Source organism: Malus sylvestris, chromosome 10 (assembly GCF_916048215.2).
Source record: "Malus sylvestris chromosome 10, drMalSylv7.2, whole genome shotgun sequence".
Taxonomy (NCBI): domain Eukaryota; kingdom Viridiplantae; phylum Streptophyta; class Magnoliopsida; order Rosales; family Rosaceae; genus Malus; species Malus sylvestris.
Window position 1 is genome coordinate 10,557,258 of NC_062269.1, and position 72,089 is coordinate 10,629,346.

The 72,089-nt window shown below is 37.1% G+C and overlaps 1 protein-coding gene and 3 pseudogenes across 1 annotated transcript; all 4 read left to right on the forward strand.

Moving 5' to 3' along the window:
• The first annotated feature begins 8,885 nt into the window (after positions 1–8,885).
• On the forward strand, positions 8,886–19,102 carry LOC126586390 (2-methyl-6-phytyl-1,4-hydroquinone methyltransferase, chloroplastic-like; annotated as a pseudogene).
• Positions 19,103–25,257: 6,155 nt separating this feature from the next.
• Positions 25,258–32,665, forward strand: LOC126584223 (uncharacterized; annotated as a pseudogene).
• A 28,791-nt stretch (positions 32,666–61,456) lies between these two features.
• Positions 61,457–62,804, forward strand: LOC126584406 (BURP domain protein USPL1-like; annotated as a pseudogene).
• A 7,471-nt stretch (positions 62,805–70,275) lies between these two features.
• Positions 70,276–71,510, forward strand: LOC126584730 (BURP domain protein USPL1-like). The gene is made up of 2 exons (XM_050249060.1): positions 70,276–70,462; positions 70,600–71,510. The coding sequence occupies exons 1-2, from the start codon at positions 70,406–70,408 to the stop codon at positions 71,386–71,388; spliced, it is 846 nt and encodes a 281-aa protein (XP_050105017.1). The 5' UTR covers positions 70,276–70,405; the 3' UTR covers positions 71,389–71,510.
• The last annotated feature ends 579 nt before the right edge of the window (positions 71,511–72,089 follow it).

The window sequence follows — 72,089 nt, forward strand, 5'->3', positions numbered from 1 at the left end:
CTGAGGTCGAGGATTATCATGGCGATACCTTTGGTTATCACGGTAGTGTCCCTTACTGCTTTTACTAAAATGAGACTGGTGAGGATGAACATCTTTCATTTTGCCCTGAGATTGATATGTTTGTTGACTTGGCAAAGTATTAAGTAAGGCAGGGGGAGGCACCGCTACCGTTTGGAAGGTTGAGGTCTTCTCATTTGGTTGGATCTGGCTTCCACTCCCTACTTACTGATAAGGGGTGGCTGTGGGGGGTTTCCCTTGATATGTCATTGTCTCGGCGGAGGCATGGTTGTAAGCATGTGCCATCACCTCAGAGTAAGTCTTCCAAGTATTGGCATTGATTATGTACTTAAAGAAACAATCACGTAGGCCTGCCGTGAAGGCCTTGAGGGCGGTCTTGTCATCTGCCTCAGCGCAGCGAGAATACTCATGGCTGAAACGACCGGTATACTCTCGTAGTGACTCGTCCGGCTTCTGGCGAATAGTGTATGAGTCATCTGCATAATGCAAGCGATCAGTCTGGACACTTAAAAACAGTTTATTTTCACACTTTTGGGTGAAAAAAAGCTGAAAACGTGAAACAGCAAAAATGAGCTTATTCTCATAGTACATCAGAAGCAGTTTTTTTTTTCAAAGCACCGCAATACCAAACCAGCCCTTGGAGTAGGAAAGATGTTATGAGCACTATAAAGTTGATTCAAATCTTCAGATAAATATAAATTTAATGGAGAAATATTTGGTACTTTTGTTGGGAAATTATATCGTATATAACATGCTTATGTTCTCAAATTATGACTATTGATTAGTTCGATTCTTATTAGAATCTGTCGTATGGATTCACTGTTAAACAATATAAGTTGGCAAGAAGACATTACATTATTTTGTAGTAAAAGAGCATTTTCAACGTAAATATGATAGGAGAGTTCAGTCTATCATTCCCATCTATCAAGTTCTTGGCTTAAAAAATTTGGTACGGAACATAGTTTAAGCAACAACATTAAGGATAGTACAACTGCTTACCAAAAGAAGAGAGAAAAGAGATAAGGTGGCACTAATAAGCTCATATTTATATATATTTTACATAAAATTCACTTGTCTTTTCTTAGTTAGTTCCTTATATTTTTGAGCTATTTACTATGTTTTTGTGTTTTGTGTGATTTATCAAGCAAAGAAAAGAAAAGTAGCACAAGTGAGTTATTAAGTAACAAATTCGTCAAAACTGCCTGTGCAGATTAGCTGACTTTGGAAGCATGTTACGAACAGCTCAGAATGAATGAGAGAATGAGCCTTATATTCTTGGAAAGCTACGGATGTCTATTTTCTAGAGCAATTTACAGATTGTTAATATCATTTTTCTAGAAGAAGTTATGGGCATTGTAACACTGAAAGGTTTAGAAAAGGGCTAAGCAGATTTGGCTAATAAAGTGAGAAAGTAAAGGCACTTGTTTTGTGTTTTGCTTTGTCATCAACACTCAGCAGAAAATGGGGTTATGATTGCACTCATTTGGCTTTGGAGCAAGTGGAAATGCACAGCTAGAAGATCAACAAGGCACATGGAAGAAACATGGACAACACACACACAAAGAAAAAGGCATGGCATGGACAGTTTGACATGGGCAGAAAATGGGTGGATTGTTGGCTGAAATAATGAAGAATATGTGTGTGCAAATGCAAAGGAAAAACACACACACATGGGCAAAGGAAACACACACACATGGGCAGAAAATGGGTTGATTTGTGGCTGAAATGATGGAGGTCATGTGTGTGCAAATGTAAAGGGAAACATGGACATCACACACCCATACAAACTGCACATGCAAGGAATTGAAGTGGTCCTTTCCTTAGCCTATAAATACATCCACCATTCCCCTTCCTAAGAACAATCTTGATCCATCAAAAGAGCTTCATTCACAAACACAATTTCCTTGTAGTGACCTCCATCCATTCATCTAGCCATACTACATCTCACCAATCCATACACTTTCATCTCTTAGCCGTGCAAATCCATTCCATCCATATATCCATACACATCCTAGACACTTGTGCTACAACAAGGTGGTGAAAACAAAGGTCCTTGGCGTTTCAAGCTTGGAACTTTGGAGCGTTTTAGGTGTACTTCATTCTTGCTTTCAATGTCTACTTTGTTATTTTTTAATTTTGTTGCAATTATGAGTGGCTAAACCCCTATTTAGTTAGGGGGAAGTTTGAAGCCATGAACATGCTTGAGATTTGAATTGATTTCTTCCAATTGTGATTTGATAAGTTGTGATTGCAATTCAATTATCTATTTTATTCATAACTGATTCTTGTATGTTTATTAAGGATGCATACTTAGTTTTCATGCATGAATTAGATGCTAGAATATAAATGAGTTTCACCTAATCGTTACAAGTTTATATTCATGAGTAGTGAAGGTTGTTTATCACAATCGTGTTAATTGAATTATTGGCAATTGTATCATGCATTCATAGTTATAATTGCCTCGTCAACACTTATGATTTTCATTGAACGTAATGATCTCTGATTGTATCTCTATTATGCATTCATATAAGGGACTTTTAGAGAATGATTTGGGTTGTCGCATGCATTCATCCAATTCAATGAGTAAAGGAAAATCTAAGGGTTAATTTGTGCATCACGGTTAATCTGGGGTGTTGAGCATCATAGTTTATTGAAAAGCAATTGGAAATCAATTCATATACAAGTGTGTCATGTGTGAAGAACGAACCTCTAACTAATTCATCCATCATCTTATTTCTTAAATTCGTTTTACAATCTGCCTAGTTTTATAACTTGTTTGTTTGTTTCAAATTCATCAAAACTAAAATCCCCCTTTTACTTTCTTGTTTCAAAGTGTTTAAAATCTGTTTTGTTTGTGTTTTAGAGTGTTTTGAGTCAAGTCAAAACCCAAATTTCGTCCAAAGTTGTGTTAGAGTCAGAAACTGCCTAGTTTGTGTTTTTAGGCAATTTTGAGTGTCTTTAAGTTATTTTGAGTCTTGTGAACTTGTTTTGAGTTCTTTAAGTCTATTCAAACGTTTTTAACTTTGTTTTTATATTTTTTAGTTAGTTTAGAGGTTTTAGCAAGCCCTCATAATCCCTGGTTTAGAACAATCCCTACTTGCATTATTACTACAATTTGACAACAAGAGGGTTTAGTTTGAGTGCTTAACTTTCACAGCATCAGACACAAAGGGACTTCATGTTTGAATTGTATTCAAAAGAAATGCTTGTAGTCGTACATTTAATGTTATGAAAACTTAGACTACTTATAGATAATATGGGATGAGAGTAATGTCTCGACGCAGAACATGGTAATTTTCTGTTGAGGTTGGTGATGACAATGATTCTGAATAAAATATCATGGTAATTCCCACGAGATAAATGATTTTCACACTTAACGGTGGACGTAACTAGGGGCCCTCACTAGTAGAAAAACATGCTTGCGCGACGGAGTAAATTTCGTTGCGCAAAGTATGTTTGCGTGACACAAAACATAAAATGTCGCGTAAACGGACTTTGCGCAATGAAGGTTGACATCGCGCAAACAGCTTTTTCCTAACTTTGAGCGACATAGGGGCACCTCATCAAAATTGGAGTTAAAATAACCATTAAATCGTGATTTTTAGTTTATAACCGTTGAAAAATTGTCCCGTTACTTGTTCTCTGAATGTTTGTTTTTTACGATTTTTGACGTATGCGATCTTGAAGTATATATAAATAAGTTTGACGGTTGGATCATTGAAACTAATTTTGTACAATGCCTTTCCCATCAAGTTCAATGGTATATATATTTACTAAGTAGATTTTAATTTTAATTTATTTATTTTGTACTCATACGCAAAAGGGCAAAAAAAAAAAAAAAAAAAAAAAACACATTGCACAACGTAGGTGTAACTGCGTCGCGCAAAGCTGTTTTGCGTGACGTAGTTGTACCTACGTCGCGCAAACATGTTTTTTTTTTTTTTTTGCCCTTTTGCTTTTCTTTTGGGGTTCTTGCATTGCCTTTTTCTTTTGTGGTATCCACTTGTGTAAATATTTTAAATTGATGATCGAATTAGTTCATTGTATTCATATAGGTTTAAAAAGTGTAGCTGTAAAAAAATCATCAAAATCAGAGTTAAAATAACCGTTAAATCGTGATGTTTCGTTTATAGCTGTCGAAAATGTTTGTCCCATTACATAATCTCTGAATGTTTGTTTTTTTTTATTTTTGGCGTATGCGATCTCGAAGCATATACAAACAAGTATGATGGTTGGATTTCGTACAATGCGCTTCCCATCAAAACGATAGATTCACTAACATTTAAAGTTTATTTATAATTTCATTAAGTATAACATAAGATTTCGTAGTATCTACTTGTGTAAATATTTTAAATTCAGTTTATTGTATTCATATAGGGTCAAGGAGTATAGCTGTAAAAAATCATCAAAATCAGAGTTAAAATAAGAGGGTTTTAACGAAAAGCTCGCGGTACTGTTCACTTTAACGAAAAACGACATTTTTACACTAAAAAGTCAAATATGATACTATTCACTTTACCCTTTATTTTGTCATTATCGTTAAAACTCAAAGTTTTCAAGTCATTTTCATTAGTTTTCCTTTAAAATAATCGTTAAATCGTGATTTTTTGTTTATAACCGTTGAAAAGTTTTGTCTCGTTACTTGATCTATGAATGTTTATTTTTTTGCGATTTTTGGCACATGCGATCTCGAAGTATATACAAACGAGTTTGACGGTTGAATCGTTGAAAGTAGTTTCGTACAATGCTTATCCCATCAATTTCGATACATTCATAAAGACTTGAAGTTATTTATACTTTCATTAAGTAGAACATAAGATTTTGTGGTATCTACTTGTGTAATATTTTAAAATGATGATCGAATTAGTTCATTGTATTCATATAGGATCAACGGGTGTAGCTATAAAAAATCATCAAAATCGGAGTTAAAACTACCGTTAAATCGTGATTTTTCGTTTATAACCATCGAAAATTTTTGTCCTATTACTTGATCTCTGAATGTTTGTTTTTTGCAATTTTTAGCGTATGCGATCTCGAAGTATATACAAACAAGTTTGACGGTTAGATCGTTAAAACTAATTTCGTACAATGTGTTTCCCATGAAGTTCAATGGTGTGTGTATATATATATATATATTTACTAAGTAGGTTTTAATTTATTTACTTTGTAGTGCAAAGGTTTTTTTTTTTTTTTTTTTTTTGGGTTCTTGCATTGCTTTTTTCTTTTGTGGTATCCACTTGTGTAAATGTTTTAGATTGACGATCGAATTAGTTCATTGTATTCATATAGGTTTAAAGAGTGTAGTTGTAAAAAATCATCAAAATCAAAGTTAAAATAATCGTTAAATCGTGATTTTTTGTTTATAACCGTTGAAAAGTTTTGTCCCGTTACTTGATCTCCAAATGTTTGTTTTTTGTGATTTTTGGCGTATGCGATCTCAAAGTATACACAAACGAGTTTGACGGTTGGATCGTTGACATTCATAAAGACTTGAAGTTTATTTATACTTTCATTAAGTAGACATAAGATTTTGTGGTATCCACTTGTGTAAATATTTTAAAATGACGATCGAATTAGTTCATTGTATTCATATAGGATCAAGCAGTGTAGCTATAAAAAATCATCAAAATTGGAGTTAAAACTACCGTTAAATTGTTATTTTTCGTTTATAACCATCGAAAAGTTTTGTCTCACTACTTGATCTTTGAATGTTTGTTTTTTGTGATTTTTTGCGTATACGATCTCGAAGTATATACAAACAAGTTTGACGGTTGAATCGTTAAAAAAAAAAACAAAAACAAAAAAAAAACTTTGCACGACGCAGGTGCAATTGCGTCGCGCAAAGCTGTTTTGTGCAATGCATTTTCACCTGCGTCATGCAAAGTTTTTTTTTTTTATAGGGGTTCTTGCATTGCTTTTTTCTTTTGTGGTATCCACTTGTGTAAATGTTTAAATTGACGATCGAATTAGTTCATTGTATTCATATAGGTTTAAACAATGTAGCTGTAAAAAATCATCAAAATTAAAGTTAAAATAACCGTTAAATCATGATTTTTCGTTTATAACCGTAAAAAATGTTTGACCAGTTACATAATCTTTGAATGTTTTTTTTTTTTTTTCATTTTTGGCATATGCGATCTCGAAGCATATACAAACAAATTTGACGGTTGGATCGTTGAAACTAGTTTCGTACAATGCGTTTCCCATCAAATCGATAAATTCACTAACACTTAGAGTTTATTTATACTTTCATTAAGTATAACATAAGATTTTGTGGTATCCACTTCTGTAAATATTTTAAATTAACGATCGAATCAGTTTGTTGTATTCATAGGGTCAAGAAGTGTAGCTGTAAAAAATCATCAAAATCGGAGTTAAAATAACCATTAAATCATAATTTTTCGTTTATAACCGTTGAAAAGTTTTGTCCTGTTACTTGATCTCTGAATGTTTGTTTTTTACGATTTTTGGCGTATGTGATCTTGAAGTATATACAAACGAGTTTGAAGGTTTGATCGTTGTCAGTAGTTTCGTATAATGCATATCCCATCAATTTCAATACATTCCTAAAGACTTGAAGTTTATTTATACTTTCATTAAGTAGAACAGATGTTTTTGTGCTATCCAATTGTGTAAATATTTTAAAATGACGATCGAATTAGTTCATTGTATTCATATAGGATCAAGGAGTGTAGCTATAAAAAATCATCAAAATTGGAGTTAAAACTACCGTTAAATTGTGATTTTTCGTTTATAACCATCGAAAAGTTTTGTCCCGTTTCTTGATCTCTGAATGTTTCTTTTTTGCGATTTTTGGCATATGCGATCTCGAAGTATATACAAACAAGTCTGACAGTTGGATCGTTAAAAAAAAAAAAAAACTTTGCACGATGCAGGTGCAACTGCGTCTTGCAAAGTTTTTTTTTTTTAGGGGTTCTTGCATTGCTTTTTTCTTTTGTAGTATCCACTTGTGTAAATGTTTTAAATTGACGATCAAATTAGTTCATTCTATTCATATAGGTTTAAGGAGTATAGCTGTAAAAAATCATCAAAATCAGAGTTAAAATAACCGTTAAATCGTGATTTTTCATTTATAGCCGTAAAAAAGGTTTGACTGGTTACATAATCTTTGAATGTTTGTTTTTTTTTATTTTTGGCGTATGCGATCTCGAAGCATATACAAACAAATTTGATGGTTGGATCGTTGAAACTAGTTTCGTACAATGCGTTTCCCATCAAATTGATAGATTCACTAACACTTAGAATTTATTTATAATTTCATTAAATATAACATAAGAATTTGTGGTATCCACTTGTGTAAATATTTTAAATTGACGATCAAATTAGTTGGTTGTATTCATATAGGGTCAAGAAGTGTAGCTGTAAAAAAATCATCAAAATCAGAGTTAAAATAACCGTTAAATCATGATTTTTCGTGTATAACCGTCAAAAAGTTTTGTCTCGTTACTTGATCTCTGAATGTTTGTTTTTTGCGATTTTTGGCATATGCGATCTCGAAGTATATACAAACGAGTTTGAAGGTTGGATCGTTGAAAGTAGTTTCGTATAATGCGTATCCCATCAATTTCAATACATTCCTAAAGACTTGAAGTTTATTTTTACTTTCATTAAGTAGAACATAAGATTTTGTGGTGTCCACTTGTGTAAATATTTTAAAATGACGATCGAATTAGTTCATTGTATTCATATAGGATCAACAAGTGTAGCTATAAAAAATCATCAAAATTGGAGTTAAAATTATCATTAAATTGTGATTTTCGTTTATAACCATCGAAAAGTTCCTGTAACTTGAACTCTGAAAGTTTGTTTTTTGTCGATTTTTGTCGATTTTTGGCTTATGCGATCTTGAAATATATACAAACAAGTTTGACGATTGGATCTTTGAAACTAGTTTCTTAGAATGCGCATCCCATCAAGTTGAATGATATATATATTTATTAAGTAGCTTTAAATTTTTTTATTTTGTACGTATAACACTTAAGAAATTGAATGATATATATATATATATATATATATATATATATATATATATATATATATATATTTATTAAGTAGTTTTAAATTTATTATTGTAGTTTGGATCAAATTTGTTTAGAAAAATATATTATTGTGGGTTATGTAAACAAAAATTGAATTTGAAGGGAATAAAGTCAAATTTTCAATAAATTTTATAATAATTTTTTTTTTTGTAAAAATAACTTGTGTGACGCATCAACCAATACGTGGCGCAAACATCATTTGCACTACACATTAGCTAGTGCATCGCACAAAAACACTTTGCGCGACGCATTGTTTGATGCCTCGCGCAAACAATCTTTGCACGACGCACCAACCAATGCGTCGCGCAAGTTGTTGAAATTTTGGATATAGGCGCTTTTTAAAATTTTTCCCAAATTACTTATAATTGCTCTCACTCGGCCTTTCTCTTCCCTCTCACTCATCTCGCCCTCTCTCTCACTCTGTCTCGCTCTTCTCTCCCACTCCGTTAGACGAATTACAAAGATGAAGGAAGACAGCAGCCACTACCTACCCATCTGTTTCTCTTCTGCTCCACCCTCTGTCGGCGTTTTGGCCGTTTTACCTGAGAGGGATGTGCACCACCAGTAGAGCCGCAACGTGTGGTGCGCATTCAACCAAGTCACACACTGACACAAGTACACTCTTTGCCTGTAATCTTCGTCTCCGCACAACACACATATGTGGGTTGGTAAGCCCTTCCAATTTCCCAATCATTTCCTTTCTCAAATTTGACATATATGAATTCTCACTATTCCAATTACCAGGAATTCATACTGTTTGCTGCTTGCGTTCCCATTTCACTATCAATTTCAATCCTCATTGCCATTTTTCACCTTAGTTTCCAGTAATCAGTGAGAAAAAGTGTAAATTTACCTGTTTAAATTTGTGGGTTTTCGTTCTATTACCGTATAATGGCGATTTCTATGCTTTACGGAGCTCAGAATCTCAAACTTGTCAATGGAATAATAGCAGTAACACCAAGTGGGTTAGGTTCTGATGGGAAAAATTACCCTTATGAGGTTTTTCCCAGAAGGGTTTAGTGAGCTATGGTAGTAGGAGTTGAAAGACCAGAACTTTAGTGGTACCGATATGAAGTGTGTCATCCTCAAGGCCTGCTTCCCAGCCTAGGTTCATACAGCACAAGCAGAAGGCTTTCTGGTTCTATAGGTTTTTGTCTATAGTGTATGATCATGTTATAAACCCTGAGCATTGGACCAAGCCCGCTGAACTTTACGATAAGAATATGGTGGTGGTGGATATTAGAGGTGGAACTAGGTATACGACTCTTGGCATTGTTAAGCATGTGGACGCCAAGAATGTGACCATTCATGACCAATCGCTGCACCAACTTGCCAAGGCTAAGGAGAAAGAGCCCTTGAAAGAATGCAGGAAAATTGAAAGGGATGATGAGGATCTGCCGTTCCCAACTGATTACGCGGATCGATATGTCTCTGCTGGAAAGTATAGTTTCTGATTGTTTTGCTTCCTATAATCAGTGTAAGGAATTTGCATTTAAAGGAATCTCAACGTGTAATGTGTTTGCATTTAAAGGACTGTCAAGTGGTGTTTTGAGCAATGAGGTTATTTGTCTGAAGTTCAGGTGTAGAAATGTATCATAAATTTAGCCAAGCTTATTATCACTATTTCAAATTTTAGTGTCGAATTCTGTTGTAATGTTTCCTAGTGGGTTAATAGCACTTTATCACAATGGTTTTTAGTGTCAAATTCTGTTATAATGTTTCCTTGTTGTCAGGTTTGTTTCAGATTTACATCTTTTTCTTTTTGCCTTTGCTAGATTTTCAATTCTGTTATAATGTTTCCTAGTGGGTTAATAGCACTTTATCATATTATACATGTAAAGCTTGGCAAGCCCGTTTTTGCTTCTGTTTGTACCATACTTGACCAACCCCGAAACTACTAAGCACCGGTCAACATTACACCGCCAAGGACCCACAAGAGTCTCCCTCAAACCAGGAGGCCAATCACAACACAACACATGTCAACATCAGAGGCCAATCATAACTCGACACGTGTCGACATCAGAGGCCAATCACAGCACGACACGTGTCAATGTCAGAATGAAACTAAAAACTCTCTTTTATAAATAAAGATCATTCTCTCACAATATTGCCTAATGTCATTTGTACTAAATCATTCACTAGTACTCACAAAAGGAGAGCTTGAACCTATGTACTTGTGTAAACCCTTCACAATTAATGAGAACTCCTCTACTCCGTGGACGTAGCCAATCTGGGTGAACCATGTACATCTTGTATTTATTTTCCTGTCTCTATCCATTTACATACTTATCCACATTAATGACCGGAGCAATCTAGCGAAGGTCACAAACTTGACACTTTCTGTTGTACCAAAGTCCTCACTGATTTTGTGCATCAACATTCGGCGCCGTCTGTGGGAATGACACTTATTCCCACTTTCTTCAACTTTGTTAAGCTGGTTTCCACCGTTCGTACACTTTCTTTTGACCAGGCATCCATTTCTAACATAAGGAGCGAAGGAAGCCACAACACACAGAATGACACCCTTCTTGCACCTGGTGCGAAGCAACGAAGGAAGGAACAAAATAAGTTTGCTCTTCAGGCTAAAGTCGATGAGCTGGAAGCTCAGAACAACAAGATAGCAATGAAGAATGAGATCCTCCAAGAGCAGTATGAGAAGATATTCGAGATGCTCCAAGAGGCTAGATATACTAAAACACACGAGCTCGTCACCCTTGTGGAAGTCAACCATCAACTGGGTGCCCCCAACATGGAGGATCATTTGCCCTCGACATGGGTATTCTTGTTAAGGAGCGAGCTACTCATCAAAATGGTGACCAAATAAGACTTCTCTCAACCCAACTGTTTCAACCCGAAGCAGGAGGAATGAAGGAAGACACTTCCTTACAGAAGGAGTGGAAGGATCGAAAGCCGTCTTTCGCGACTGTCGAGACTTTCTAAAGCAACATTGAGACAATCTCATCCATGTAAGCTCGAAGATCAATGATCCAAGGTTATCTGAAAGACTCGGTCCCCTCCCATGTCCCAGGCTAGCTACCAATTTGGGGAAAGGGAAACAAGTCCTATAGGAACACAAAGGTATAAGGGACTCAAAGATGTTCCGACAGACATACCTTGGAAGTTAGTACGACAAGTCCAGGGAAAAATCACATGCTCCTGATCAAACCTTCCTACTTCCAAGAAGAGATGGACATTTACGAAAGAAAACTGTAGTGGTACATGACTCCACTTAGGACCCTCTTGTCCTACAACTCCTTAAGGAAGTAAACAAGTTGAAGGTTGAACGATAAGCTGAGATACCTGATTGGAACCAACCTAGGCGTGGCCCTCTTACAAGGAGGATCCTCGACACCCTTTCCAAGCAAAGACAAAACAGAAGCTTGGCTTGCAACTCTATATTGAAAAGGAGGACCCGATTGAACACCTTAACCTCTTTGAGTCCACCATGGCATACCAGATGCACACTGACGAAGAACGATGTCTTCTCTTCCCCTCTACCCTCTCTGGCAGAGCTCTAAACTGGTATTGCCGTCTTCCACCTGAGACGGAAGACTCATTTGAGGATTTGAGGAAACTGTTTGTTTCTCAACATATTTTCCAGACCGATTGCTTGCACTTTACGGATGACTTGTACACTATTCGCCAGAAGCCAGACGAGTCATTATGTATGTATGTTGGCCGCTTCAGCCATGAGTATTCCTATTGTGCCGAGGCAGATGATAAGACTGCCCTCAAAGCCTTAACGGCAGGCCTATGTGATTGTTTTTTCAAGTACATAATCAATTCCAACACTTGGAAGACTTACTCTAAGGTGATGACACATGCTTACAACCATGCCTCCGCCGAGGCAAGGACATATCAATGAAATCCCCCATAGCTACCCCTTATCAACAAGTAGGAAGTGGAAGCCAGATCCAACCAAATGAAAATACCTCAACCTTCCAAATGGCAGCGGTGCCTCACCTTGCCTTACTTAATACTTCGCTAAGTCAACAGACATATCAACCTCAGAGTAAAAGGAAAAATTTCCATCCTCACCAGTCTCATTTTAGTAAAAGAAGTAAGGGACACTATCGCGATAACCAAGGGTATCGCCACGATAATGCTCGCCCCGAGGCATCAACACAGTGGGCTAAACACGTGTCAGGATAGGCCCTACCCCGAGTTATGAGACATACACACCTTTGAACGCCACATGTATGGCCATTTACCCTAGCATAGCACACATGATACCGAAGCCAATGACGAGACAGTCGGGTTACAAGCCCACGAAGAACATGGGTATGTTTTGCCGTTACCACGAGCATAACGGCCATGACTATGAGAAGTGTATCACCCTTTGTGATCATATTGAAGCTTTGGCGCGTGAAGGAAAAATTGATCGATTTCTTCTTCACTCTTCAAGGGATAACTGTAACCAATGCCAAGTGAATGTGATATATTCCATAAGTGGCGGCACACCCATATTTGAATCTTCCAATAGGGCCATGAAAAACAGCGAACGAGCTTTAAGGCCTGGCCACCAAGTGTTTCACGTGGAAAACATTAGGGGAGGCAAGTATCAAAAGCCTAACTGGGATCCAATATGTTTCTACCCTGACGAAGAAAGAGGTATCATCTACCCTCATAACAACCCATTGATTATGGAGGCTCACATAGCCAACTTTGAAGTACGACGAATCCTGGTAGAAGCGGGGTCTTCGGTCAATATCATGTTTGCTGAAGCTTTCAGGGCACTTAATGTAGCTGAACACTTGGTCGATCGCTCGATTTCTCCTCTGATAAGCTTCTCTGGTAATATTGTGCAACCTTTAGGGAGCATACACTTACCTTTTACCATTGGTACATGCCTTTAAACAGCTACCATTACCACTAACTTCCTGGTGGTTAATTGCCCAACGGAAAACAATGTCATCTTTGGACGCACATACATCAATGATCTCATGGCCATGGTATCCACATATATGTTGTTGATGAAATTTCCAACCCTCTATGGCAATGGTTACATCAAAAGAGATCAACTTAGTGGACGGTCATGTTACAACACTTCGGTCAAGCAACAACACCTGCCTATGCCCAAGGAAACCTTTTCTATACATGACCAAGTCATAAAGACCAACCCGGATAAAGCCAACTTGGATCTTCACGGTGATAACAGTCAACCCGACGATCCTCGAGATGACTCTTTCACCCAGGTACCTAACAAAGCTTCACCACAAAAGCCTCACCAACAAAAGCTTCATCAATGGATGACAACTACAAATTCTCAAAAGCTTCACACTATCTTGATTAAGATAGTGTGAAGCAAAATCAATTCATGGTACCCAACAAAAGCTTCAACTCCAAAGTTTCACCTACAAAAGCTTCAACACAAAAGCTTCACCCACAATAGCTTCACCTATAAAAGCTTCACCAACAAAAGCTTCACCCACAAAAACTTCATCCACCACAAAAGCTTCACTCATAAAAGCTTCACTTACAAAAGCTTGACCCACAAAAGCTTAACCCACCACAAAAGCTTCCCCAACAAAAGCTTCGCCAACAAAAGCTTCACCGACAAAAGCTTCACCCACCACAAAAGCTTCACCTACAAAAGCTTCTCCCATAAAAGCTTCACCAACAAAAGCTTCACCTACAAAAGCTTCACCCATAAAAGCTTCACCAACAAAAGCTTCACCCACCTTAAAAGCTTCACCTATAAAAGCTTCACCCATAAAAGCTTCACCAACAAAAGCTTCACCCATAAAAGCTTCACCCACAAAAGCTTCACCTACAAAACTTCAACACAAAAGCTTCACAATATCTTGATCAAGATAGTGTGAAGCAAAATCAATTCATGGTACCCAACAAAGCTTCACTTATAAAGCTTCAACACCAAAGCTTCACTTACAAAGCTTAAAAATATATATATATATTTTTTTTCTTCAGAAATTCGAAAATTCAAAAATTCGAAAATTCGGAAAAAAAAAATTGCCTAGGCCTTCTCTTCTTTGGGCCTAACAACTTTCATAACAAATATATATGAAGGAGGAGTTTTGGGCTACCACTTAGAAAGGAAATGCCTCATTCGTCAACTCCCTCGACTGGAGACTTGGGGGACTCCTACCATATGCTACTGCACCTTGATACTTGGAAGTCTCACGACCACTCAGTGACTTGGATTTTTCAAGTCTCCAACCAAGAAGTTTTCCTCACTCGGAAAATTAAGGGAGCACTACCTCAACATACATGCTTCACTCACAAAGCTTCAACATACAAGCTTTAACAAAAGAAAAAATTCAAAGAACTTGAAGGCCTTAGTGTATTTAACACAATACGTTGAAATGAAGCAAAGCTTGTTTATTGATATCTCTGATCAGTTACAAATACGTACATATACATGAATCAAAATAAACAAACAAGAGGGAGCCTTTCACAAAGGTTGCTCAGAAGAAGTCTCTGCAGTTGGCAGAGCCCCAGAAAGATAAGGCACCGGAGGATGATTATTTGGAGCCTCAGTACTAGGCAGAACCCAAAAGGAGGAGGCACCGAAGGTTGATCATTTGGAGCTTCATTACACGGTACAGCCCCAGAAGACGAAGGCAATAAATGCCTTTAGTCATGTGATAGCTTTTTCAGTTGTTTATTCTCATGCTTGAGCCCTCTGATCTCCTGTTTGAGACTTATCACTTCAGCCGCCAATGATTCAACTTGGCAGGTTCGAGCAAATAGGCATTGGGCTATATTAGACACAGAACCTGCACACCGAACACTGAAAGCCAGGGAATCTTTAACATCCAACTCATCAGACCGTTTGGAAAGTAGTATGTTATCTTTGGGAATGAGAATGTTCCTGGCCACTATCGCAGTGGTCATATCATTCTTCATCACAGAGTCTCCAACGGTAAGAGGACCAATAGGGGATAAGAAGGATGGACGCCATATGTTTTCTTAAGGAGACATAGCTTCCTTTTTACTAAAGTTCAAGTCAAAATAACGGTCGAATGGGCCAGACATTTTCAAAAATGATGAAGGAGAAATGAGGTCCAATAAATCCCTGAAGTACAAAAATAAGGGGAAATTTCCTACAAGCAATAACTCTCTAAATGTACTTCTTACACATAATTGGTGCCCTTATAAAAGAAAGGGCAACATGGCCGTTGGTTCAAAAATCGAAGAGGCACCACTCTCCAGATTTCGAAGAGGCACCACTTTCCACACGCAACATCAGCTCATCGGGTACTATAGATAACTTTGCCAAAGATCTTTGACAAAGTTTAGACACATAAATTTTGAAGGTCCAGCTACCCTACTATAACCCACAGGGTAAAGGAACAACACCACTGCTTGATAACTGGAAAGTCCCTATATGTGTCAACCTCCGTGCTCCGTGGTAAGGCAGACTGGCAAAAATGCCCAACCTTTACTCACATTCGAGAAAACACTTCCAATAAGATTGCTTGCTCAAAAATCGAATAGGCACCGCTCTCCGATCCTCGAGAGCCAGACTCCCAATAGGATTACTTGCTCAAAAATCGAAGAGGCACTGCCTTCCGAATCTCGAGAGCCAGACTCCCAACAGGATTACTTTCTAAAAAATCGAAGAGACACCATCCTCCGAATCTCGAGAGCCAGACTCCTAACATGATTACTTTCTCAAAAAATCGAAGAGACACCGCTCTCTGAATCTCAAGAGCCAGACTCCCAATAGGATTGCTTTCTAAAAAATTGAGGAGGCACCGTTCTCCGAATCTCGAGAGCCAGATCCCCAACAGGATTGCTTGTTTAAAAACCGAAGAGTCACCGCTCTCAGAACTTCGAGAGCCAGATTTCCTTGGATAAAGCTTGTCTGCAATCTTCATACGCAACATCAGCTTTCCAGATACCACATACCACTTTTTCAAAATGCTTTAACAAAGTTAAAACACATGAAGCTTGCAGCTCCCACTACATTGCTATGACCAAAAAGGGTAAAGGAATAGCATTACTACTTGTTGTTAGGGAGACTCTTATATATGTCGACCTCTATCCTCCACGGACAGGTAGACCTGCAAAAATGCTCAACCATTCCTCATATCTGAGAGGGCACTCCCAACGAAGCAACTCGAAATACTCAGCTTTCTTCCCCCCCAATAATACCTATGCAAACCAGCCACACCAGAGCAAGAGTATCTCATATCATCAGCGTCAAAAGCAAGAGTATCCCATATCATGCTTTTTCCTTGTCTTTTCCTTTGCCCTTGCTCTTACCTGCAGGACAAGGAAAAAAAACACAATCAGTCGGAACCTGAAATCAAACTTCCGATCTGGAACTGATTGCCCGGAATCTTTGCATGGTTGTTTGCCTAACATTGCTCTCGAGTACTCATCCTTAACTGTTGTCAAGGTCACGAAGTCCTTTTGTAAATACCTCAGAACAGTTGATACGATATTTACGCTTTACACTGAAGCTGCCACGTATGGATGAGTCACTGAGAAGTAGTGCTCTGAATGACCATTTGAATGCAAAGGTTGCATTCCACTCCTGCATCGGGTACAAATGCTGTAAGAGATTGAAATAGAAAGATCAGTGATGAGCTGGAACAGATCACTACAGCACGATGCCCTTCCTGCAGAACCACACAACCAAGACAGAGGAGTCTAAATCAAATTCAAACCCAGCATCGTTGCCCTATCTGAAGAACTCAAGAAGCTTCAACAACCTTTCGCTGACACCATTGCCAAAGAGCAAAGCTTCGCGATACCACACCCACTACTTTGTCGACAGCAAAAGTATCCCATATCATTAGGGTCGAATGTGCTCTAGATTTGATGGACTTGTTTTGACCCTCAAATTCTTGAGCGGCCTTATACTTTAGAGGAAACCAGAAAACCCTCTAGCCCAGTTCAAGAATAAGCTTGTGGAAAATTACTTCTTCAAAAGCAAAAGTATCTCATATCATCTCTTCTCCATTTGCTTCTCCTTATCCTTGTTGCTATTTATGACACAAGGAGAAGGAGAACAATCAACCAGAAGCCGTAGTCGAACTTCCGATCCAAGTTACTTGCTTGGAAGTCTGATTGTTGACCTTGTCTGTTACCTCCTTCGACAAATCTCCTAACTCGGCGACTTGGGGGACTCCTACTATAGGGTTTGTATTGCACTTGACCAAGCCTGAAACTACAAGTAAGCTTCAAGTGAAATTGATACATTACCTTTTGCATCTTCATCGGTTAAAGATACCACCCCTGGATGGAGGAAAAATACTTCCAGAGAAGATGCCACATCTATATATGAGACAGATAAGGCAAGTGAAAATGATACCACATTTCAGTACTTAGAAGTTTCGTGAACACTCAATGGCTTGGATCTTGCAAGTCCCTAACCGAGGAGCTTCCCTCACTCGGGAACTTAGGAGAACACTGTTTGTACCATACTTGACCAACCCCAAAACTACTAAGCACCGATCAACATTAGACCGCCAAAGACCCACAAAAGTCTCCCTCCAACCAGAAGGCCAATCACAACGCGACACATGTCAACATCAAAGGCCAATTATAACGCGACACGTTTCGACATCAGATGCCAATCACAGCACGACACGTGTCAATGTCAGACTGAAACTAGAAACTCTCTTCTATAAATAGAGATCATTCTCTCACAATATTGTCTAATGTCATTTATACTAAATCATTCACTAGTACTCACAAAATGAGAGCTTAAACCTATGTACTTGTGTAAACCCTTCACAATTAATGAGAACTCCTTTACTCCGTGGACGTAGCCAATCTGGGTGAACCACGTACATCTTGTGTTTGCTTCCCTATCTCTATCCATTTACATACTTATCCACACTAGTGACCGGAGCAATCTAGCGAAGGTCACAAACTTGACATTTTCTGTTGTACCAAAGTCCTCACTGATTTTGTGCATCAACAGCTTCAATCTTGAGGTCCAGTAGCTTTTAGTGTCAAATTCCATTTAACCATGAATTGTAGACCATCACCTGCTTTAAAATTCAAAACTTGTCTGCCTGCTTGGAATTGGAAGGATTCAGTTTACGTTTAAAATAAGGAATAAGTTGACTTACTTTGAATTGGAAATATTCAATTTACGTCTACCTGCTTTGAATTGGAAGGTTTTAGTTTACATTTAAAACTTGTGATTTAAGTTGTTGACTTTTTAGCTTTCTCTTCAAAATGCTTATGGATTAAGGAAAATTTCCTATTATTTGATTTAGTCCTCTCAGTTCTCGTATGTGGTTATGCATCTATTGCGAATTCTTAGGGCATATCGTATTTGTCTTTGGGCATTCAATTATTTAGAGTTACCGTACTTACTCTTGCACTCTTGCCACCACTGATGATTTATCTGCCTGTGTATTTGCTTTGTTATATATGTTTTGGGTCGTGTCTTTAATTTGTACTTCTATAGTTAAATGTGTGGAGTTTGGCGTTTTGATGTTTTAAGGTCATTTAATTGCAAATAAATGGTTGAATTTTTCAGTGCAAAGTGTTAACTAAATTTCTTGTGGGATATGGTCAATGATTGGGCAATCTCTATGGGATTCAGTATCTAGAATTAAAGATTACTCCATTCTTTTCTGTTAATGTGGATTGATATGCTGTTGTATCTTCAGTCGGTTCCCTTTTTCAGGAGTTTATGATGTCTTTGGGGCTTGGTGTCATTCTACAATGTAGTTTTTAGGTTTTTATTTTGGGGTATATCTCTTGTATTGCTGGTCTATTGCTTGTTGTATTTTGCTGTTTAGCACATTTTAGTAAAATTTATCAATCTTCTACAAAAAGCATTATTTTTGTAAAGTGATCTGTATATATTGTGCATGGCCTAAAGTGTGTTTTTCCCTGTAGGCATCTCTAATTCATTTAGCTAGAAGGCAAGTTTACATTGAGGAGCAAAGACCAAACAACACTGGATTAGCAACTCAAGGAAGTATGTGCTTAATTTTATTATTTTTTTCTTAACATCTTTGATGTGGCAAAATTGTCAGACTTATGCATGCATGATGTTATTCTTAAATACTGTATCTATTGGAAAAACATGAGTGTAAGGGGATGTATCGGGGATGTTGTGTGGAGTCCTCTAGTGGCCATTACGGTTGTGTTTGTCTTAATGTTGGCAGCTGCTACAAGGAAGTGGAGATAGAGAACATGCTTTTTCCCAATAAGTTTCGGAATCAAATTTGCATTGCAATCTTCCTTCTTCTAAGATGTCGTTTAGATGTGCATTACTAGTGTCAAGGTTTTTCATGGAACCAAATCATTTGTCATGTTCATGAGCTTACAGAGTCTATTGGCATAGCTAGCATTTAGAATGTGATCTACCAAACTATTAAGCATATATGCATCTGTTTTCTTTAGAGATAACATTTAATTTGCTCAACTTTTGGTCTCCTTACGTGGATTTTGAATTTTTCAACCAAGAGGAAGGGGCAGAGGCAGAGAAGGTTACCAAACTGATGTCACAACGGGCGTTTTGGTGGCTGGAGTTCAAGCAGGGGTAGTTACCAGGATGGATATTACAACAGACTGAGAGGCAATGGTTTTCATCAGCGTGGCAAGGCTACACCACCAGCCAATACTTAGTAGCCTGATGCATCAAGCCTAGAAGACTACTTGTTGTAGTTTTTTCTTTTATGTTTTTGTTTTTTTGGTCAATTAGTTTTTTTTTTTTTTTTATGTTTGAACATCTTGTATGTACATTTTCATATATTTTATAATTAAATAATTTTTCTTGGTTTATTAATTATTGTTTATAATTTAATTACAATATTTATAAAAAATTAAATAAAAAATATTTTAGCCAAAAAAAAAAGAAAAAAAAGACTTCACGCGACGAAGAAGTGTCACACAAAGTGTCTTTGCACGACGCAGGTCCCTACGTCGTGCAAAACTACTTTGCGCGATGCATGTACCTGTGTCGTGCAAAGTAGTTTTGCACAACGTAGGAGGTGCATGGCGCAAAGTAGTTTTGCACGACGTATAGACCTGCGTCGCGCAAAATGTTTTTTGTACTAGTACCTAAGATTTTTGAAGGATTCCAATAGATATGTTTCTCAATCAAGTAGAGTCTGAGCCATTCATTTATTTTGTGAATGCATGTGATAGGTTTCTTCATGTGATATGACTCCTACATGATATCTAATAGATATGATTGTGAGCTTCCTGTTTCTATTTTAAAAAGGATATGGATTATCTGCACTCCTCATCCCATACCCTCCCTATGCCCAACATTTTATATTCCAATTGTTTTTTGTCTTATTATTTTTATAAAAAAATCATATAAAATGTTGACGTGGCTTAACTGTGACCACAGAATATATGAGTGCATGTGAAGGGTATGGGATGGGGAGGGCATACAATCCAAGTCCTTTTAAAAAAACCTGGACTTTTAACAATGGGATATCCATCATTATTTGGAAATAATGGTCTTCACCCTTTCAAAGGAGGGTAGGTGTGCCTCGCACGTAACCATTATCAAAGAGTTAATTTCGCCTAATCTTTCTTCATCTAGCTTAAAAAAAGCAATATTCAAGTTGGAAACTTATCAAAGAAATGATGTTAAGTGTTAGGGGTGAATATCCTAATCCAAATGAGCTTTATGCCCTTGGAAACAATTTTCTTAAGAGTAAATTGTAGTTATGGTCCCTTAACCTTAACTCAATTAGAGCAATGGTCCCTCAACTAAAAATTCATTATCATTGGTCCCTCAACTCATCAAAACGTGCAGCTATGGTCCCTCAACTAAAAATCCATTATCATTGGTCCCTCAACTTTAATTCAACTGGAGAAATGATCCATTAACTTTAACCCAATTGTAGCAATGATCCCTTAACTTTAACCCAATTGTAGTAATGATCCTTCTAACATAACTCGTTTTGACAAAAATTTTGACGTAGTTGACAAAAAGGACCATAATTACACACTTTGATGAGTTGAGGGACCCTAATTATATAAATGGTTATTCCAACATAACTTATTTTGACGAAATTTTGACGAAATCGAGACTTGGATAATAACCAGTCAACCTCGAAGCAGTGTTGTCTATCCAAACTAAAGGTGCTCCTTGATCGGCTAATTCTACAGCTCCAGTGCTATCTATCCAAACTGAAGATGTCGCCGGTTGCCTTCACAATGCTATTTATCCAAACTGAAGATATATTGGTAGAAAGAAAAGGGGGAGAAAATAAAATCTCAAGGTTGTTGAGAAGCTTTGCGCAAGGTAATTTGTGTGTTGATTTGAAGGGGTTTTAAATGATGCACTCTCTTCTCTATTTATAGTGTACCCCTTCATGGCCGAACTAGAAATGTATTTGAATTAGAATTCCTCAACCCAATCTGATTAGGTTTTGGCCAATCCTAGCTCCAATAGGATTTTGAATCAAGCTCCATAACGAACCAAATTCATCCCCTAATTCCAAGTATCATCAGCTTTAAGACTCCTTGTTGCACTAGGGTTCAACTGCCTCACATTTATCTAAACCAATCATTCTTGCAACAGGATTCAGCCAACCTTGACTGGACGACCCATAACAAGATTCTAGACAAATGCTACTAGGCTGAGAATGACTCTAAGCTTGGCCCAAAATAATATTTTGGGCCCAAACAGGTTGTAAAGTCGAATTGGGGTTGTAAAGTCGAGTCGAACTGAGTATCATTGTGCTTAAGCTTGGTTTGTTTTATATTTTCGAACTTGAGCTAAGCTTGGCTTGCTTCTTATATGAGCCGATCTTAAGCGAGCTTAAATTTTGGAGCCAGATACCAAGTTCAAACTGTTTCGAGCTATTTCTTATATAGCAAGTTGGTTCGATTGTAAAAAAAAAAAAAAAAAAAATTGCTCTTAGCCATGCATGTGAAAAATAACATATAGAAGGGATAAACAAGGAAACACAAAAGTTTCAAACGCATTGCTTTAAGGAAAAAAAATAAAAAATAAAAAATAAAAAATAAAAAATAAACCTTTTTTGTTTCCTCTTTTGATAGCTGAAACTCAGTGGGAGGCTAAACTATCGCATCTGTAGGGTCTATCGAACTGAAAGAATGCATAACACATAATGTCTTGAAAACAATCTAACTAAATTTGTCAATCAAACTTAAAAAGTTTTGAAATAGATACAAGCATGAAGAGCAATCAATAATTTGGCAAATAAGACTTTGACAGTACGCGTTTTTATTCAGCAACTTGAACTCCTTTTTACACTATTTCTATCAATAGAAAAACCCTTAGAACTAATCTTTTTATATGGTTAAAGAAAGAAAAAAAATATCCTTTTTAGTTTTTATTATATTGCTAATTAAATTAGTTGAACTTAAGCCTCCAAATATATATTGGACAGGAGTTGAGTACATGTATTGTTTTAATATATAAATATTATTAAGTGTCGAGCTTGACTGATTGAGTCGAGCTAGGGGTGGGCACGATCTGGTTCGACATGGTTCCACCCTCAAAATGGAACCGGAACAGAAAAATTTCAACGGTTCGGTTCGGTGCGGTTCCACTTAAATTTATTACTAAAATCGTACGGTTCGGTTCATGACGGTTCCAGTTCAGTTCATGCCGGTTTACGATTCTAACCAATTATATATATATATATATATATTTTTTTTTTTTTCCTTCTAATTTTCTACTTCTAATACCAAACACATATTTCAACCACAGATTCAAGTAAATTTGAGTTTCCACTACTAGATTTACGAGATTTGTGACCGGAAAATAAAAAGTGTGCATATAAATATAAATCAAAAGATAGAAAGGCTCATATCAAGACCAAAGTGTAGATCTTAAACTAAAACTAAAATGTACATAATGCATAATATACTGGAAAATAATGGAGAAAAATAATATAGGGGGAGAAAAGTGATTAAACAACAAAGAAGGGGGAGAGAAGTGAAGAAAAATATTAGGCTTATGCACATGATCTTCTTGGAAAAATGTCTTATTTATATAAAAAAATAATAACACAATAATTTATATTAAAAGTGGTTCGGTCTGGTTCCTCCGGTTCTTAATATTTCCAAACCGGAACTGTTTGAAATAGTTCGGTTCGGTTTGGTTTTTGTTCCGGTTTTGACTTTTTTGGTCAACACGGTTTTTTACGGTTTCTTTTTATCACGGTTCGATTCTGTTTTCCGGTTTGGCGGTTTTTATGCCCACCCCTAAGTCGAGCTCATGCGATCAAGTCTGTCTTGAACTGTTTCGTAAAAGCATTTGAGGTGCCAACGAGTTTTACGAGCCACACATGATAATGTTCAAGCTTGCTTTGTTTCTTAATCAAGCCAAACTAGGTTTGGCTTGATTCTTTCACAAACCAAGTTTCGACGAGCCAAACACGGACCAAACCCGATGTGAGCTTGAATTATTTTGAGCCGATTTACATCCATAATTTTATTGTACAAAAGTCACAATCGAAATTATTTAATTTAATTTGGAGACCGTTTAGTCATCTATAAATGTTGATTGTTGAACAAATGAATAGTTATCATAACAAGTAACATAGGATAAATTGTCAATTGTTAAATTCATATGGATGATTAAAAGAAATGAACGTTTTCTTTTGTAATGTTTGTACAGTAAAATAATGTCACGTCAATACAAAAGAAAAAATAAAAAATTTAGACCATATTAGAGCGCTTGTGTGTGACTAAGAAATAGCATCACTTGTGTATATTGGTATAGCAATGATTCACCGTCTAGTATTATGATTTAATAATATTATACTCCACTTATAAGCATGGTCTAAAATATCCATAATATCCCGATATTTCCATCGAAATTTCCGTGTTTTTGGACAACCGATATTTTTTTGGACTACCGATATTTCCGATATCATCGATATTTTAGACCTTGCTAAGTCACTCATGTATCTTACCATGCAATGTATAAAGTGTAAAATATTGTACTAATTTATTATATATAAATGATTATGGTGTGCTTAAACTTCTTTCATTAATTACTACATATTTTCTACACTCACAATGTTTGCCAGCTCGCTATATAATCAACTTAAATCAGTTATATCTATCATGCAATGCATTTCCTTCCAATTTTTTGTGATAAACTAATAGATAATTGACTAAATAAACATCCTGCAAAGTTTCAATAAAATTTCCAAGGTTTTCTTACAATTTCCGTGGTTTTTATTCAATTTTTATCGATATCGATAATATCTCGATATTTCCATCGAAATTTCCGTGTTTTTGGACTACCGATATTTCTGATATCATCGATATTTTATACCTTGCTTATAAGTTTGAAATCTTTCGGTACATTCAGTTCATATTATTAATAGCGAGTTCCCTCCTCTTTCGTGGGTTGCCAAGACTCCTTGCCCGAGGATGTGAGAGTATATCATTGTATAACAAACAAATAAAAAAATAAACTCGAATCATGATTAGATATCATGTCGGAGTCACATCACATGAGAAAACCTATCAAATGCATGCACATAATAGAAAAAGGAGCCTCGTCGGATTCTTTTCTTATAAATTCTAGGATTATGATCGTTCATCGTATATTGTGCGATTAGAAATTATTTAAAATTTAAAATTAAATATAAATAGTACCTAACAAAAACTAACCCACATGATTTATGATGAATGATCACAATCATAGGATCCCTAGGATCCTAGGAAAATGATCCGCCGTAGTTCATTTGCTCACAAAATAAATCAACAGGATCCTCTCCGCATCCTTTTTATAAGGATTCTGAGAATTCGTGAATCGTGTTCGTTCATCATACATCGTACAATCAGTATTTATCAAATAATGTTTATGTTTAATTTTAAATAAAAATATTAAAAATAATTTCTATCGCACAATATACCATTAAATAATAGAATTAACGGATTCTTAAAATCTTCACAAAAAAAATATTCGGCATCCGGATTCCAAAATAAATGATTCTGTCAGACTCTACTTGATTGAGAAACATATGTATTGGAAGCCTTCAAAAATCGTAGGGCTCCTAGTCACGTACTCCACCGTTCATTTCTTGTGAGTATGAAAATCATTTATCTGGTGGGAATTGTCATGATATTTTGGAGAGGATCCATTCCTCTTAATTCATCAAATTAGTGGATTCATATCATTGAAATTTAATTCAATAGCTATAAATAGGAGACCATTTTAAAAGTTATAATAACTTCAATTGTTTGATCAAATTTCATTAACATATTCATTGATTTGATGGATTAGAAGGAAATGATCAGAATATTTTATTCAGAATCGTTGTCATCACCAACCCCAACTGAAAATTACCATTTCTGCGTGGAGAGGTTACTCACCTCCCAAATTATCTGAGGAGTCGGAGTTTTCATAACATTAAACGTACGACTACAAGCATTGCTTTTGAATACCATTCAAACGTGAAGTCCCTTTGTGCCACTTAGCTCTCTTCTCTCTTCTTTTGGTAAGCATTTGTATTATCCTTAATGTTGTTGCTTAAAATATGTTATGTACCAATTTTTTTAAGCCAATAACTTGACAGGTGGGAATGACAAATTGAACTCTTCTATCATATTTGTTGGAAATTTGAGTCGTTTGAGTAGAAATTTCTTTGTCTCACATTGGCTATTCCCAAAAGCTTTAATCACTTTATAAGGCTTTGTCATTTATAGAAAGTAATTTGAGTAATAGGCATTGGAGAATAAAATTGGGCTTACCCTTTGGGTTGGGCTTTGGGGTACACTAATTAATTGGTAATTAATATATCATTAATTATATTTAATATATATAATTAATATATATTTAATTATTAAAAGATGGGCCTTGGGCTCTGAAAATTAAATTCTTTAATTAATTATTTTTAATTAATTTCGAATTTAATTAACTTAATTTTTATGAAAAGACTCATCATTTCAAATGAAGTCTGAGAGTTCATAAAGAATTCAGAGCAAAGCACCCCTTCTGAGAAGATGCTTTCCAACAGATGCATCTCTTCTTCATACCTGTTGCGAACAAGTTTAATCCCTCTATATATATATATATCCGTCTGCATGACATTTAAAGTACAAAAAAACAAAAATTTCCTTCTATAATCCATAGCATTCTTACTGAGAGTACCACAAGGAAATTCGCCAGAAGTTAAGTTTTCCAGTGCTGGAATTCTAACTTAGATCGTTGAATCCTGGTGAAGCAGACGTCCGTAGAACTACAAGCACTGAGTAGGGACGAAATTTCTGTTTCAAAGACATTGCGGTACGCAAGCCTCGATCTTCAAGTTGTTTGTTTTATATTTTTGTTTATTGATACTCTGTTAATTTTTTTTATATTTGCATTTATTGTCCAAGCTATACAGGATATGTATGAAGGAGCAAAGACTGCCGTAAGAACTCATGAAGGACAAACCGAAAGTTTTCCCATAACTGTAGGATTACATCAAGGCTCATCCTTAAGTCCTTACCTTTTTGCGTTGGTAATGGATGAGTTAACAGGACATATTCAAGATGATATTCCTTGGTGTATGCTTTTCGTAGACGATATAGTGTTGATAGATGAAACTCAGGAAGGGGTAAATGCAAAGCTTAACCTTTGGAGAGAAGTGTTGGAATCTAAAGGTCTTCGCCTAAGCCGATCAAAGACAGAATATATGGAGTGCAAGTTCAGTGCAAATGGAGGCCAAAACGAGTTAGGGGTGAGGATCGGAGATCAAGAAATACCAAAAAGCGACCGTTTTCGTTACCTAGGATCTATCTTGCAAAAGAATGGAGAATTAGATGGAGATCTCAACCATAGAATACAAGCTGGATGGATGAAGTAGAAGAGTGCATCCGGCGTGTTGTGTGACCGCCGTATGCCATTGAAGCTCAAGGGAAAATTTTATAGGACGGCAATAAGGTCGGCGATGCTGTATGGCACAGAATGTTGGGTGGTGAAGCATCAACACGTACACAAAATGGGTGTAGCAGAGATGAGGATGCTTCGTTGGATGTGTGGGCACACGAGAAAGGATAAGATTAGGAATGAGGATATCCGGGGTAAAGTAGGAGTAGCCGAAATTGAAGGAAAGATGAGAGAAAATCGGTTACGGTGGTTTGGACATGTGCAAAGAAGGCCTACTGACGCTCCGATTAAAAGATGCGACTATGGGACAGAGGTTCAGGGCCGAAGGGGTAGAGGAAGACCTAGGAAAACTTTGGAAGAGACCCTAAGAAAAGACTTAGAGTACTTGGATCTAACGGAGGACATGACACAGGACAGAACACAATGGCGTTCTAAGATTCATATAGCCGATCCCACTCAGTGACTTGGATTTTCCAAGTCTCCAACCGAGAAGTTTTCCTCACTCGGGAAATTAAGGGAACACTACCTCAACCTACATGCTCCACTCATAAAGCTTCAACATACAAGCTTCAACAAAAGAAAATTCAAAGAACTTAGCGAAGAAGGCTTTGGTGTATTTAACACAATACGTTGAAATAAAGGAAAGCTTATTTATTGATATCCCCGATAAGTTACAAATATGTACATATACTTGAGTCAAAATAAACAAACAAGAGGGAGCCTTCACAAAGGTTGCTTAAGAGAAGTCTCAGCAGTCGGTAGAGCCCCAGAAAGAGAAGGCACCGGAGGGGGATCATTCGGAGCCTCAGTACTGGACAGAACCCTAGAAGGATGAGGCATCAGAGGTTGATCATTTGGAGCTTCATTACGCGGTACAGCCCCAGAAGACGAAGGCAATAAATGCCTTTGGAACAAACCCACAAATCTCTGATGATCAAGTAAAACCTGACCATCAGATTCCTTCATCTGGTCAAGCTTCCTCTTCATGTTTGTAGCATAGTCATGTGCGAGCCGGTACAACTGTTTATTCTCATGCTTGAGCCCTCTAATCTCCTGTTTGAGACTCATCACTTCAGCCGCCAATGATTCAACTTGCCGGGTTCGAGCAAATAGACGTTGGGCCATATTAGACACAGAACCTACACACTGAACACTAAGAGCCAGAGAATCCTTAACAGCCAACTCATCAGACCGTTTGGAAAGTAGTCTGTTATCTTTGGGAGTGAGAAGGTTCCTGGCCACTATCGCAGCGGTCATATCATTCTTCATCACGAAATCCCCAACGGTAAGAGGACCAGTAGGGGAGACGAAAGATGGGCGCCATATGTTGTCTGGAGAAGGCGGGGCTGCCTCTTCAACAAGGTTCAAGTCAAAACGACGGTCGGAGGGGCCAGACATTTTCAAAGGTGTTGAAGAGAGAAGAGGTCGGACAAATCAAGACTTAGAAGTGCAAGAATGGAGCTTCTACTGGTGGATATTCAAGTGTGCTTTGGAACTTAATGTCAGCCCCTATAAAAATCTGCACTCGACGAAGCTTCAGAAATCGAAGAGGCGCCTGCTCAGAAATCGAAGAGGCGCCTGCTCAGAAATCGAAGAGGCGTTTGCTTTCTCAAAAGCTGGGCTGCTCAGAGACCATGAGGGTCGATCTCAGAAATCGAAGAGGCGTTTGCTTTCTCAAAAGCTGGGCTGCTCAAAGACGACGAAGGCCGACTCAGAAATTGAAGAGGCTTGCTTTTTCAAAAGCTGGGCTGCTCAGAGACCACGAGGGCCGATCTCAGAAATCGAAGAGGCACCTACCTTTCCAGCCTTGTCAGCACCTATCACACGCACACTCAGCTTTGCGGAAATTATGGGCATTCTGTCGAAGATTTCTGGCGAAGTAGAAAGCACATGAATCGTACTGTTCAATCACCCACTTCCCACACGCAACAGTAGCTCATGGGTACCACATATAACTTTGCCAAAGTTCTCTGACAAAGTTGAGACACGTGAAGCTTGCAGCTCCCACTACATCGCTCTGACCAAGAAGGGTAAAAGAATAGCAAAGAAACAACACTAACAAAGTTTAGACACATAAATTTTGAAGGTCTAGCTACCATATTATTACCCACAAGGGTAAAGGAACAGTACCACTGCTGGATAATTGGAAAGTCCCGGTGTGTCAACCTCTGTGCTTCGTGGCAAGGTAGACTAGCAAACATGCCCAACCTTTACTCACATTCGAGAAAACACTCCCAACAAGATTGCTTGCTCCAAAATCGAAGAGGCATCGCCCTCCGAATCTCGAGAGCCAGACTCCCAACATGATTACTTTCTCAAAAATCGAAGAGAGGGTAAAGGAACAGTACCACTGCTGGATAATTGGAAACTCCCTGTGTCAACCTCTGTGCTTCGTGGCAAGGTAGACTAGCAAACATGCCCAACCTTTACTCACATTCGAGAAAACACTCCTAACAAGATTGCTTGCTCCAAAATCGAAGAGGCACCGCCCTCCGAATCACGAGAGCCAGACTCCTAACATGATTACTTTCTCAAAAATCGAAGAGAGGGTAAAGGAACAGTACCACTGCTGGATAATTGGAAAGTCCCGGTGTGTCAACCTCTGTGCTTCGTGGCAAGGTAGACTAGCAAACATGCCCAACCTTTACTCACATTCGAGAAAACACTCCCAACAAGATTGCTTGCTCCAAAATCGAAGAGGCACCGCCCTCCGAATCTCGAGAGCCAGACTCCCAACATGATTACTTTCTCAAAAATCGAAGACACCGCTCTCCGAATCTCGAGAGCCAGACCTCCAGCAGGATTGCTTTCTCAAAAATCGAAGAGGCATCGTTCTCCGAATCTCGAAAGCCGGATCCCCGACAGGATTGCTTGTTCGAAAACCGAAGAGGCACCACTTTCCCAACTTCAAGAGCTGGATCCCCTTGGATAAAGCTTGTCTGTAATCTTCACACGTAACATCAACTTTCCAGATACCACAGACCACTTTTTCAAAGTGCTCTGACAGAGTTAAAACTTGTGAAGCTGGCAGCTCCCACTACCGTGCTATGACCAAGCAGGGTAAAGGAATAGCATTATTACTTGATGTTAGGGAGACTCCTATATATGTCGACCTCCATCCCCAACGGACAGGCAGACCTGCAAAAATGCTCAACCCTTCCTCTTATCTGAGAGGGCACTCCCAACGAAGCCTTTTTAAATATTCAGCTTTCTTTCCCCCCGATAATACCTCTGTAAACAAGCTATACTAGAGAAAGAATATCTCATATCATCGGGGTTAAAAGCAAGAGTATCCCATATCATGCTTTTTCCCTGTCTTTTCCTTTGGCCTTGTTCTTACCTGCAAGACAAGGAGAAAGAGAGCAATCAGTCAGCACTTGGAATCAAGCTTCCAGCCAGGAACTGACTGCCTGGAACCCCTTACCTGATTACTTACCTGGCATTGCTCTCGAGTACTCATCTTCAACATCTTATGCTTCTAGGGAAGATACCGCATCTGTCTGAGGAACAGACAGGGCAAGTGAGAAGGATACAAGGAAGCATGTGGAGACAAGCGTAACAGCACACGTGCCGATACATCCACTACTCTGTCAAAAGCAAAAGTATCCCATATCAGCAGGGTCGAACGTACTCTAGATTTGATGGACTTGTTTTGACCCTCAAATTCTTCAGTCGGCCTTATACTCTGGAGGAAACCAGAAAACCCTCCAGCCCAGTTCAAGAATTAGCATGTGGAAAGTTACTTCTTCAAAAGCAAAAGTATCCCATATCATCTCTTCTCATTTTTCTTCTCTTTATCCTTCATGCTGCCTGCAAGATAGGGAGAATGTGAACAATCAGCCGGAGCTCTGATTGCTTACCTTGTCTGTCACCTCTTTCAGCAGATCCCCTAGCTCGGCGACTTGGGGGACTCCTACTACATGGTTTGTATCGCGCTTGACCAAGCCTGAAACTACAAGTAAGCTTCAAGTGACATTGATACATTACCTTGTGCATCTCCACCAGTTACAGATACCACCCCTGGATGGAGGAAGAGTACTTTCAGAGAAGCTGCCACATCTACCTATGAGACAGATAAGGAAAGTCAAGACGATACCACACTCCGGTACTTAGAAGTTTCGTGGTTACGAGATCATTCTCCCACAATATTTCCTAATGTCATTTGTACTAAATCATTCACTTGTACTCACTAAAGGAGAGCTTGAACCTATGTACTTGTGTAAACCCTTCACAATTAATGAGAACTCCTCTATTCCGTAGACGTGGCCAATCTGGGTGAACCACGTACATCTTGTGTTTGCTTTCCTATCTCTATCCATTTATATACTTATCCACACTAATGACCGGAGCAATCTAGCGAAGATCACACAAAGTGACCGTTTTCGCTACCTAGGATCTATCTTGCAAGAGAACGGAGAATTAGATGGAGATCTCAACCATAGAATACAAGCTGGATGGATGAAGTGTAAGAGTGCATCCGGCGTGTTGTGTGACCGTCGTAGGCCACTGAAGCACAAGGGAAAATTTTATAGGACGGCAATAAGGCCAGCGATGTTGTATGGCACAGAATGTTGGGCGGTGAAGCATCAACACGTACACAAAATGGGTGTAGCGGAGATGAGGATGCTTCATGGGATGTATGGGCACACAAGAAAGGATAAGATTGGGAATGAGGATATCCGAGGTAAAGTAGGAGTAGCCAAAATTGAAGGAAATATGAGAAAAAATCGGTTCCGGTGGTTTGGACATGTGCAAAGAAGGCCTACTGACGCTCCGGTTCGAAAATGTGACTACGGGACAGAGGTTTAGGGCCGAAGGGGTAGAGGAAGACCTAGGAAAACTTTGGAAGAGACCCTAAGAAAAGACTTGAGTACTTGGATCTAACGGAGGACATGACACAAAACCGAGCGCAATGGCGTTCTAGGATTCATATAGCCGACCCCACTTAGTGGGAAAAGGCTTTGTTGTTGTTGTTGTTGTTGCATTTATTGTTTATTAGCATATATATTTAAATCACAGATTGTTGACTTAGAACCAACAATATTTACGTCGAAAATGTTCTTTTACTACAAAATAGTGTAATGTTTTCTTACTAACTTATATTGTTTAACCATGAATCCAAATATAGATTATAATAAGAATCAAAATAATCAACGGTCACAATTTGAGAACATAAGCATTTTATATATGTTATAATTTCTTAACAAAAGAACCAAATATTTCTCCATTAAATTTCTATATATCTAGATATTTGAATCAACATTTTAGAGCGTTAATAACATCATCCTTCATACTCTAATTGTGTTGTATGTGGTGTCATGTGACAGATAGAACAAGCCTTATTATTATTTGAACAGGATATAATCATTCAAAAGCGTGGGAAATTAATATAACTTTTGTTTCCTCTCTCTCTCTCTCTCTTTTTGGATCAGTTTGCTAAAACTATTGAATCAAGAGGAGGTGTAGGAGAATATTGGAAAACTGTTATGAATGAGCAATCTATGCCCCAAGCAATTGGAGGCCTCCTTGGTGATGTTCCTGATTCTACACCAAAAAAGAAAGCCTACGACTGCCATGAAAACATGATAAAACCATTCGTTGGGACTGAGGAATTTGAGCCAAGGCCCTATGTTTCATCGTACCATGATGGTGAAAGCAAAGCAGAGAACTCTACCAAAGACACTGACTCTCTCCCTAGCTAAGTCGCAGGCTTACCCTGACAAGAAGCCATTTGTTGCAAAAGAAGAGAAGCAGTCATCATTTAATGAAGATTTTGAGCCAAGGCCAAATGTTTCTGTTTACAATGACTAAGAGAAACATGAAGTGAATTCGTGCAAAATCTGGTCCTTTTTTAAAATATAATAAGCTTGTGGTTAGTGATAGCGAGCACTGTGATGTATGTTTTAGTTTATGTTGGAAATCTTTCCCACAGCTTCTATGTATCCTAAAATAAAAAGGCCATTGGTCATGAGAGAAGTGGTTTTATGACTGTAAGATATGTGTGGTTTGGTGTTTATGTGTCGAGCTAACTAAGTCATGAATGTAATTTGCCCCAAAATTAAGAAATAAATAGCTTTGGGCGCAATTCACTGTCGTATAGTGTCTCCTCCAAAGGAATAATCAAAATAAATTATGGACGAGGTGAGAGGATTCAACGGAAAACTAAATGGTAATGACCATCCAGCTGAAAACCTTTAGTATATACAACGGTTGGAAACAACATGGGGTCATTGTTTGCCCTTGACCTCAACAACCTAAAAAAACCCATGTATATTTGTTGTGTTTTGTATTTGACTCCTATAAACAGTTAAGACGTACCACGTCATCCTCCTACTTATTCTATTTTCTTCTATCATATTTGTCTTTTTTTTTCCTCTTCTTGTGTGTGACTCTATTGTGTGCGTCATGTGCTCGATGAAATACCTTAGTTGACAAGCCTTGACAGTCTTCAACATTACTCCACAGTATCGTGTATCCACCCTCGACAAGCTTCTACAAATAATAGTGGTTGTCGACATATGTTGGCATAAGCTTTCAGCATATGTTAGCAAGAATTGGCAGTGCCTACTAAGGTGCTTGACGAAATGGCCCAATCAAGCTTTTTTGGTTGATGTTATGATCCCATTATTTAAAAATCCTAACCCCGCCATTGAGTATATATCCAAGACTTCCGTTTCTCCTTGTGGGAGACATGATACTTTCAAGACGATTACAAATGCTTTACTAAGAATCGTTAGCTTGTTGTAAAATCGACGGTGGGTGCAGTGGAATAAATGAAACAAAACACAAAATTTACGAGGTTCCTCTACAATCAGTGTGACTGGAGTACGTCCTCAGGGCAACAATGCTGCTTTCATTATAATCTGAAATAATAAGAATACAAAGATAACTCTCTCTATTATCTCATCTCCTCTTCCTCTCTTTTCTCTCTTCCTCTTCCTTCCTCTCCTTTCTTTCTTTCTTTCTTTTCCTTCCTTTCTCTCCCGTGAACCTCATCACTTCATCTCCTCTTCTTCCTTTATATAAACAAAAGAAAGCACTATTCACTTTACAAATTTTCAACAAATGAATAGTGAAAAACTATGCATAAATAGTAACAAACTATTCATGTGGGCCATCCACATATTATTCACAACATAGCTGACATAATCATATAATTATTTGCTAGATTGTTGATGTTCATATGAAGAAAGTTGATGAGCAGTCCAATTACTTATAAGCACATGTAAGATCTTTTTTTTCTTCGATGTAAGATTCATAATCTCAATACGCCTCCTCACATGTGGCGAATTTTTCAATCTAACTCGTGAACAAGACAAATAGGTGACTTGGAGCACATATAGCTGTTAGGCTTCGCACATGAGACAATCAACTCTGATACCATGAAGAAAGTTGAGGTTCCACCATAAAATCAATTAGCAAAATGGGAAGTAGCCCTAATTACTTATAAACACATGCAAGATCCCTTCTTTCTTCAATATGGAATTCATAATCTCAACATCATGGCTTATCCTTTTCATCAACTACGTCAAAATTTTTGTCAAAACGAGTTATGTTAGAAGGACCATTGTTACAATTGGGTTAAAGTTAAGGAACCATTTCTCTAGTTGAATTAAAGTTGAGGAACCAATGGTAATAGATTTTTAGTTGAGAGACTATAGCTACACGTTTTGGTGAGTTAAGGGACCAATGGTAATGAATTTTTAGTTAAGAGACCATTGCTCCAATTGAATTAAAGTTAAGGGACTATAGCTACAATTTACACTAGTTTATAATACAACGTGATAGTGTCCATTTTCATGCAAAGTTAATTCTCACCGACCAAAAAAGGTATTTACAAAAGGAAATCCCTTGTTTTGGATTGTTGCTGTAAAGAACGATGCGGATGTTTTTGGATTATGGTCGTTAAGAACATTATAAGGGGCTTAATTATATCATGCGTGAAAAATTTATGTTAATGGCTGACATGGCACATGTGGGACCCAATATAATTAAATATTCCCAGCAACTCTAGCTGGTTCTCGCCGAACCATGTCCACCATTGCGAGGTCCGATTCCTCCCTCTGTCTGCAGCGCAGCTGTTGCCATGTCCACGACGTCGAGCCCAGTCGTGGTGTTGTTAGGGTCACCCAAGATTGAGTGAGCACCCTACTCCACTGCACCCTTCCTCCCTCCCTGCAAATCCAAACCACCACCATCCAAATTCCTGCAAATCTAAACAACCACCATCTTTTAAATAAATTTGAAAATGAAAAAAAGAACAGAGGAGATCGAACGATCTCCTTCCCCCTCTGACCCAATCCGGTAATCCCTTCCACACACCACCCTGCTTTCTTGATTACTCCCTCTGATTACTCCTACGTTTTTTTGTCTTTGGAAGAACCAAAACATGCAAGAAACCAACCCATGATTTCGACCTCTCTCTTTCCCTCCTTTTAGTCTCTCAAAGATTGTGTGTTTCTGCAAAACATGGTGGGGAAGATGGTGGCTTGGTGCTTGGGTTGGGTGTCCATAGGTCACAGCCTCTTAGGTGCTCACATGGCAACAGTTGCGCTGCAGGTGGAGGGAGGAATCGGACCTCGCAATGGTGGATGTGGTTCGGTGAGAACCAGCTGGAGTAGCTGGGAATATTTAATTATATTGGGTCCCACATGTGTCATGTCAGCCATTAACAGAAGTTTTGAAGGAAATTTAACGGAAGGACCACATTGATTTTCACCAGTAATAATCAGGGACTATATTGATTGATTTTTAATTTCAGGGACCACCTTAATTGGATGTGTTAATTTCAGAAACTATTTGTGATAAAAACCCTTATTTATATAAAAAAATGGACTAAATCCGTAATTTCTTGGTTTTTTATTATCAAAATTTATATATTAGTTTTATCTAATGAACTGCGTTTATTTGTCATTTTTGATGATCAACTATTTTGAATTTGAATGATTTTTTACAAAGTGACTTTTAAACGAGTACTAAAGATATAGAAGATTTTGGTCGTTGAAATCTATTAGAGGGTAGCTTTAAGAAGAATTTCCACAACTTAAGAAAGTTATGGACATTCTTAACGTAGAAAGCCTATTTTAATATACGTAATTATGATTTGTAGTTAAGAGAGACTCTCCTTTTGTGATGTCTTAGCTCTGTACGATCTTTCTTTTTGGTAAGTATATGTATCCCCTTCCTGGTTGCTTACGAAGTCATCAATAATTGAATTAAAGAGGTTAAGAACTTGATCAAGTCACCAGTTTTCTTATTTCCTTTGGCCAAATATGCACACCAAGTTTGTCGCCAACCTTGAAAGATTGGATTAGAGATCTCACTCATGTAGACCATGATCACAGATAGCCCACGTGAAAGAATAAAATATAGTACTAATTCTTCATTCCAACAACGCCATTATTCGAAGAAGAATAATTTACAAAAATATTCTTGTAAAAAAACCTAATTAGCCTATGTGGCGTGCAGGCTGAATAGCTAATAAACTAATTACGTTCTTCGGTTGAATGCGGAGCATGCCAACTCGTCAACCAAACTCGGCCGGGGAGTGAATGAATGTTAATGTGGCATTGGCCACGCTGACAACTTCTGAATCTTGTGACTGTGGTCAAGGAAGGAACACGTCTCGGCATTTGGGTTCTAGATCATGAAGACAAGGCTGCTAGTTTTGCAAAGTTCACAAATCGTCGGTACCAGACTGTAGGGGCACAAGTACTCGAAAGAGATGTGTGTATTGATTGTAAATATGGTTCGACTGTCTAAATGTCGAACTCTGAAATGCACTTGTGAGTATCCAATCATAAAATTAGCTCGGCTTTCAATGTGCTGAACGTTGTAACTTGGTAACACCTTACTTCGCCGAGAAGGCTAATAAGATGACCTCTTCCAACAAGGACTCAGGGAATCATTGCTGATCGAGACTTAAATAGATAACCAGTTGGTCTCGAAGTAGTGTTGTTTATCCAAACTGAAGGTGCTCCTCGGTCGGCTAATTCTAATGCTCTAGTATTGTTTATCCAAACTGAAGATGTTGTTGGTTGCCAACACAATACTATTTATCCAAACTAAAGATGTATTGGCAGAAAAAGGGTAAAATAAAAATATCTTGAAGTGTTTAAGGGGTTTCGCGTAGAGCGAGAGTTTACGCGTGAAAAATTTGTTTGTTTATTTAGAGGGGCTTTGAACGATGCACTCCCCCTATATTTATAGTAGTAATTCCCACATGATCGAAGTAGAGTTTCACTCGGACTATAATTCCTTGATCAAATCTGAATGGGCTTCAGCTTGTCCTAGTTCATGTAGGACTGTGAATCCAACCCTATTATCCTTCAGATTCAACCCTTGGTTCTAGATATCTTTCTTTATTCGAAGCATAATTGGCATTTGAGGACTCCTTGTTATATCAGGACTCAGTTAGCCCTCCTATATAAGATTGTTTTCTGATAGGATTTGGTCGAACTTCACTAGGCTGGGCTTTCTCTGGGAGTATTTTGGGATGCCCAACGTCTTACATATTGGGCCGAGCCCATGATCATCCTCGTCCCAAAATTGTCATTTGGGTCAAAACACAAGTATTAGAATTCTTGTACCGAGTGGAGAGATTTGGAACCAATAGGAACTATTAGTAACCTAGTGTAATATAGTAAGTTAACCTAATCTAATTGAGATTTAGCTTAAACAAATAATTGGAGAACACTCTCCTATTATTAGGCGTGGCAAGTAGTACCAGTTTGGTACTGCTTAAATTATAAAAAAAAGTAGGTATCGAAAAAAGCGAGGAGCTTTTTTGTGTTTTGTATACATTCAAATTCAGTTTTTTTTTTCCTCACAATTTTGGGTGAAAAAAAAAATCCAAAACAGGAAGCTGCAAATCCCAGCTTTCAAAAAAACCGGCTTTTAATCCCAAGAGGCGGGTGAACAGGACATTAAATGAATTTTTCAAATGGCAATCTTGATGGCCTCGACGCTGTCGGTGTTAACTATCCCGAAATCGGAGTCCATCCTTCCTCCACGAATCGGTTGATGCAACCCAACCTTCTTTTCCCCACGACCCAGCCTTCCTTAGGATCTAGCAGAGAGAGATAGATAAAGAATGGGGGAGGGGGAGTGAGCGGTGGAAGACAGAATATTCAGATGTTCTGCAAAAAAATAGGGATAAGGTAAAGAAGAAACAACCCCTTGGAGAAAAGAATAGAATAAAAATTATAAATATCTTAAATATCATATAATAAAAAAAAGGTAAAGAGTACATTTGTTTAGTATATAGTTTATATAAATATTATAAATGTCATAATAATATTCAACATCATATATTTTTTAGTCATTTCACGCAATCACATTCACAATTGTTTTACATAAAAATTTACCAACCACTATAACACTGTTTTTTTTTTTTTTTTTTGTAAAAGCACTTTTACAAGTATAGTTTACTATACATGTTACCGATTTATTATACAACTGCTTATTCTCAAAGCACAGCAGAAATAGTTTTTTTTTTTTTTTTTTTTTTTCAAAACACAACAATATCAAACTAACCCCTAGTCATGGTTGGGGGATTTTTAGGTCGAGGTAGACTTGGGCTTTAAAAACATCCTCTTGTCTCCCTTGGTGTAGATTCGCAACAAGTCCCGGGATATCACAAAAGAGATAGCTTATCTTTGGAAACACCCCAATAACATCAACGACTCGAAGATAACGTGAAAGATCAAGATAATGATTTGCTCAAGTGAAGCGTGGTGTGGAAGCTAGTAGATTATCAGTTTACATGAGAGAGAAAGGATTTGCATGGTTGCATGGCATTCTTTGCTGGATAATCTGGGCTTTCCTAGGGTGATAGTAAGGTTTCTAATGACTGAGATGTTTAATGCAATGCTATGGAAGTTGCTAAGGTTGCATGGATGGTGATGCTTAGGGCTTAAAGTATTCTTGTGAGCTAAGTGGAGCTCTCTGGGCTTCTTCTTGGTGGTTCTCTCTCACTACATTTTCTCTATCTCCCTTTCTGTGTTCTTCCATCCCTTTCTAATGGCTTATCTCCATCCTTATGTAAGTGAAGGCTTTTTCTCTAGGTTTCAAGGGAATATCCCTTTATGGCTTGGTCTTCCCCTCCTTTTTCCCTAGCTATCTTATTATTCCCAATTTGGTGTAAACTAGCTACACTGTTGAGACCTGCTAATTGCTACTTCCAGAGGCGCGACTTTCCCAAGGTGGCCTTTTGCATGCGCTAAATTAGGTAGCGCGTTTCATGGCTTTTGCGCGTTGGTTGTTTGTGCAAGCTGGGAAAGGAAAGTTAGCATTAAATGCTTAACTTGCTGGGCTTAACATGCATTTAATGCAAGAATCTAGTTTAATACTAACTAAAGGGGTTGGCTTGCTAGGGAAATGGATAAACTAGGCTAGTTATCTTTCAATGAAGCCTGTGTGAAATATAAAGGGTATGGGCTTGGATCTTTGGGATCCCAAGCAGCCCAAAGTCTACCATGACCCTGATTCCATGTAGGCCCAATAACCTTCCGTAACCATCCACACCACAACCACTTGGCAAGCCCCGAATATGTGACTTAGGCTTAGCATGATTTGTGGCTAAGGAAGCATGGCATGATGAATATGCATGAGCATAGCATGGCATGGCATGGCATGCTTGTAAATATATTCCTCGTCAATCTAGTGCCTTAGCGTGAGTTTGGGCTTGAATGTAGGTTTTGCATGACAATTGGGCCTTGAGACTTGGTTGGGTTGGTGTGTGACATTTTTGGGCCCCAACATTACTCTCCTTGATTATTTGGGCTATGAGATACTTTGAGTGGGCTAAATAATCAACCTCAAGCCCAAGGGATTTCTTCCTTTTTTTTTTTTTTTTTTAAACGTGGGCTTCCTGATAAACTCTTCCTCTTCGAGCATGGCAGATGATCACTCCATGCCGTTGTGCTATCCCATTCGTGCTTACTTCTTCAATTTTTTTCATAACTACTTTTCTCTCCAAACTCTTCTCTGCTCTTTGTGCTGGGTAGTGCCATCCCATTCGTGCTTCTTCATGCTCTGCGACAAGGTTTTCTTCAGGTGAGGAAAATTTTCCCTGGACCCTTTTTTTAAATTTTCTTCTGTTTTTGTCTTCTATATTTGCCATGGTGATGAAATTAGGCATGCATCTCTCCTTTTGATCATGTGTTTCAAAGATTTTGGGGTTTCAGCATAGACACATAAGGGGTGCGGGTCACTCATTCAGGAAATCGAACTCCACTCCTTGGGTAATCTTGCTATTTCGAAATCATGTGTGTTTTCCCTCTATGATTTCTCTCCTACTTTCTTTGTATACTGTGCAATTGTCATTTAGCTTAGCCTTTTTGCATGTCGGTGCGTACTTGAGCAGGATCGATTGATTAGTTGCATTGATCAGCTTGGCATACTTAGCCTGATTACACATATAACATGTTTTTTTCTTGGGGACACGTATAGCATACTTTCCCTGGGTGATAGCATGGCATGTGTAAGGAAAGATGTTTGTGTTTTGTTTTGCATGAAAGGCTTGGAATTTTATGAACGTACCTATTTGCTTTCCCAGGGCGCGTTTGTTTACTTTCCTTGGGTAGATTCCTTATCATGTTTCATCTTGCATACTTGCATGTTTCTTTTTGCATGCTGCACTGGCTTGTGATATCTATTGTAACGACCCAAAAATTCTTATTAGGAAGCTAATATCCGGTGATAGGCCAAAATTAAAATCATGGTTAATTTCTATGCTGTTGACCATAATAAATCTCTTTCCTTAAAGAAATCAAGTACAATATTAAATTTGAGTTGTTTTATGGCTGCATCTAATTGTCTCGTTAGACTACCTACGTACCCTACAAAGGGATCAAGCCATTCGTAGTTCACAAATTCAATTTCTAACTCATTTCCAAAATCATTCAAGTGACTAACAATCACTAACTAAGTTCAAACAAGCAATTCACACCAAATATAGATTCAGAATATCGAAATTAGCTTAGAAAGGCAGCATTGACTCATTGTCCACGCGCCACCGTGCATGGCGGTTTCCGGCGAACGGAAACTCCGACGAACTTTAAAAATTACCAAATTTTACAGGGTTGTAGAGTTCAATGAGAAGAACAACTTTCATCCCTGGGCCAAAGTCCAATTCAGCCGAGAAGTGGCTGGAAAATCCCTCGAACCACCGAAACTCTCACTTTGGGTAGTTGTCGATTCGCCACCGAAATGAACTACGATGCCTCATCCAATGCTTAGGCCTTGTCCTTGAGGTTAAGGGGAATCTTTTGGTGGTGGTCATCGATGACAATCGTTGTCGGATTCACCGGAAAAAGGATAAAACCACTGGGACACCCATGGGTTTTGTGGCTTCAATTTGTGAATCTAGGTTAAAATCTAGAAATCTAACACCACAAAGACGTTGGGCTCGATGAGAGATTTCCATAGACACCTGAACCACCTCAAACAAAGGTCGGACAAAGAAGATAAGACCGGGTCAAGGAACTGGGTCAAGTCGGTTGCATGGATCTAAAAGGATCCGGTGATCCCTCACCTCCTTCCTTTCTCTCCCTTCTTCCTCCACCCATTGGTCCTCTCCCTTCCTCCTTTTCTCTCCCACATCCCTCATTTCCCCTCTCTCTTGCTGCCACCTGGCAGCTTCCAACCCCATTTCTTTTATTTATTTATTTATTTTTCCAATAACGAATACCTCTCTAATTTCTTCGTTATAACTCCGTTTCACAAACGGTTTTCGCCTACACACTCGTAGGATGGAACTCCATCCATATATGTCAAGAAATATGATAAAATATACGAGAGGAAAATATGTCCTCGTAAAATTACGTTTAATCAACAAGGGGCATTTTCCACTTATCAATAAATTTCTACATTTTCATATATTTTAAATTTTCTAGGGTATTACATCTATGGTTTGACGCTTGCTTTCCATAGGTGCATTATGGATGCGGAATTACCAAAGTGCCTAATTGCGATTGATAGGTCATTCACTACTGAGGACCGACTTCGACGAGGCAAGTCGCCGCCTCTTCTTGGTTCTCAAAGCAAAGCTTTCAAGGGGGAAAAGCCTTCCTTAGATTCAGTCCTAACTATTGAACCCAGACGTATTTCTCGATGTTACATCGAGAGTAGGTTGTTTCTCGCCATGCCAATCCACTTTAAGTTCTCCTGTGGTAAGGCCACTGGTTGGGCAAATTAGGTGGATACTGAGCTTAGCTTTGCAAACTAGTGCGCGATCTTGACAAGGGCCAAAGTTTTGGACGTTGTCTTCATGCATTTAATGCAAGAATCTAGTTTAATCCTAACTAAGGGGGTTGGCTTGCTAGGGAAATAGATAAACTAGGCTAGTTCTTTCTCAATGATGCCTGCATGAAATATAAAGGGTATGGGCTTGGATCGTTGGGCTCCCAAGCAGCCCAAAGTCTTCCATGATCCTGATTCCACGTAGGCCTAATAACCTTCCATAACCATCCACACCACAATCCACTTGGCAAGCCCCAAATATGTGAGTTAGGCTTAGCATGATTTGTGGCTAAGGAAGCATGGCATGATGAATAGGCATGAGCATGGTGTAGCATGACATGCTTGTAAATATATTCCTTGTCGATCATTTGCCTTGGCGTGTGTTTGGGCTTGAATGTAGGCTTTGCATGACAATTGAGCCTTAAGATTTAGTTCGGTTGGTGATTGACATTTTTGGGCCCCAACAGTCATCAACCTTGTAACTTTTTATTAGGATGTGTTTTGTATGCGGAAAGGAATTCATGGAAAATAAAATCTCTAATTAATTTCCCAACAAAAGTGTGCCCTTCTCCAAAAGTACTTAAATTTTACAAACATAAATTAAAACTTTGTCTTTGAAAACTTAAGAACATAGTCACTCTTGTAGCCTCTAAATCTTAAGCCCTTTGATATTTTTGGAAGGTCTCTGATTAGTCTCGTACACCTTTGCCGATAGCCGAGCGAGGGTTCTTTATGCTGACTTGACTTGCAAAAGTAGGGATGGACGATATAGTCTTGGACATGATCCTATCTAATCTAGGAGTAGTTTTGGGCTCAAGATCATCAGCATTCACATCCAACTCAAAACACTTGGCCTTTTTAGAATATTATATATTTCAATCAATTGTGACACTGTTGACCCTTAAAACTACTTAGTGTATGTGGCGTGCATGCCGAACAGCTAATAAGCTAACTATGCAGGGTGTGCCAACTCGTCGACCGAGCTTGGCTAGGGAGTGATTGAATGTTGATATGTTGTTAGGCGCACTGATGATTTTTAAATCATACGACTATGGCTAAGGAGTGAACACATCTTGGCCTTCGAGTTCTAGAGCCTGAAGACAAGGCTGCTAGTTTCTACGATGTTCACAAATCGTCGGCACCGAGTTCGGCAACTGCAATTATATTCATGAGAATATAAGTGAGCTGAGTCAGTACTACGCTATATGGACCTAAATACTCAAAAGAGATGTGTGTCTTGATTGTAAATATGGTTCGTTATCTGAATGCTGAATTCTGAAATGCACTTGTGAATATCCAATCACAAAATAAGTTTGACTTTTAATGTGTCGAACGTTGTGACCTGGTAACACTTCACTTCGCCAAGAAGGCGAATGAGATGACCTCTTCTAACAAGGATTCAGAATTCTTTGTGGAACGAGACTTGGATAGGTAACCAGTCGGTCTCAAAGTAATGATGTTTATCCAAACTGAAGATGCTCCTCGATTGACTGGTTCTACAACTCCAGTGTTGTTTATCCAAACTGAAGATGTTGCTAGTTGCCTCCACTGTCCTGTTTATCCAAACTGAAGATGTGTTGGTGGAAAAAAGGGTAAAATAAAAATATCCCAAGATGTTTTAGAGGTTTCTTTAGAGCGCGAGTTTGCGCTGGGTAAATTTGTGTCTTGATTTGGAGAAGGTCTTTTTTTTGCACAAAGTCTTGTATTTATAAGACTAGGACTTCGATAGCCAAATAGCAAATTGTTGACTTAAATCCCACATCTACTATAATATTCCTGAGAATATTGTATTTCAAAGCAACCATATCCACGTGGAAGCCATCTTTATCTCTTCACTACGGAAATCAATATGTATTGATGGCCTCCTAATACCACGTGTTGGAACCAAAGCATGCAAATTTATCTTCTAGCCATGCATTTCAATCAAGGCATCACGGCAATCAAGTCACCTTGATCTTTCGACCAAGTCTGTCCAGGTGCAACCATGCATGCAAAATGAATTGCAATTAAATTGCATCAGTGTTTAGTTGCTTTATCCCATCTTTCTTTCCAACTAAATGCAAACCATGCATTATCACACAGAGTCCTTGTACAATGCAACTTCTTTCATTTATTTGATTCTCAAGCTGCAACTATAAGATAATTACTATTTTAATAAATTCCTAATAAAATGGGAATATCAAATATGGCATCTTTCATCGAATGGCTTAAAGTATATGAGGCCAAATGCGTATAAAATCACAGCCTCTTAACATTCGGAATCATCAGACAGCCTAGAATTTTACTCATTCAACGGCCTAGAATTCTGCTCATTCAATGACCTCGATTACTCAGTGCGATAGTGTAAAATCGCGTACAAACAGACACTTCCATTTATTAGAATAGCATTCGATAATGGATGTAGCCCATGATTTAGTGAACCACACAATCCATGGTTTTTGTTATATATATGTGTTCTCTATGGGTCCTAGAAATTCCCATTATCAAGTAGGGGCATTTGGATCTGGCTTGTACCAACGACTTTGTACGTCGACAACTTTGATTCTATTTCTTGACAGTGGCGGAGCCAGGATTTTGGGTTAGGAGGACAAATATTAAAAATATATTAAATCAATAGTAGTTACAAAACTGTTAACCAAAACATCATAGTATATATATGAAAAGTAACCAAAATTCAAAATAACATAGCATTGATAATATTACATATTCCCAATAATTAAAATAATTGTCCTCAATGAGTTTTCATATTTTGAAACCGTTGCATAGTATGTATATATATATATATATATGCTAATTTTACAAACTAAAACAAATTAGGCAATAGTTAAGAGAAATGGCAAGACATCAATTTAATCATAATTTATAAACAAAAAATTGTAAGAGGACTTGAGAGTAAAATACATACTTTGGGTTGTTGACCAATTAACTAAACTTCAATGTCTTTTCTTTGATGGAATGATGGAATGATGGAATAATGGAATTCTTTAATCTGAAAAAAAAATTATTTGTTAAATTAATTTGCAATTGTAGATGACAACATATATGAATTAGCAAATTGCAGAAAAAAAAAAATTGAAAATGACAACTTTGGAGATTCGAAGTTCATATCTTTGAGGATCATGGAAATTGAAGATTGATTGAAAAGCAATACATAGATATCAACCCTAACCCAGATTGGCAGACTGTAGTCGGCTAGAAACTTGGAGAATAATAAAATGCTAATTTTTGGTATTGGGAAAAGGAATAGAAGAGTTGGAAGTTGGAATAGGTAGGCTTTAGGATTAGACTAGATTACATAAATATCCTTAAATTATTTAAAGAGGGCCAGATCTTTTGTCTAGGAAATTGGAATGGTTTAAGTGAAAAGGTTATGGAAAAGTGATAAAAAAAATAATAAAAAAAAGTAGTACTAATTTTTTTATAAACAAAAGCATGGTGGGCCTACGACTACTATGGTCCTATGGTGCCTTCGCCCCTATTTCTTGACATGGTTTAATGTTATAGGATATAGAATCGCTATTTCGAGCTTAGACTGTAGGTTTAGGATTATAGTCTCGAATTGGTTATCGGCTTTTTCTTTTCTTAATTTTAAGTTTTATTATGGACTGAGTCCCTTGAATAATTCACTATGTAAACAAATGAGATCAAAATTCTAAAATTGATTAGAAGAGAAAAATTCTTCAACTCCCACAATGTTGTGGAAGAATCGTCTTCAATTGTAAGTGGGAAGTATAAGGTTTTACTTTAGTGGTTGGCAAGTTCATAACCAATCTATTATGGTTGTCTTATTGTGTGACTTAGCGTAAATCCGCCATCCTTTACACTACATTTGAAGGACGTAATTTAAGACTACAAAGAATTTAAAATGATGGATTTCAAAATGACGAAATTAATAAAATTTGTGAAATTTCTTGTTTGGCTATCATAAAAGTATAATAAAAGTTATATATGGAATTTAATGTGGCAAGCAATAAATGATAGGTAGTAGTTGGCAAATGTGCTAGTGACAATGCCGGCATGGATGTTGGTGGTGGGTGGAGCGATGGTAGTGTTGGTGGTGGGGTGTTGTTAGAAGCAATGATGGTGGGTGTGAATGGGGGTGGTGAAAACATGGTGGTCGAAGTGGAGGTGATGGTTATTAAAATATCATGGTGGTGACGTGTTGGCAGTTGGCAGGGGTAACTGTTGCGACAACGAAAATGGTGGTGGTGACATCGTAGTAGATGTGTTTGTAATGGCGAGTTGGTGTGAGTGGGTTGATGGTCATGGAAATGTGGTGATGATTACGAGGTGGTAGGGGTCGTGGTAACAATTGTTGTAATGACTCTGATGGTGGTGAGGTGGTGGTAGTGGTGGTAGTGGTGGTGGCGGTGATAACAACGATGATGATGTTGCTAGGCAGTGGCAATGGTGGTGGGCATGTAAGAGTAAATGTGGTAATGGAGCACATGGTTTTGTTTTGTTTTATTTTATTTTATTTTTTTGTTCTTTAAATGTTGTTACTCATGACAACTATTTGCATAGAATGTAAAGTTGAGAATTGATACCTCCAAATTTTAAGGGGGTTTTTTTTTTCACAAAGAAAGTTCTATAATTATGAATTCAAACAGGGAAATTGGTTTATGTCAATCTGGTAACCAAATTTTACCGGCCCCAAAGGGGACACCATGTGTACTAAAGCAAGCCAATATGACAAAATTACCCATAAGGTTACATTACCACGTACCCCTTGTGTAGTTTGAGAGTTAATGCTAAAATGGGATGTCTTCCCATGAATCACGCCCAACAGAGATAGACACCTCTACCAGGTCATTGTGTTCTTCACACTTCATGTGATGGACTTGCATAATCTAATATGCCAAGGCACACCACTCTACAGAGTTTTTGGGTTTAGTCGGTCATGCAAGGTCAAAAAATGATCTCGTGAACCTAGAAGGACTCATAAACAAGGTTAGCTCAGAAAGGTTGGATAAGGCAAGATCGTTCATGATCTCGAAGCATTAGCTATCCTTATAATCGTGCTCAGACATAGGTCATGATCACCGTTGTTGTTAAAAGTCATTTGCAAACATGATTCTAATTGATGTCTCTCATCACTTTTCCCACAGTTAACTGTTACTAGTTAAATGAGCGAGATTACGTGAGGTTCAAGTAAACCACTTAGGGCATGCCACGCATGCCCTAATGGATCATCTCTAAGCCCATGCCTCAACCTATATGAAGACATGTTCATTTCTATGAAAAAGTAATTGTTCCTTAGTAAACAAACTTATAGTCTTAACAATATTGAATTTGAATACCAGAAGAACAGAAGTAAAGAGAAGCAGAAAGAATTTAGAGAAAGAGATTGAGAGAGAAGAAATGAAAGATTGTATTGATAAAGATTGTAGTCGATCAGTATAATGTGTTGCTCACAGCCTTTTTATACACACCTCACACATTTCATTTCTCTAACTAACTCTCTTATATAGTCAGCTTTCTCATAACCTCTCTAACTAACTATTAACTGTTTTCTTGATGACATGGCATATGATGTGGCATCTTCACAGTCGATATGAGTCAACATCCCCCTCAATCTCAACTAGGGTAACCTACTAGTAAACACATGATTGTGTAATCCCTTAGTAAGAACATCAACTGTTTGTTCATCCGTAGGCAAATATTTAATCACCAAATCACTATTATGTACTATCTCCCTTACAAAATGGTAGTCAGTATCAAGGTGTTTAATCCTTGAATGGTACATTGGATTAGCACTAAGTGCTATGACAGATATATTGTCGTAGTTTATGGTTGTGGAATAGATAACACAACCCCCAAGTCCTTCAAGATTAATCTGATCCAACCTACATCTACTGTAATGTGTGCCAATGCCTTGTATTCTGCTTTTGTTAAGCTTTTCGAAACAGAAGTTTGCTTCTTAGATTGTCACGAAATAGGATTGTTACCAAGGTATACAACATAACCAGCTACTGACCTCCTTGTATTCAGCTACCCAATCTACATCCGAGAATTTTGTTAAGTTCACCTATGTATCAGAAGAATAATTGACTCCACATTTTGCAGTCCTTTGTAGATATCTGATAATTCGTTTGACAACACCCAAATGCACATCTATTGGTGATGTCATGAATTGGTACACTAAATTCACAGCACAGGCTATGTCTGGACGTGTGAATGTTAAGTATTGTAAAGAACCAACCAAGCTTCTGTACAAAGTAGGATCCTGCAATGGTTTACCCTCATTAAGTAACATTTGATTATGAGGTTTACATTGAGTATTTACAGGCTTGCATGACTCTATCCCAGCTTTGTGTACAAGATCCTTTACGTACTTCGATTGATTCAGAAATATATCTCCATTAACTTTGTAATGAATCTGCAATCCTAAGAAATATGTGAGTTTGCCCACATCTTTCAAGTCAAATACACCAGCCAAGTCTTCAATCATAAACCTTAGTAGCATTTGACCATATGAGTATAATATCGTCCACATATAGTAATAGGACAACTACATCTTGTTCATCAATCTTCACAAATAAACTAGTATCTAAGGCAGATGCAGAAAACCCTAATACTGTTAAATAACTTGTGAACTTCAAGTTCCATGCTCTAGGTGCATGTTTTAGGCCATATAGAGACTTCACTAACTTGCACGCATGAGAGGAATCCACAAAGCCTTGAGGTTGCTTCATGTACATTTCTTGTAATTCACCATGGAGAAAAACATTTTTTATATCTAATTTCCTCAATTCCCATTTATATATAGCTGCCAAAGATAGAATCAACCTTAATGTAATGTGCCTCCCTACTGGACTAAAAGTTTTTGAATAATCCATACCTTGTTCTTATGAAAACCCTTGAGCCATTAATCTGGCTTTGTACCTGGAAACACTTCCATAGGATTTTTCTTGATTTTATAAACCCACTTACTCCCAATGATTGATATGTCATGTGGAGGAGGAACTAACTGTCATGTCCCTTGAACTTTGAGTGCATTATACTTATCATGCATTGCAGTTTTCCAATGAGGAATGGTAAATGCTTTTTTGAATGCTGAGGGCTCATATGAATCTTTAATTGTAGCAAGGAATGAAAATCCACCAGAAGACTCATATTCATCATTCAATTGTAAGGTTTATAATTATGGATATGAAGCAATGAAACCAGTGTATGATCTATTTGTAATTGCACTTGACTTTAATCTTATAACCATAGGATGACTTGAATCTTCAAGAATAACAAATGATGACGAAGAAGGAGAGAATGGTAGGATTACCTCTAATTGTGAAGCTTCATGGACAGGTAACAGTGATATTGTACCTTGAGTAGGTGTTGAAGGATGAGTTGCAAAGGAACTATGAGATGCATTTTGAGAAATTGCCAAAGCTTGAACTGAAGAACTTGACCCCTATGTACTGTACCTGAACTCTTCTCCAACAGGTTCTGGACTTGTGTTTTGTTGCCCTTGAGACTGAAAAGCCTCTACTTGTGAATTTATACCAGAGGTGGATAACTGAACAACAAGAGGGGATATCCTTGTATTCCCATTGAATGTTGTATCTCTATTCTTATAAGGAAACATATTTTCATCATGAATCGCATGTCTGGAAAGAATTAGCTTAGTACTACTTCTGTCATAACAGACAATGCCCTTATAAGACAATGCCCTTATAAGCAACAACAAATCCCAAAAACACACAATTTTGACATTGGTTAAAGCTTATGTTGATTGTATGGCCTTAAGAATGGATATACACTAGATCCAAAAAAATTCAAAGTAAGCAAATCTAGATCTCTTTGAAACAATAATTGAGAAGGTGATTTCATACCCAAGTTTTTATAGGGCATTCTATTGATCAGAAAAGTAGCATGATTACAAGCAAAATTCCAAAACTGTAATGGAATACTAGCTTCTGTCAATAGGGTTATTGCTGTCTCAACCAAGTGCTTATGTTTTCTTTCAGCACGGTCATTTTGCTGAGGAGTGTAAGGATATGACACAGAGTGTATAATGCCTTTTGGTGCTAAGAAAGCTTGAAACTTGTTACTCATATATTCAGATCCACCATCAGTTTATAAACACTTGATTGATATATTGAACTGTGTTGCAACAAATGAATAGAAATTGACAAATACTTGGAATATGTCTGATTTATTTATAACCGGAAAAATCCACATAAACCTTGAAAACTTATCAATGAAGCTTACATAGTACCTAAAACATTCTAGAGACTTAGTTGGAGCTGGCCCCCATATACCAAAATGTACTTTATCAAAGATAGAACTAGCTCTAGTTTCTTTTACAGAGAATGGTTGTCTATACATTTTTCCAGACATAAAAGAAGAACATACCGAAGGTAGAGAATCCTCACTAACAGAATGTCTAAAATTCCTTATCATAGCTAAAAGTACTTCCTCAGATGGGTGCCCGAGTCTTTTGTGCCAAACTGAGACCTTCACAGTTTTTCCAAGTAGTGCAACCTCCTTATTTGAACCAGTAACAAATCTCCTTGAACAACATTCACTAGAATCTTATATAGCTCTTCTCTACTCCTACCTTGGTACAATATCATTCATGTTACCTTGTCCTGTATGAAAAACACAATTTCATCACAAATGAACCAACATCCATTATCCTTGTAAAGTTTCTTTACAGATAAAAGATTGATTGTAATAATTGGAACATGTAATATATTTATTAAATGCAATGAATTATGTGGAGTAGAAAGAGTAGCAGAACCAATGTGTTTAACCGTCAAGCCTTCACCATTACCGTTAGTGATCTTCTCATCCCCATTATATGTCATTGGTTGATTCAGATTGCCAAGGTTTGGTGTCATGTGATGAGAGGCATCAGTGTCTAAAATCCAAGTATCAGCAGTAGAAATTCTTTGAGCTTGTTGTCCAAATTCAGCTGTAAAGTCCTATGTAGATACTTGAGCTGAATAGGCAGTGAGTGAAGAAGGTGGAGGTGCACCTTGATATGAATAGTTATTTCGATGTCTACATTCCAAAGAACTGTGACCCTTTTTCCCACAAATTTGACAAATAGTCACCTAATAACCATTATATGATGCTCCATTATCACTCATATTTGGACAGTTTGGAGACATATGATCCATGCGAGAACAAATCTGGCATTCAACCACAGTCCTAGCTTTGAAGTTTGTATTACCATTCCAAGAATTTCTATTTCCTGTATTAGAATAGCCATTATAGTTGTTACTCCCTCTCTGTCTATTCCCATTATAGTAAGGCCTTGAGTTATTGAATGAGCCATAATAATTTCTATTGTAGAACTGAGAAGTATTGTACCCATTTCTATTCTAAAACCTATTATTCCCTTGATACCCCTGATTATCAACAGATCTAGATCCTGCATTTGAACTTTCACCTTGTGAATACCCTGAATTCTGGTTACCACCTTTGGATTGTTCTCCCTGAACATACATTGCAACCATGCCACTTGCCAAAGTATTGATCCTTGCTTCTATCGCAAATTCAGCACCAATCAGTTGTGCTCAAAAATCTTTCAGATGAATAAAGGTCTCTTTTGCCAAAACAATAGTTTTCACCATATCAAACTCAGATGGTAATCCAGACCAAGCAGTTATAACCAAATCCTTATCAGTAATTTTTCTCCCCTGCAGACAAAAGTTGATCACAAATAGCTTTCAATCTGAGCAAATACTTATCAATAGAGTCACTCCCCTTTTGAATTGTATGGGACTCAGTTTTAAATAGATTTATTTTGACCCTTGACACCGAAGCATATCTTTCCTATAAATTTGTCTAAGCCTCATGTGACATTTTACACCCTATTACATATTCCATAGCATCATCTAACAACATAGCAATCAACAGACTTAACAGTGCCATATCATTCTGAACCCAAGATTTCTAAACTTCTGTTATTTCTTTAGTCACTCCACTCTTAGTATCAATCACAAACTTTGGTGGACATAGAGCATCACCAGTAAAGAACTCCAAGAAATCATAACCTTGTAAAACTGACTGAAACTGATAGTTCCACTTAACAAAATTGTCATCTTGCAATTTCACAGTTAACATACCAAGCAAATTCTCAATTCGTACTGATTTATCCGACATCTTGATTACTTAATTCTTTTCACACCAATCAACAATCTTCAACAACTAATCACAATATACAAATACCAATTCTTCAACACACACCAATCTTTTAAGAAAAACCACAATTCACAAAGTAACTTCAACAACTAATCACAATAGACAAATACCAATTTTTCAACAATTATCAACTTCACAATATACCAACAATCAACAACAATGAGTAATCTTTCAACTTCAGTCTTCAACAATGATCAAAATCGCAAAGAAACAAACTCAGACATTTAGCATTTAATTGACTCGGCATCGGCCTTCTTGGCTTCATTCTTTACAATTTTCTTAGTAATGACACATGTTTGTACCATACTTGACCAATCCCGAAACTACTGAGCACCGGTCAACGTTATATCGTCATGGACCCAGAAGAGTTTCCCTCCAACGAGGAGGCCAATCACAATGCGACATGTATCGATATCAGAAGCCAATCATTCCGCGACACGTGTCAACATCAAAAGCCAATCACAACACAACACGTGTCAATGTCAAAATGAAACTAGAAACTTTCTTCTATAAATAGAGATCATTCTCCCACAATGTTTCCTAATGTCATTTGTACTAAATCATTCACTAGTACTCACTAAAGGAGAGCTTGAACCTATGTACTTGTGTAAACCCTTCACAATTAATGAAAACTCCTCTACTCCGTGGACGTAGCCAATCTGGGTGAACCACGTACATCTTGTATTTGTTTCCCTATCCCTATCATTTACATACTTATCCACACTAGTGACCGGAGCAATCTAGCGAAGGTCACAAACTTAACACTTTCTGTTGTACCAAAGTCCCCACTGATTTTGTGCATCAACATTTGGCGTCGTCTGTGGGAATGACACTTATTCCCACTTTCTTCAGCTTTGACAAGCTAGTTTCCACCATTCGTACACTCTCTTTTGACCAGGCATCCCTCTTCAACATGGGGAGCGAAGGAAGCCACAGCACACAAAATGACACTCCTCTTGCACCTAATATGAAGCAACGAAAGAATGAAGGAAAAAGGGTTACTCTTCAAGCTAAAGTCGATGAGTTAGAAGCTCAGAACAACAAAATAGAAATGAAGAATGAGGTTCTCCAGGAGTAGTATGAGAAGCTCTTTGAGACGCTCCACAAAACTAGGTGTACTCAAACACGAAAGCTCATTGCCCCTGTGGACATCAACCATCATCTGGGTGCCCCCCAACATGGAAGGTCACTTTCCTTCGATATGGGTATCCCTGATGAGGAGCGAGCTAATCATCAAAACATTGATCAACATGAGACTTCTCTCAACCCAGCTGCTTTGACCCGAAGCAAGAGAAATTGAGGAAGATACCTCCTTGCAGAAGGGTTGGAAGGATCGAAAGCTATTTATCGTGACTGCCGAGACTTCCTAAAGCAACGTCGAGAGAATCCCCTCCACATATGCTCGAAGATCAATGACCCAAGGGTTTCTGAAAGACTCGGTCCCCTCCCACGACCCAGGTCAGCTGCCAATCTAGGGAAGAAACGATAGGTCCCAGAGGAACATGAAGGTACATGGGAGTCTGAGGTATTCCGACAGACTAGCCATAGAAGTCAGTACGGCGAGTTCAAGAAAAAATCACACACCTTTGCTCAAACTTTCCTACTTCTAAAAGGCAATGGAGACTTGCAAAAGAAAATCCCAGTGGTACATGACTCCACTCAGGACCCCCTTGTCCTACGGCTCATTGAGGAAGTAAACAAGTTGAAGGCCGAACGTCGGGCCGAGATACCTTACTGGAACCAACCCAGGCTTGGCCCTCTCACAAGGAGGATCCTCGACACCCCCCTTCAAGAAAAGATAAAACAAAAGCTTGGTTTACAACTCTATACTGGAAGGGATGACCCAATTAAACACCTTAACCTCTTTGAGTCCACCATGGCATATTGGATGCACACCGATGAAAATCGATGTCTTCTCTTCCTCTCCACCCTCTCTGGCGGAGCTCTAAACTGGTATTGCTGCCTTCCACCTGAGACAATAGACTTATTTGAGGAACTGAGGAAACTGTTTGTCTCTCAACACATTAACACCTTTTTTAGCTCAGCTTTTTTTGATACCCACTTTTTATAAAATCACATCAGTACCAAACTAATACTAATTGTGTTGTATGTGGTGTCATGTGACAGAAATAACAAGCCTTATTTTTATTTTGTTTCGTGTTTCTCTCTCCCTTTTGGATCAGTTTGCAAAAACTATTGAATCAAGAGGAGGTGTAGGAGAATACTTGAATACTGTTATGAATGCGCAGTTTATGCCCCAAGCAATTGGAGGCTTACTTGGTGATGTTCCTGATTCAACACCAAAAAGGAAAGCAGACGACTGCCATGAAAACATGAAAAACCATTCGTTGGGTCTGAGGAATTTGAGCCAAGGCCCGATGTTATATCGTACCATGATGGTGATAGTGAAAGCAAAGCTTAGAACTCTACCAAAGACACTGACTCTCTCCCTAAGTCTCAGGCTCACCCTGACGAGAAGCCATTTGTAGCAAAAAAAGAGAAGCAGTCATCATTTGATGAAGATTTTGAGCCAAGGCCAGATGTTACTGTTTACAATGAGTAAGAGAAACATGAAGTGAATTCGTGCAAAAGCTGGTCCATTTTTAAAACACAATAAGATTATGGTTAGTGATAACGAGCACTGTGATGTATGTTCAGTTAAGTTTCTGTTGGAAATCTTTCCCACAGCTTCTATGTATCAGAAAATAAAAAAGCCATTCGTCCTGAGAGAAGTGGTTTTATGACTATAATATATGTATGGTTTGGTGTTTATGTGTCAAGCTAGCTAAGTCATGAATGTAATTTGCCTCAAAATTAAGAAATAAATAGCTTTGGGTGGTATAGTGTCTCCTCCAAAGGAATAATCAAAATAAATTATGGACGGGGTGAGAGGATTCAACAGAAAACTAAAAGGTAATGACTATCCAGCTGAAAACCTATAGTATATACAGCGGTAGAGAAAGTATGAGGTCATTGTTTGTCCTTGATCCCAACAACTTAAAAAACCCATGTATATTTGTTGTGTTTTATATTTAACTCCTATAAATAGCTAAGACTTACCACCTCATCCTCCTACTTATTCTATTTTCTTCTATCATATTTGTTTTCTTTTTCCTTCTTCTTGTGTGTGACTCTATTGTGCTCATCATGTGCTCGATGAAATATGTTACTTGACAAGCCTTGACAGTCCTCAACATTACTCTACAGTATCATGCATCCACCCTCGACTAACCTCTATAAATAACAGTGGTTGTCGACATAAGTTGGCATAAGCTTTCAGCATATGTTTGCAGGAATTGGCAGGTGCCTACTAGTTGCTTAATGAAATAGCCCAACCAAGCTTTTTTGGTTGATATTATGATCCTATTATTTGAAAATCTTGACTCCGCCACTAAATATATATCAAGGACTTCTGTTTCTCATTGTGGGAGACATGATACTTTCAAGACGATTACAAATGCTTTACTAAGAATCTTTGTTAATGTTCATGTGAAGAAAATTGATGAGCAGCCCAATTAAGTACATGTAAAATCTCTTTTTTCTTCGATGTAAGATTCATAATCTCAATACGCCTCCTCACATCTGGTGAATTTTCCAATCTAACACATGTACAAGACAACTTAGGTGACGTGTTGCACGTATAGCCATTAGGCTTCACACAGGGAACAATATGCTCTGATACCATGAAGAAAGTTGAGGTTGCCCTAATTACTTATAAGCACATTCCCGTTTTTCTTCAATATGGGATTCATAATCTCAACTAGTGTTCTAAAAATTAGCCTAGGCGGTCATCTATGCGGCACCTAGGCACTGGGCGGAGACCAACCGCCGCGATTAACTCATAATCGGTTGCAAAATCGGAGAAAGTATTAGACGGATGTTGGGCAGTATTAGACGGGTCTAGGTGGAGCTATGCAGGTTAGCGCGGGGCTGGACGGGGATGGGCGAAGTCTAGTTGGCTGTATTTGAAGACACCGGAACCAAGAAAAATTTCGAATTTGGAAAAGTTATGTTGCAGAGTCCCGAGAAAGAAGATGACTAGTGGGGGCCACCATTTTTTTTCAATTTAAATGGACGAATTAGGTCTTTATGGTCCCTCCATCCCTGCTCGGTTCCACGTTTCCTGATCTCACTATTTTATGTTCTTTTATTTCTTTTTCTTTTTTTGGGTCAAGGTTCTTTTGTTTCTTTTCTCATTCAAATCAATCATCATTTTTTACTTTTTACATATTTTTGTATTGTTTTATTATCCCTTTTCCTTTTAAGACCATTTATAGTAAAAACCCTAACATTACATATATATTTTTTTTTTAAAAACATATTATTTATATAATAAATTTAAGAGTAAATTGTAGCTATGGTCCCTTAACTTTAACTCAATTAGAGCAATGGTCCCTCAACAAAAATTCATTACCATTGGTCCCTAACCCATCAAAACATGCAGCTATGGTCCCTTAACTTTAACTCAATTAGAGCAATGGTCCCTCAACAAAAATTCATTACCATTGGTCCCTAACCCATCAAAACATGCAGCTATGGTCCCTCAACTAAAAATCCATTACCATTGGTCCCTCAACTTTGATTCAACTGGAGAAATGGTCCCTTAACTTTAACTCAATTGTAGCAATGGTCCTTCCAACGTAACTCATTTTGACAAAAATTTTGACGTAGTTGACGAAACGGATCATAATTACACAATTTGATGAGTTGAGGTCCCTTAACTTTAACCCAATTGTAGCAATGGTCATTCCAACATAACTCGTTTTGACAAAAATGTTGACGTAGTTGACGAAAATGACCATAATTACACACCTTGATGAGTTGAGCAGTGGCGAAGCCGCGTGAGAGCGAGGAGTGGCGGCCACCACTCCCCTCGTTGGGAAACACCACTGCAGAGCTGGGTTCGCCACTCCTCTCCTCGCCGGAAAACCCACTGGTTCATCCTCTGTTTATGTTGTTGGGTGATCTGTTCTGCTACACACAGCAGCAGCAGATAGGCAATTTTTTGTGATAGAACTGTAAAATCTATCGTCGACGACGCGACACTTGTCCCGATCGGGTTTTCCTAGGACCAAAAATCGATCTTTCGTCCTGCAGATCTGATTTGAATGAACCCATGCTTCTGGGTTGGCTCCATAAACTTTTGTGATGGAACTGTTAAGGCTTCTCAAGGATTTTGGAGCTTAGTGAGTCAATTTCTTCAACTTGGAGCTTTGGGTTGATGTGTGGTTTCTCTGATTTGAAGGTGAGAGAAAGAGTGGGTTAGAGATCTTTTGGGTTTTTTAGGAACTCTTTGTAGAGAGAGATTTGGGAAGTGAAGTCAATCAAATATTGCAAGTTGTGGGCGACTCGCCGATGAGGATTCATATGCTTGGTCTTTTTTGTTTTTGTTTTTTTTCTTCTAAATTTAGGAGATAACGGAGAGTTAACTCAGTTAAAGTGTGTGAGTGGGTGGACAGATGCCGACTTTTTAGAAATGCCATAGAAAAGGCACAGTTTCTTTTAGGTGCAGAAAATTTGGACTCCTTTTTTTGTGGTTTTTAATCCATTTCTCTTTTTTATTATTTATTATTCTTGTATGTATTTTTTCCTCTTTTTAAGACCCCTAGCGTATTTATCTTAAACTCTCACATTATCTATAAATATTGCACTAATTTTTAAATAATAATGTAAATATTGTTTAATACTTATTTCATGATAAAAGAAATATATTTAAATCCATCTAGGTCCCAGTCTACTGTCTGACTAGCACCTAACGTTTTTTTAGAATCTAATCCTAACCAATTTAAGCTTCTTACATGGCTTTGATATTACCGCTTACAACCACTTTGGTGAAGAGACTATTTTCTGTTATGAATATTGACTCAAAATTTTGCATTGTCCAATGAAAAGGCAACCGCTTCGATTGAAACATTGCACTCTTTTGAATTTCGCCCCTCCCTTCGACAAATCCTGGCTTCGCCACTGGAGTTGAGAGACCCTAATTATATAAATGGTTATTCCAACATAACTTATTTTGACAAAATTTTGACGAAATTGATGAAAATGACTATAGCTACACATTTTGATAAGTTGAGGGACCAATGGTAATTGATTTTTAGTTGAGGGACCATTGTTCCAATTTGATTAAAGTTGAAGGATCATTACTACAATTTACTCTTTTCTTAACGTCAAAGTTAGGTTATTATGAACTTCTTGATTTTTTTTTCTTTTAGAGATGGGGGGTTTTAAATGTATGATAAATAAGAGTGATTTATGCAAAACTTTTTTGACTTCATAATTTTTACACACCCTTCTAATTTTAGCTCTTTAATCAAAATTGAAAACTTCATTTTTATTCCCCCTTATAGAGAGACAAATTCTGGATTAGTGGCAACAATCCAAAACATCCTCTTCAATGTCCATGTTTATCATTTAGAAAAATATTTAAACATGGTTCTCTACTTGAAATAGAAATTTTTTTTTTAACATCCACTAATGCATGTATATATATTTATTCTTATACGTGACAATCCATTATTCATTACTGCTGCTATCAGCAGAGACCTTTACGGTAGATTTTTTATCGTATAATCATAATTAACCCCAACTACGAACTTGTCAATTGACAAGGCGAACTTAACTAGCAAGCCCTTGAGCACCATATTACATGAACCTGGTTGCCAAATACACGAAAAAAACTCTGAAATGTTGCAGCAGAAAATTGACCTTCATCTACCTCTTCAAATATCCTCATCTCCAACATTACATAAAAAAGTTCTCTCTGAAATTTTCTTCCACCGCCATCTCAGGCAATAGCTTCAATGCATCAGTCGCATCACGGGCAACAATTGTATAGTTTTCAGCATTTACTTTCTTGGAATGAACAACGAAGGCCTTAGAGATCTAAAGGTCATCCAACGATGTTGAAGAGCTTGCTTGAGTTTTGAAGAGATTAATGGCTCGAGTTTTGACGGAGTCGAGGTTCAGTTGTTGCTGCACAACATCGTTCAGTCTCTTCATTGAAGAACACCTTCCATGGCTGCCATTTTTATTTCTTGAGAACTAGAGGACTGTAAGGAAGATTAGTGTGAGGGATTTTTGAGTATGTTTTTCTTTGATTACAAAAAAATACACGCTTATGTGGTAGTTTATGATCGGTTGAGACAGCCAATAGGAACGAAGGGCAGATGTGCTCTTAAATCTTAACAGATATTTAATAAACAATGAAGAAAATTACAAATTGGATCGGTATTGCTAACAGACTTGATTACAAGGTCATGAATAACAGCTTCTTCTACCATAGGAGCCAGATTAAAATTAAGGTGTGGTGTCTCACCATATGGACCACAAAAATTAAAAAAGGCCATAAAGCTATATGCTAAACTTATTGCAAGAATGTTTATATTGCAACCCGAAGTTTTGTGAATTCCATTCCCTCCACTAGTCCAATACCACTCGTATAACATTTTATTTTGGGGCTTTTCTTCGTTGTGATTTTTTTGGGAAAACAACTACTATGATACAAGTAACTTTGATGTTTTGCGTAATTATATTATATAAATAAAAATTTACATATATATTTTTTATTATTTACATGAAACGCAATTATTGGGATTAGGGGTGGGTTCGGTACGGTTACCGTACCAAAATCCTCGTACCAATTACCGTACTAAACATTCAGTTTGGTAAAATTTATTACCATTTCCGTACCAAATTTTCGGTATACCGAAGTTCGGTTGGCATGGTATGGTAATGGTAATTGCCATTTTGTTTTGGGACAAAATCTGTTTTTAATTTTTTTTAACCCAATTCAAGGGCAAAACTTTTTTTTTGTACCTTTATCTCATACATTTTTAGCTTAAATTCATCTATTATTTATCGTTCACAATTCACACACATAATAATTCAAATGATGCATCAAGATTCATGACGAAAATTAAGCTTACAATCCTAATAGAAGTTACGAACCAAAACAAATAGAAGTTAACAATCCAAATAGAAATTAAAGTTTCAAACCAAATGAAAATTGGAACTAAACTTCAAAAAGTAGAATTCATTGATCAGTTATTCAAGCTTGAGATGTTGAAGCTTTTGGAGGAGGCATTGAACTTGTAAAAGATTGAGCTTGTGTCAAGTCTACATTACAAACAAAGAAAACATATTAATTAGTAACAAGAAGAATTAAAGTTGAAAAACCATTTAATAACAAATTTACTAAAAAAAAATTAAAGCATATCTTTCTTGTTTCCTCTTCTTCAATTTCCTTGTAAAATTGAAGCATATCTTCCGTTGGTTCCTTGTAGAAGTCTACTTCATCTACCCTACGCCAACCACTAGTACACACTAGTGCCTCTACTATTTTAGGAGTCAAAGATGCCCTAAAAGGGTCCACAACCCTCCTCCCTAGGCTAAATGCATTTTCACTAGCAACGATAGAAGTGAGGGTTACAAAGATATCTTGGCTATTTGTGAAAGAATTAGGAACTCTTTTGTGTTTGATTTCCACCATTTCAAGAGATCAAAGTTACCAACAATAATGCTAATATAAGTAGGGTTTTATTTTCAAATTATTGGAATATTATAAATATGTGTTATACAATTATCTATTATATAATTTATAAATTATACATTATATTGTATTTTCGATACAGTACAGTAATACAGTGGTAATGGTATCCATTACCAATACCGTACCATGAAATTTCGGTACAGTACAATACTGTACCATTATCGATTGGCACAAAATCAATATGGCACGGTTGGCAATTCGGTTGGCACGGCAATTTGGTAAAAAAAATCCACCCCTAATTGGGATGCTTCATGTAAGTGAAAGAAGAGGCTCCAAGAAGCAAAGGGCTCACAATCACATGGAATACATGGATATCAAGAAATCATAAATGAATGATAAAGATACTTTTAAATCTTCGTGGAAGATAACAGTAATGATAGAACATCAAAAACAAAGAAAACAAAAACGCATGTGTCTATTGTTTAGTGGATAAGAATAGCAATAATTATAACAAGACAAATTAAAGACAACAAGTGGATGGCCAACTGGCCTAGCACTTGCAAGTCAATAATGCATTTGCCACAATTAAAATGTGAAACATAAAACTGTACACTTTTCCTAACCAATTATTGAGTATTTAGACTATGAAAATGTTAATTTGTCCCCAAAAAAAAAAAACTACGAAAATGTTAAGAAAACTATCTATTTAAACTATATTTTGTGAACCATATAATGTGACTGTTAATAATTCGATTATTACTTAAGTATAAATTAGAGCAATATACTTATTTTCTATTGATGATACATAACATGATTTATAAATGTGATATAAAAAGTTGATCTACACAGCGTGCCAGCTGCTGCGGAAAATCCTATAGATTTTGGTCTCTTTCAGCACTTCTGCTCTATCAAAATTAGTGGAAGAAATTAATGGTAAGCACCTGTAAGTTCAAAGGAAGGAACTTTCTTGATCCCCATACTTCATCTCCTACTGCTTGTCATGGTAACACTTCATTTCTCTCTCTACTAATTCTTATACTTTTAATTAGAAAAATCTCATGATACTGCAACAATGGCAATCTTATCAATTTGTTATATATTATACAGTGTCCTCAGGGAATGGAAGGAAGAGACATTAAGAAGAATTCGTGCTAAGACAGATGGTGATGTGGCCATGAAACTACACATCATGACCATGCTCATCCATCATCCCACATGCATCACATGGACCATTCCCTCATGATTTTCTTCACCTTGAAGGACCTAAAGCTGGGGAAAACAATGGCCATCTATTTTCCCAAAAGAAACCTTTCAAAATCTCCCCACTTGTTGCCAAGAGTAGAAGCTGATTTATTTCCCTTCTCCTCAAAACAACTCCACTACCTTCTTCAAGTTTTTTCCTTCTCTCAAGACTCTCCCCAAGCCAAAGCCATGGAAGATACTCTTAGACATTGTGAGACTGCACCCATCAAAGAAGAGATCAAGTCATGTGCTACTTCTTTAGAATCAATGCTTGACTTTGCACGCAGCATCTTCGGATTGGATAATACTTTCCGTGTTGTGTACCCATCTCACAAACTCATCCACCCATTTCCAGAACTACACTATTTTGGAAGAGCCTAAAGAGGTTTTAGCTCCCAAGATGATGGCATGTCACACCATGCCTTACCCTTATGCCGTTTTCTACTGTCACAGCCAAGAAAGGTTGAACAAGGTTTACAAGGTTTCATTAGGTGGTGAGGATGGAGATAGAGTGGATGCTGTTGCTGTTTGCCACTTGAACACCTCTCAGTGGAGCCCTAATCATGCTTCATTTCAAGTCCTTAGGATTAAGCCAGGGTCTTCCCCTGTGTGCCATTTCTTTCCCGCTGATAATCTTGTATGGGTTCCAACCTCCACTTCTGTGTAACATTTAATGCAGGACAGTGTTTGACTATAAAATAAAAGGTCAATGTTCTTCGGAACTTGTCGATTTTCTAGCTCCCTAAACTACGTACGTATTCTCTTATGTCTGTATAATGTTAGGAAGATCAAACTTTTTAAATTAAATTTGTAAACCAAATGATGTGGTTGTTGATGATTTGATTATTGTTTAAGTATTGATTAACGTGCTTATTTTCTATTAGTAACACATTTGGTTTGCAAATTTGGTTTAAAAATTTAGTCTCCTTAACATTATCCCTTATGTTTTATTGTGCTCATCTGTGGCTGGGCAGCGAGGACTCTCATCCACACGGATAGTCCAAGAAGTTCATTATTTCACGTCAGGAAAAGCCGCAAGATAAATCTTGCAATTACAAAAAACAATTGCTTCTCTTATCCTCTCTTTGAAACTAGTGAAATGGTTCAGTGCCTTTAGAAGTATGCATTTTATATTTAGATTGAACCCTGAAAATGGGCAGAGCACTAAAATTCCAGCAGTTCCTGAAGGAATAAAATGATCCATGAGACTTTTCTCATGGGAAGATGTTAGGGTGATATTATATGCATGTTTTATACCTCTTTTACTTATTATTTGGTCATGATTTTATATTAAATTGGTGAGTTTAATGTGTTTTGTGTGAGTTTTGTAGAAATAATAGTCAGAAATAAGTGTGTTTTTTTTTAAGAAGAATTATAAAGAAAGTATGAAGGAATAACGAACTGGACTGCAGCTATGTGAGAGTTGTGGAATTTGGGCTTTATCAAATTAAATCTAATTTGAGCTTCATAAAAAATGGCGTTGGACTTTTCCAAGAATGAGAAGGTTTTTAATCCCCTTATTAAGAGGCAGACGGGGGGAGAATTAAAGGGGTTTTTTGGAGATCAGCGCAGCAAGGATTTTTGGGGGAGGATTGAAAACACGCAGACATTCAGGAGGAGTCTCCATACCCCCAGGATACACATCAGCCAACGGAAAAGAAGAAATTGGAGATTCAAGCTTTGCCGTGGAGTCGAGATTGAAATTTGGTTGTTTTCTTTTATGTCATCGAATTCATTCATGTTTGTTATTAGTTTGATCATAACCTGATGTCCTAGTGCTTTCATATATTAATCTTGCATAATTCATTCACTTTTGCTTCATGTTCGATCAATTATTATTTTTACTTTCATTTCGTTTCTTTGCATATTTGAAGTTGCTATCGTAATCCTTCTTTTATTTAAGTTTAGTTTGAAGTCAATCTCAATAGTAAATTTAGGTTAATCCGATCCTTATTTGAATGACACTCTACTTGTTACTATATCACTTGAACGATAGTATACACTTGCAATTATCAACAACAGAAGATACGCCTAACGTCTAGTTTTCATAATCACATATGTGAGCATGGTCAATCATGTAAAACACCAATAAGTGAGAACATTGAAATATAAATATCAAGCTTTATGTAATATATTGATATTTTAATTTGTAAGGTTTTCCTTGATTAGATCATTTTAGCCTGCTTAATGCTTCAAAGGAAGCCCTCCAGAAACCGTTAAAAGAATGAAGAATGATGACTGAAACCTTATGTCCAAAATCCAGTTGGTGCATGACGACTGGTGTAACTGTACCAGAACAACTTAGTTTTCTACCTTTAATGAAAACAATATCTGAAAACATTCTTCAGATCATTTTGTAAATGCTTGTGACTTTAAAGCATTAAATTTACTTTTCACTTCTGCATTCAAGCAGCCGCATATATTGAACAAGATCATAATAAATAACTGAAAATGCTTCAAACTTATAATCCAAAACTCACGAACCAGCAAAAAACAATATAATAGTCATAGTGACTAAACTCCAGAATGAATGCAAGAGAGAACTAATTAAATTAGAAAACATGAATCTCCCACTAATTCAGTGCATCAAAATCAAAAACTAAGCCCATGTTCTTCACATGCATATCGAATGCTGCATTAGGAATAACTTTATTGAGTGGATCCGCCAACATTGATTAAATATTAAGGAAAAATTAGTATCCGGTCCCTAGTTTCTAATATTCATTGATTAAGACCTTATTAGTTTTTAGATTTTGATCAAAGTCCCTATCATTAATATATGAGTGAATTACATGTAAGTTGCATAATTTTTATAATAAAAATTAGTGATTGATTTAGAGTTTTAATACTCACACCCGTATTAAAATCCTAATTAATTTTCAATTCAAACATTTTCAAAATATAAAAAATAAAATTAGAATAAGTTTGTACCCATTAAATTTTTGTAAAAAAAAAATTTAATATGTACCCATTCTTAATGTACCAATTTATTATATGAAAAATGTACCCTTTTTTTAATACACAATGTACCCATTTTTTATATAAAATTCATTCAATATTTTCTCTAATCCATTTTAAAACTTATATGGGTACATTCTATTTCGTTGATTTGAAAATGTATCTATGTCAAGTTTAATAGAAGAAATTTGATAATGTTATTAAGCCTAATATATATTTTTTTTTTTGTGTTTTTTAAAAATGACCCATGTTTTGGTACAATAATTTTTTGGTTAGTTTTTTTTTATGAACATACCCATGTATAATATATATATATATATATATATATATATATATATATATATATATATATATATGGATACACACAATATATTGGAGAGTATAATTTATTTTTAATATTTTTAATCCCATAAATTATGGGTTTTATTTTAAATCTCATTAATATAAATAACCACAAATTTTATTTTTAAGTTAAAAATATAATAACTTATACAGAAATATATTATTACATTACTATTAGGGACTTCGATCAAAAACTAAACATCACAAAGGTTTCAATCAAAGAACATTGATAGTTAAAGGCCGCATCCAAAGTGTCCCAAGTATTACTGTAATCTATTTTGACTTATTGCTTCTTGACTTCCTTGCGAATCATCTTATACTTGAGATTCAAATGTCTAGTTTCATAAGACCTTTTGTTTTTTCGAGCATGGAAAATAGCGGCTTTGTTATCGCACCATAACTGAATAAGCCTAGCAATCGATTCGACAACATTCATGCTAGATATGAAGTTCTTCAACCACACACCTTGCTAAGTGGCTTCATACCAAGCTACATACTCAGCTTGTATAGTAGACGTATCAACTTTCCCTTGTTTTACACTTTGTCAAGACACAACTTCTCCGTCGAGCATGAAAACATAGCTAGAAGTAGACTTGAGAGAATCTGCACACCCCGTAAAATCTGAATCTGAGTAGTTAATCAACTCAAGATTGTTGGTCCTTCTATAACAAAGCTTATAAGTTTTAGTCATTTTCAGATATCTCATGACTCTTTTTGCAGCCATCCGATGCATGAAACCTTAGATTGATATCAAGACAAAACACCAATTGCTTGAGCAATATCAACTCTAGTGCACACTTGTGCATACAAGGCTTCCAATAAGAGAAGCATAATGTCTTCCAGCCATGTCTACCCTTCCAATTTCAGTTTGGGGGCATTGAAATTTACCTAGCTTGTTTGCCTTTTCCATGGGAATGTTACAACCATTGCAATCCTGCATCTCAAACCCTTTAAGAATTCGTTCAAGTAAGCTTTTTGAGATAAGCCAAGTATTTTATTCTTCCTATCTCTAGTGATATCTATCCCCAAACGTTCAATGCCTCTCACATGTCTTTCATCTTAAATTTATTAGACAAGAAAAACTTTGTCTCATGGAGTAGGGTAAGACTGGTGCTAAATAGCAAGATGTCATCTACATAAAGGACTAAAATTATAAAATTCCTCGCATTGAGTTTTAGATATATGCACTCGTCAGACGGATTTTCAATGAAACCACAATCTTGCATAGCTTGATGAAATTTCAAGTACCATTGTCTTGAGGCTTGTTTCAAACCGTAAATGGATTTCTTGAGCTTAAACACCAAATTCTCTCTCCCTTTTTGAATGAACCCTTCAGGTTGCTTCATGAAAATTTCTTCATCTAAATCTCCATTCAAGAATGTGGTTTTACATCCATTTGGTGTAGAAATAAGTCAAAATGAGCTACGAGTGCCATTATGACTCTAAATGAATCTCTGGTAGAAGCTGGAGATAATATCTCATTGTAGTCAATTCCTTCATTCTGTATGAAACTCTTGACTACTAATCTAGCCTTAAATATTGCTCTATGTCTCCCTTAGAATCTCTTTTGGTTGTGAATACCCACTTACATCCTATAGCCTTGCACCCCTTTGGTAATTGGACTAACTCCCAAACTCCATTTTTACTCATTGATTCAAGCTCAGACTTCATGGTTTCAACCACTCTTTGTTTTGAGAACTAGTCATGGCTTCTTTGAATGTAATTGGATCATCAAGCTCTCCCAAGTTAAATTCAAATTCTTGAAGATAACAAAGAAAATCATCCGATATTGCAGGCTTTCCAGTTCTTTGGGATTTTCGTAAATTGGTTTTGGTTGTCGACATTGTTAGCAAGGACTATAGGCTCATTCACTTGAATTGGCATATCATGGTCATCACGTGTTATTTCTTGCTGCTCATTTTCCACGTGAGCATTAGGAAGTGGGATTTGCTCACTTGCTGCCATGGTGGGGACAACAACATCCTCTTGTAGAACAACCTCTTGTTGATTAACTTCTTTTTTTTCTTCAAAGCTGAAGCTTTCAACCTCTAAATCACCAATAGACTCTTCTATAAACTTAGCTCTCCCAGTTTCAATAATTCTTGTGGTGTGATTTGGACAATAAAACCAATGAATAAACTTAGCTCTCCCAGTTTGCATTTGTTCCTTTGATATATGTCCTAAATGCTTGTTCCATAACTTGGATGAAGTTTCATTGGTTGAATCCTTGTTTTAATTACTACGGTGTTAATAGGGACAAAAGGAACCTTGCAATTTAGCTTAAACAAACCATCAACAAACAAACCACTTCCAATATAATTCAACTTATGACTAATATCAAAACCATCTTCATTAAAATTTGGAAAAAAGAAAAAAAAAACTTATTCTTCATGAGTTCGCCAACATAAACCAAATTTCTTCTCATAGAAGGTACATAAATAACGTCTTCTAAATCTAAAATAAAATCAAAACCCAAAAGAAGTCGAAACTACTCTAATGAACTCCATCGGTACTCTTTTTCCATTGCCCACGAGCACGCTTACTTCATCCTTTTTTTACACCCTCTTGCTTATGAACCCTGTAAAGTATTTGCAATATATACAGAAGTACCATTGTCAAGCCACCATGTATCAAAAGGAACATCAACCAAACTAGTTTCAAAGCTAACAAACACAATGTTCTCAACTTTTAGCCTTTTCTTTCTCCAACCAACGCCTATACTTTGGGCAGCCCTTCTTCATATGGCCAGCAAATTTCTTAAAAAAAAACACTTCAGACCATTTGGCTTGGTTGTTGCCTCGAAGTTGTTAGACCTTTTAGGTTTGTAGGAGGGGTTTTTTGAAAGGTCTTTGGCAAAATTCTTAGCATGGGTATGGACTAAATTTGCAACCTTATTTCTCTCTTGTCTTATTTTCTGATTTTTATAACACAAATAGTTTTAAGCTCATTGAGATCCCACTTTTCTTGTTTAGCATTGTAGGTATTTTTTTAGTTGAGAGTACTCCGAAGGCAAAGAGTTGAGAGCCACATGAACCAATAATAAATCATTTATTGCAACATCCAAAGCATTCAACTTAGTACCAATATCAATCAACCCCAATATGTGCTCCCGCACACTACAAACTTTGTTGTCATCAATGAGTTCATAAGGTTTCTAGTTTCAACTTTATCGGATTCCTTAAGCTTAGCTTGACACAAGTATTAGTATCATTTTTTTCTTTAAATAGTTTTATCATTATTTGTGATGAAATATATTTGCATCTACTCTGTAATGAAATAAATATATGCATTTGCCCTCTCTTTGAAGTTTCAACAATGCATACATTAGTTATATTGTGTAACCTGCAACGTTAGTACTTATTTAACTTGATCTCGATTTTTCTGAATTGATAGTGTGCAAAGGAGTTTCAAAAAACACAAAAAACAAAGAAAAAACTGAACTGAGTGGAACCGAACCAACTCCTACTGGTCACAGTACAGAGAAGAATCAAGGTAAGTGCCCCAAACTTTTGGAAGGCTTCCAAACTAGATATGATTTGAAGTACCAAAAATTAGATAAAATATGTTCTTTGTTTGACCATTGGATTCCACTGATGAATGGGTGGATTGGGTATACATCTTCGTCTTCTTCCTAAATTCTTCACCATTTCGTTTCAGATGATGCTGGAAACATGACCACAATGACGAAATTTACAGTTTTTTTTTTATTCAGAAATTCTTCTGGTCATACAGTTTTGGCAGATGTTCATTTAGGAATTTCATCTGTTTTACAAGTGGAATCTGCAATATAAGATAAATTGATCTGATTAGGTGAAATACACGAATGTAAAAGAGCCCTCAATTTATATATGGATCATAAATTTAGCTATATACTAAACAAAGCATAAACGTTTTCCCAAAAAAAAAAAAACACGGGTAATTCTATTAACACCCCACAATCTTATGAATATACCCCATAATTTTTTTTTGGTTAAATTTCCGTTTTTACCCTCATGAATTAAGTTATGAAGTCCAAAATTAACCCCATCCACCCCCTTATGCCAGCTGCCAACCACCACAGTGTCTGGGCAAAAAATCTCAGCCACTCGCCATGCTCTCTCTCTCTCTCCATATATATGTGTGTGTGTGTGTGTGTGTGTGTATCCAATCACCAGCCAGTCGCCGGTAGGTAATAGGGAATTGGAAGATGGGGTGTGTGAATCAAGAGTGTTGGGCAATTCTCAGTCTGTTAGAGATTTGGTCTTGGTTGTCAACTTCTGCGATGTGGGGGGTTTTTTTATTGTGCTAATATTAATGACGGATACCTCTTATATGGGTGGCCCGTGGTCGTCAAGCTAGCTTTTTTGCCATCATTTGTTTATGGGGATGGGGTGGCTTCAGAAAAATGGAGAACAAAGCTGGAATTTTAGAGGCACATTTTAGATGTGGGGTGTTAATAAAACAATCCAAAAACAAAGCATAAACTGATCAACTCTTTCTGGAGGTTTGGGCTTTGGGCTTTCTAATAATTAGACACCATATCCTAAGTGATAGAAAGCATAAAGATCTGACCCAGAAAAAAAAAAAGTACAAGATAAAAAGATACGTGCATGAAAATATCGGTATTGGTGAAAATAACTATATGTAAATTTATAGAAATATTGATAGATAAATTGATATATCGGTTGTCTTTGATGAAAATTGATGTGAAATTTTTTCTCAAAAACGTAATTATTTAAAATAAAATTGATGAGAATGTCATATGTCAGTTTGTTGATATATATTTAACCAATATGTCAAAAGTATCAACAAAATTTGTGAATTTTTGCCAAAATTTAACTACGAATCTTGTGCAGTTTAAACTTTATCCCCTTTTCATATTTTTCTCTGTTTTTATTGATATTTTCATGGAATATAAACCGTATCCAAGAAATTTTGAGTGAATAAATATAATGATAAGAATATAAAGAGACAATAACAAGTGGATAGCCAACGGGCCCAATTCCTCAAGTCAATGATGCATTTGCCACAATCAATTAAACATGCTCACCTTTCACCCATTAAATGAGTAAAGACTTTCCATATCTTGATGGTCAATCTTTGTGCTCTTTCAGAATTAGCAGATGAAAAGAACGGAAAGGAGTTTTACTGAGAAGAAACATGGGTTCTGGACTTGCTTTCTGGACCTCCTCACTTCTGCTACTACTGCTTGTTATGGTAATATTTACTTCATTCCCTTATTTTTTTTTTTTTTCTCTTTCATTTAGTATTGTTGAATTACAAAAGAATTATTAGAAATTAGTTGCAGTTTTCAAATTTTCATGTCTTATTTTCTCTTCCATTTATTTATGCAGTGTGCTCAGGGAATTGAGGGCAGGAAGATGAGTGAAAAACAGTGGGAAACAACACATACGGAGCATGTTCATGCTCATCCATCATCTCACATGGATCACATGGACCCTTCACATATGATTTTCTTTACCTTGAAGGACCTAAACCTGGGGAAAACAATGGCCATCTATTTTCCAAAAAGAAACCTTTCAAAATCGCCCCCCTTATTGCCAAGAGAAGAAGTTGATCCAATTCCCTTCTCATCAAAACAACTCCACCACCTTCTTCAATTCTTCTCCTTCTCTCAAGACTCTCCCCAAGCCAAAGCCATGGAAGATACTCTTAGACATTGTGAGACTGCACCCATCAAAGGAGAGATCAAGTCCTGTGCCACTTCCTTAGAATCCATGCTTGATTTCGCACGCGGCGTCTTCGGATTCGACAACCGTTTCAGTGTTGTAGCCACAACCCATCTCACCAATTCAACTATCCTCTTCCAAAACTACACTATTTTGGAAGAGCCTAAAGAGATTTTAGCTACAAAGATGGTAGCTTGTCACACCTTGCCTTACCCTTATGCAGTTTTCTACTGTCACAGCCAAGAAAGCAGTAACAAGGTTTACAAAGTTTTATTGGGTGGTGAGGATGGAGATCGAGTAGATGCTGTTGCTGTTTGCCACATGGACACCTCTCAGTGGAGCCCTAATCATGCTTCATTTCAAGTTCTTAAGATTAATCCAGGGTCTTCGCCTGTGTGCCATTTTTTTCCTGCTGATAATCTTGTGTGGGTTCCAACATCCACTTCAATGTAATATTTAAATTTTAATGCAGGACTCTGTTGGGTTTTTCTCACTAAGTTTATGATAAAATGTTATGTTATTTGAATAAAGCTTAAAAGGTCAAACTTCTTTGGAGTTTGTTGAATTTCCACCAAGTGACATTATTTGTTCACGGTAGGGAGATCAAAATGTTCAAATCAAATTTGTAAACCAAATGATGTGGTTGTTGATGATTGGGTTATTATATAAGCGTTAATTAACGTGCTTATTTTCTATTTTTAACACATTATTTGGTTTGCAAGTTTGGATTAACATTTGGTGTCTCATGCATTACCCTTTGTTGATTTCGATCTTCCTGAAAATTCACCAATGTTAGTGAAAACAATCAAAATATATACAGAGAAGCAAAAAAAACCATTAATTTACAGTAAATAAGCAATGTTTTAAGAGTTTTTTTTTTTTTCTGTAAAAGGGAATTTTGAAGGACTTATTTGTGAACAGTCCAATTTTGTGACAGAATGAAATTTCAATAGAAAAAATCCCAACTGAAAAATGAAACGAATTAGGGTAGATATGCAAGAGGCTGAAAATTAGTTGTCAAATTAAATTGAGTTTAAATTCCTAACTGGAAAATGAAACGAATTAAGGTAGAAATGCAAGAGGCTGGCTGTCTAATTAATTAGAGTTTAAATGCATATGTATCAAGGACACAGTAAACTACTGAAAATAGAAAA

Coding starts and splice junctions, on each gene's coding strand:
- LOC126584730 (XM_050249060.1), top strand. CDS start 70,406: ATGGGTTCTGGACTTGCTTTCTGGACCTCCTCACTTCTGCTACTACTG. Junction 70,463..70,599: donor TGCTACTACTGCTTGTTATG/GTAATATTTACT, acceptor TTATTTATGCAG/TGTGCTCAGGGAATTGAGGG.